Raw genomic sequence first — 72,089 nt, 5'->3', positions numbered from 1 at the left:
GTGCTCTCAAAGTGCTGCGTTTCACAGGGAAATAGAAGTGATTGTGGGCTGGAGGGCACATTGATGCACTGCTGATAGAGCCACGCTAGTTTCACTAGATGTGCCCCCCCCCCCCCCCCCCATTACACTATACAGAGCAGGATGCTGATCAACTGCACACATATACATCACCCTGTCATGGTTGCAGGGACTCGAGTGACTGCTGGAAGGGTTGCTGTTTTTAACCACTTCTGGCCAGAGCGTCTCACAAACAAGAGTAATCTACTGCCAAGCCCTGTATAATTAATTCCCTGCCATAGACACACACACACACACACACACACACACACACACACACACACACACACACACACACACACACACACGATACATGGGTGCATGCTCACGTACAAAAACAGAATTGATTTATTCAAGTTAAGGGAATAAAAGTAGTGGCTGGCTGCTGTAATTGCATGATTTGCATCGCTGGCATTTTGCAATTGTTAAATTGCAACAAAAGAAATCCTGAAATTCTAAATCCTAATTGCTAATATAAAATTATAGATATTTGTGGCACTGCTTCAAAACCCTATACTAGGACTGCAGGCCTGATATAGGTTTGGATATTAAAAAAACTCGACTTCATCATGTATTTCCTCTCCCCTATATTGCAGGCAACACCATCTACCTGTGGGAATTCCTCCTGGCTTTGCTGCAGGATAAAAACACCTGTCCCAAATACATCAAGTGGACACAGCGGGAGAAAGGCATCTTCAAACTGGTGGACTCTAAAGCCGTGTCCAAGCTGTGGGGCAAACACAAGAACAAGCCTGACATGAACTATGAGACCATGGGCAGAGCTCTCAGGTTAGAGGGACATATACATCATATGTATATCACCAATGTTATCACTCTATGTTATTTAAAATAAAAAACAATTCACAAGAAACAAACTGTTTCTAAAGTTATATAGTAATTATGTGTGGTTGTCACACTGCACACCAGTGTGCCTTGCCATACCGTTTGGGAACCACTGGTGTATTTGTATAACCACATGAACCCTATCTTCCCTCTTCTGGCCATGTCATAATAGGCGAACATTTGGTCAATATAGCAGATCTTGTGGATTGGTTATTTTCTGCAACAGGAATTGGTATAGTGGGAAATAGGAAGAGGGCCCCTGGGGCACACCAGTCAACGAAGTAAAGCTCAAATGAGAGAAAGACTCCATTCCAGAAGCAAGATAGTAATTGTCATGCACATTAGCTTCAATTCAGCGCTGGTCCCCCGCAGACATCATTTCCATAGCTATGTTCATAAGCATATACCGTAATGAGAATTGAACACTTCAGGGGTCCATTACCATTTCATGATGATCACTTATGCACTGCATTAAACAGCACTGTATCCTCTCTGCTCTATAGATACAACTACCAGAGAGGCATCCTGTATTAAACAGCACTGTATCCTCTCTGCTCTAGATACTACTACCAGAGAGGCATCCTGTATTAAACAGCACTGTATCCTCTCTGCTCTAGATACAACTACCAGAGAGGCATCCTGTATTAAACAGCACTGTATCCTCTCTGCTCTAGATACTACTACCAGAGAGGCATCCTGTATTAAACAGCACTGTATCCTCTCTGCTCTAGATACTACTACCAGAGAGGCATCCTGTATTAAACAGCACTGTATCCTCTCTGCTCTAGATACTACTACCAGAGAGGCATCCTGTATTAAACAGCACTGTATCCTCTCTGCTCTAGATACTACTACCAGAGAGGCATCCTGTATTAAACAGCACTGTATCCTCTCTGCTCTAGATACTACTACCAGAGAGGCATCCTGTATTAAACAGCACTGTATCCTCTCTGCTCTAGATACTACTACCAGAGAGGCATCCTGTATTAAACAGCACTGTATCCTCTCTGCTCTAGATACTACTACCAGAGAGGCATCCTGTATTAAACAGCACTGTATCCTCTCTGCTCTAGATACTACTACCAGAGAGGCATCCTGTATTAAACAGCACTGTATCCTCTCTGCTCTAGATACAACTACCAGAGAGGCATCCTGTATTAAACAGCACTGTATCCTCTCTGCTCTAGATACAACTACCAGAGAGGCATCCTGTATTAAACAGCACTGTATCCTCTCTGCTCTAGATACTACTACCAGAGAGGCATCCTGTATTAAACAGCACTGTATCCTCTCTGCTCTAGATACTACTACCAGAGAGGCATCCTGTATTAAACAGCACTGTATCCTCTCTGCTCTAGATACTACTACCAGAGAGGCATCCTGTATTAAACAGCACTGTATCCTCTCTGCTCTAGATACTACTACCAGAGAGGCATCCTGGCCAAGGTGGAGGGACAGCGGCTCGTTTATCAGTTCAAGGAGATGCCATCTGATCTGGTGGTGATCGAGGACGACGAGGGCTCCGACGCCAACGCCGGCTACGGGAGCCACAGATCTAGCGGCCATGGGCGGTCGGGAGTCCGCGGGGGGTCGAGGGGGAACGGGAAGGCCCACGGACACCACCACGTATCGGTTAAGCACATAAAGAAAGAGCCAAGCGACGAGGATCTTTACCTGGAGACCAACGGCCGGCAGGCCGAGCAGTTGATTCAGACACTCCACGTGTTGCAGTCCAGCCATGCGATGAGGTGAGAGATGTGCACTAGGAACGATTAACCACTTTCAACCCGGTGTCCCTATTTTGATCATGTCAATATAGGGAGTGGTTAACAATGTCATATTCACCACATACACATACTGTACACAGTTAGCCCAATAGCGTATCTCAACACAATAACATTACATTATGAATTAAAGCTGCTATAAGCAATAATATGTCAACATTTTAATGACCGTTTAATTTTTAAGACAGCCAGCAATGGGTAGAACGCTCCCAAAAAAGATGTTCCTAGAAGCTTTGTCATTGGTCGGAAAAAAAACTTGTTGCACTGACTAACCAATCAGGAAACAAACAGGCAAATTGACCAAATTGTCACAGAGCGTTCTACCCATTGCTGGCTGTCTGAATACCAAAAAATAAAAAAATAAAAAGGTCATTAAAGTTTTGACATATTATTGCTTATAGCAGCTTTAATGTTAATGCCAGGTGAGTTTATTTCTGAAAATAGTTTTCGTTTTTTAAATGTTGTGTCATGAGTAGATCTACACAGAACACAACATTACGCAACGTTACAGCGATGCCGTTTATATTTGTCAAAATATCACCATGAATAAAAGCATCAACCTGTATAAATTGGGCATCAACTATTACTATGTGGATCATTTTGATGTGATTTACCCGCCGGCAAGTATTGTTTATTTGTCATGCCCCTGGAGTGTGAAGCCCTTAACACTGAGGATTGCATTGTGTACACAAGCCAGCACATAGCTGTCCTTGAAAGTCACAACACCTCATTCTTTATCTCAAGAGCCTTTCTGTCAACCTATTATTAAAACCGCTTCTCTCTGTTAAGAAATAACACAATCATCAGTGCCCTGCAAAAACCCGGTTTTTATGTTTTTCTTTTTATTATTCATGATTAAAAATAATATATATGAATAAATAAGAAATGTTCCACATTGAATTGTCTAAATTTAGGAAAGAAAGAAATGCTTCCCTGAACTGCCTGGCGTTGCAGATCGGTTTGTCTGTACTTAAGAGCTTGATAAACAATCCCCCAGAGCTGGAAATTAGAAAAACAAACAGAAACAGAAATCTCACCAAGATGCATACAGATTGGAACTGCCTTAGATCTCATGTTAGATTTGAGCTTTTGCACGCACAAGAGGTCTAGGCGTCTAGCGTATCATAGCCGCTAACAGTGCACAACCAGAAGATGTGACATACCTACAGAAAAACCCTAAAGGGTGATTTATACTTTTGTTTTGAAAAGCAGTATTCATTCAAGTTGATTCCAGTTATTGCTTGGACTCTTCTATTTAGATTTGTTACAAATACCATGAACACCAGCAATCATTTTCAGTGCAGTTTAGGATTGTAGCCTTGCAACCTTGAACTAATATAGTGATTTATAGGCCTTTACTCGAGTCAAGAGCGATTTCAAAGTCTTACGCATCAGATGTTCAGAGGACTGGAGTATGTGTTGTTGATGAGAACAGATTTTCAACTATGCGTTCTCTAAACCAAAGTGGGGTCCGGGGACTCATTTGAACCACATTTTATACTTTGGATATATAACACTTTCAGATGGGGGTTGGGGTCCGCGGCCAAATATTAATACATTTGGGGATCCTTGACATGAACATGTTTGAGAACCACTGCTCTAAATAAACAGACCTCTTTTATCATTCTCTTTAAAGGAACATCCACAGTGCTGCTTCTGTTCCCATGGTCCTAACATCCAGCAGCTCTCTCCAGTCTAGTGCACTGACCAACGGGGACTCCAGCCACACCTCTTCCCCCCCTCGAGTCATCCTCCACACTGTTCCCTCCACCACGGCGGAGGTCAAAGACCTGCTGACCCTCCACAGCCCCCTGGCCACAGGGGCCGGCGGCCTCCAGGACGGCTTCCGCCAGCAGCTGCTTCTCACCAGCTTGGGCTCCTCCTGCGCCTCCTCCACTCCTACGTGCACCTCCCCCACTCTCCCTCGTCTGGTCACCATGGTGGCGCAGCAGCCCGGTACTGTGATTGCCACGGTGCTCAAGTCCAGCGACCTCCACGGGCTGCAGATCAAAGAGGAGACGATGGATGCTCACAACTATTTCCAGTCGCTAGTTAACAGCGATCCGTCACTCGCGGCAGTGACCTTCGACAGGGAAGAGCTGGAGATTGGAGAGATAGGGCTGAATTACAGGACTGTGATCATTGAAACTGGTCAGTGCAATGGGCTGGACGATGGAGGTGAGACGCAAATTAACGGACACTTTTCTCAAAGCAGCAGCCCGAGTGAGGGCCTGACCCCTGTGGAGGAGCTAGAGGTGCGAGGGGAGATGTCCTTGCAACCTGAGCAGATGATCAAGGGCCTTCAAGAGTTGCCGGTCTCCATCCAACTCCCTGCAAACTTTATCCAGATAAAGACAGAGCCCATGGAGGCCTAGGACTGCAGCCAGGACTCTTCCATATACAGTGTGAAAATGAAAATAACTATGGAATCAAGTTTGATCACGGACTTGAGGTTTCCTTTCCCTACCGTGATAATCTGATCTTTGAATTAGAGATTTTGCAATGTGTTGATCTTAAACGTTGGTCAAATTGGCCTCAGGATATATTGTTTACTCAGACTTTGTGACCATGTGCCTAATTTTGAACTTCAAGGGATTGTTTTGTCTTGTAAAGATGTCATTGATCAGAACTGGGATTACCTACTGTAGATGCACCCCCTTTATTCACACACTTGAGCGTGCGCACATGCACGCGTCGCACGCACACTCCATACAAACATTCCCGTCTAGGAGAACAGCCATTAATTAAACCAGGGATCCCCTGAAATACCAAATGTGCCAGTTAGAGTAGTAATTTTCTTGCCCGTGCATCTCAATAGATAGTGTCAATGCTTAACCACTTAAGCCTTGTTTTATAAGTTATCATACGATGGTGTAGTGTGGCGCAAATAGACAACCTAACCTACAAGTTCACAAGAATGTGACACGTGAGCTTGTGAAGTAGATTGGCTATTTTCGCTACTTGAAAATGTTTGACATTTTTAATCTACTGTATAATGACATGCTCCAAATAAGGACGGCAGGTTGAAAGTGGTTACAGAGACTTTTGCTCCAAATAGGAGAATGCAGCAGACCAAAAACATGGGACCGAATCATGCCAACTGATACAATGAAATAAGACATGAGACAGAGTATGCTTGCGCGTGTGCGTGTACGTGTGTGCGTGTACGTTGTGCGTGTGTGTGTGTGTGCGTGCGTGCATGCGTGTGTGTGTGTGTGTGTGTGTGTGTGTGTGTGTGTGTGTGTGTGTGTGTGTGTGTGTGTGTGTGTGTGCGCATGCGTGCGTGTGTGTGTGTGTGTGTGTGTGTGTGTGTGTTGGGGGGATTCTTCTGTTTTGTTATCCACACACACAGTAGTATTTCTAGTTCCCAGGGATGAGGACTGGAATGTCACAGTGTCCAATCAGATTAAAGCACCACCGATTTTGAAGAGTGCCTTAACAGGAAGTTCAAACACTTCAAGACTTTTATTTGGAAAATGGATGTGAAAGGTTAAAAATGGACTGCATAGATTTTCACTTCAGCAGTTGTGACTTTTCAGACTTTCTTTTTTATTTCTTGTCAATATGGTATGCAATGCATCCACCCTCCATTACTCCTGGCCATAAAACACTGTGTTACTATGGAAATGGGCATTTACCATCCACCAAGGACAGTCCAATATCAGACCCGTTTGTATATACAGTATAGCTATACAGTCCGGAGGCAGAGAAAGATAGGGAGGGGAGGGAGAAAAAGAGAATGCAGAGAATAAAGAGATTCTATAAGCCTTGGCTACAGGGGCTTGCATCTCCACGGTATAAATTATGTTTATATAAGATAGAATATATACATATATATGAATATATATATATGAATACATTATATGAATATGTATATATATGTATATATATATATATATATATATATATATATATATATATATATATATATATATATATAAGCAATTAAAGCCAGAGTGAATTTATTTATTTTGTGAATTTCTAAATTCTGTATAAAAAAAGGCACATTTGTTTTTCTATTTACATGTGTAAACACGAGGGAATATTACAAAACATATTGAACTAATTACCAGAATTATTTGGTAGTTGTTTTCTTTCTTTTCTTTTTTTTTAAGACCAGACCAATATTTTTCATTTCTAAAACATTCTGTATAATCATCACAGCTTTGGTATTTTCACGGTTTTGGACTCAAGCTGGTATGCAATGCCGCGTTATTATCGTGTTGATGTCTTTGTAGATATATTTTGTTGTGCGTCTGATTTAAAACATGTATGTGCTTAGGTTCTCCTCCTCAGTGGACATACCTCTTTGTCTTTGACAACAGTATGGCAGCAGGGGCTATGCAGTCAAACATGTATATTGTGTGCGCATGCCTGATACAAGTATCTCAATTTGTTTGATATTTTCATGTTTATGAAGTATGAATTTCATACTTTGTCATATGAAAATGTTGCGCAAAAGTAGAAAAAAATTGATCTACTCTTAGATTAGCTATTTCTTGCTTTTTTCGCATGTGGGTAGTTACTAGTTACTTAGACTGGTGCAAAAATGTCACAACCATTGTAGTGCTCTATGTCATGTGTTACGTTACGTTAATGTGTTAACACAAACGCAACATGTGTTATCATGTCACAAACACAACATACCCATAGGCTATATGGATACCTATCCATGGGCTTTATAAATATTAAACCAGTGATAAGTATTAAAAGGAGCTTGTGACTAGATAAAAAACTACACGTACATTGGAGCAGATCATCAGTTAATCGGTTTACCACCTGGCTTGCCTAGTAATGCGTGTCGAAGTGTCCCTGGGCAAGACACTTAACCTATCCCCCGTCAGCACTCATCATGACAACTGAACAGAATTCTCTTTTTGTAGAATTCTAAGAACCTCCCACCCCCATTTCCTGAAAAGTAACGATTTTGGACAGGTTTCCGCCTGACAGTGACTATATCATATTTCTCCACTTCCTTTGGTTATAGCAAAATGTCTTAGCAGTGCTGTTTTTTGCGATGCACTTGCCGTTCTGGTGCTCTCTTCCTGTGCTGTGGACACTAATAGTCTACACTTTCTATATTAGTCTGGCAGTCAACAGTTTCATGCTTTAAGTAGCATGTCAAACTAGGGTGTTTTCATGATTCTGAATCTATTCCAAGCATTAGCTTTGCACAAAAAAACACAATGTATTACATAGACAATATTTTAGTCCAATAAAAAAAGACTATACCAAATTCCTAACTCCACAACCCCTGCTGCAGGACTATATGATCTGTCCTGGTTTGTTAAGGACCTCACACACAGCCTTAACGTCTTTTGGCCCAGAAGGCCTACAGGAGCTGAATTTATATTGATCACAAGAGCTATCATGGCTGCACTGGTAGTATTTTCACTTGGAAGGTGGCTGCAGAGTGAGAACAGTCAGACACAGTTACTGACCTCCCTCTGCACCAGCACCTGAGGACAGAACAGGAGTTAAATGCTGGTTTACAACTCCCATCTCCTGTCACACAATGGGCTCATGTGTCTGCGACTCTGAGTCGGCACTGACAATCAGAATGTATGTATACTGTACATACTGGACAACAATGTTGATAATCAATTATTATGCTGAGTTGTGTTACCTTGTTTTGTTGAAATCTGTCTCCATGACAGTCCTTGGGTGCGGATTGAGCGTCCTTATGCTTTACAAAGGCGTATTTTGTAAACTGTAGATAATATATTCTGTCTGCCATTCCCTTAAAGCACTGTTGTGAGATATTGAGGTATGTCTACTGTTTATTTCTGCTCTTTATATTTTGTCCATTGTCTTGGGTTCTCTCCATGGCTTCCCTATGCTGAAAATAGAATAGATTTTTAAGGAAAGTCAATGTAAGAATTAAAAGCAAATATTTCTTCATTGAAATCCAACATTTCTTTAAGAGAGCTTACATGGAATGGTTACCCACAAAAGACATGATAAATCTCATAAGACCATATTTTTCCAATTAAACTGCATTCACTTGTTTTCCTTGTTAGCATGAATAATAAGGGCCTTTGAAGTCATACACACTAACTAGTGTATCACAAGCATATAGCATGGCAGATGACTATTGTAACTTCCTAACCATATAGAAATGTGTATCACATCACATTATAGTAGCCTATTATGTTAACCAAAAGGAGCCCAACTGCTAATTGAACAATAATCTATACTTTTTTTGATCATTGGATCAAAACAATCAGGTTTACATTGGTAGGGGGGCTATAGAATAGGAAACTGCCAGCCTTCAAAATGTTACAGAATCAATTCATCTTTATTGTACATAATGGCTCAATTGCAATACAGCATTTAGCCTGTGCAAGTGAACAGAAAACAAGGGCTACAGGTAAATAAATATCAAACCCACATCTCTCAAACCTGCTTTACTTCGAATAACATATTTAGCATCTGTGGACAACAAAGAAAACGGTAGCAACATATGTTAACAAGCAGTGGTGGAAAGTAACTATGTACATTTACTTAAGTACTGTACTTAAGTACAATTTTGAGGTATTTGTACTTTACTTGAGTATTTCCAATTCCAATACTACATCTCAGAGCCAAAACTTTTACTTTTACTTTACTACAATCATTTGAAAACTTTAGTTACTAGTTACTTTGGCAATTTTATTTTGATTGTATTCAATGTATGATTAGAAAACATACATTATTAACCACTTCAACCCTATACATTTCGGCCATTTGAAAATTGTGAGCTTGTAGATCTGCTATTTTCAATAGATTTTGTACACATTTTGAACTTGTGAAATGGGACATTCTGCAATATGAGTACTTTTACTTTTAGTACTATAAGTACATTTTGATGCAAATACTTTTGTACTTTTACAATTCCCTACTTTTACTTGTAACAAAGTAGTTCTAAATTGCAGTATTGGTACTTTTACTTAAGTAAAACAATTGAGTACTTTTTCCACCACTGTTAAGTAGCATAGATCTACATAGTATAACTATAGCCTCTATTAAAATAGGCAAAAATAAGTGATACAATGAAGAATGCCAGGGGGTAAGGTGGAGGTAGAAGAGGTGAGTTTTCAGACTGTGGTAGAGGAGTGAGTCTGCAGTGTTGACTGCAAGAGGAGGGTCATTCCACAACTTGGTGGCTGGGAGGGAGAAGAGTCTTGGATGCTTGGTGTCAAGGGAAGGGAGGGACAGTCCCGTGTTAGCTGATTTTAGTATGCAGGAAGGATGCCCTTGATTGTCTTTAAAGTAATCACCTAGTCTTGCGTTGCCAGACTCGCAATTTCCAAATGCTTCCGGAGATTGTGGAATTAGTTGTCTGTAGTCATCACCAAACACATTTTCCATGTCAAGCAAGAACCACTGTGTCTGCTCTACTCTGCATACAACTACCTGAAAATATTTTGTGCCAGTGACCCTCCCAAGATGATTTGTTTAAAAGAATATTCCAAATGTATTTTTCTTCTCCAAGATTGTATTGGATGTACAATAGGCAGGACACTAGGACAGGCAGGTCGCATCTTTTTGGGCTTGTTTCTCTCGTAAAACCCAAGCTGGCAACACTGATACTTGTGTAGCGTATGTGTGTAGCACTCAAATCACTTCCGCCATGCAAAAAGGTCACCAATTTGAACAGCCACAGGCTGCTCCGAACAGGCTGCTCCGAATTTAACTTTTACCTGTAGCTTGTGAACAAAGCGCAATATAAAATATTAAACTAGTACGACAGGGAGGAGCCATGGAAACAGAATTTGTTGCTGAGCAAAACAGTGAATGTGATAGTAGTAGAGTAGGCCTACTAGGCCTAGTGAACGCGGTTTTGTCACCCATGCAGTGTCCTCTAACTCCTCTTTGCGCAACAATAAAGCGCCAGCCCTCAACCAACACGGTATGTTGTCAACTTAAGTACTTTGTGTTAAAAGTTGTCAAGTGCTTCAATGTAATGTAACTTAAACATTCATTTCTAGGATAAAACATCTGTAAATAAGTAAACAAACATAATTTGTATTATGTAAACAGTGACCTCTAGTGGCGTATTGCTTATTTGCTTTACTATAAGATCTATGAGCCACTGCCATATACTGTAGCTGAGAGAGTTGAGGGGTCAGAAAACAACTGTTCATGCATTGGTTGATTGATTGAAGTATTTATTAACAGATTGGAGAATTACTTTACATTTCAAGCTAACTGTTAACAAGTTAGCTGTGGACGTCGTAGGTCTGGACCACACCATAAAGTATTACACTTGTTTTATACAAGAGGGTCCACCATGTTCAATTCATTATAACATTTAGAGACGTAGGCCAAAAACATGAAATCATAGAGGAGGTAAAAAGGGGAAAAAAATATACAGTGAGGGGAGAAAGGGGTGGGTGGGGGATTTTATGGGGGCCAGTTTTGAAGCAGTCAAGGGATTTGCATGTCTTAATGACGTTCCACATTTTGGTGGCATAGGAGCGAAATTAATTTAGTCCCTCGTTTGTGCCGAATCTGGGTTGCACATGGTTTGTTGAACTCCCTCTGGTGTTGTGTGTGTGTGGACTTCGTTGACATTAAGGAAGTATTTAGACAGGTACATGGGTATCTTGGTGGTGGTGTAGCGAATCTTGTGGACCAGACCCATTGCAAGATGCTGTACTCTGTCGTCGACCCTAAGCCATTCCAGCCTGTCAAAGTGGGCAGGGGTGAGGTGGGTTCGGGGAGTGAGTAGTAGCCTCACCAGTTTGTTTTGGGAAGTCTGAAGCCTTGTTTTAAGGGCCTTCGAGGTGCTGTGGTACCAGGAGGTGCATGCATAGTCGAAGAAACCTTGTAGTTTTGGGTATGCCTTGAAATACCCCTTAGACCAGTAGTTCTCAACCTTTTCAGGCCGGGACCCCCTAAAATAATCTTATTTGTACTGCGGAGCCCCACCCTGATCAGCACTGGAGTTGAGGCATTCAATTTAGTTTGACTCTGTTAGTCTGTTTCACAGACAGATATTGTGAAAATAGCAGATCTACAGCGCCTTGCGTTCCGAGGCGTTGTGTGCTTGACTGCTTGTAGATATCTTCCGCCCTGGGTCACAGGCAGGCTGAGAACCACTGGTATAAATAGACTATAGAGTGTTTGTTCAGCCTGCAGAAGGTAAAAGGGCTCGTCGGTGCTCAACAGGCACAACTTGCATCAGAGACTTGACTAGAGTCTAGACTACCAAAATAAAATATAGGCTACTGGAGTGCTCGACTGGTCTGCACATGTTTTATTGTTTTTTATCAGGGGTGACTGACGTTTCGACGTTCGTCTTCCTTTTTGACTCTGAGGAAGACGAAAGTCGAAAATAATAGAAACAATAAAACACGTGCAGATTGAAATGATTAGGTTGTGTGTTTGGCTATGCCGTCTCTTCTGTTCTACATCTGGTCATGTCATGAATCACGTTATCACGATGACATCATTGTTCAATCACCAGCTTATCACACTGTACAGGTGCATAGCAGGCCTGCTTGTGAGAATGGGGTAGACTTTTGTGTTTATTGTACATTTTAAAGTCCACAACTGCACTCCCAATAATGCTATTCAGAATATATACAGTATACAATGGTACAGTAGCTTGCTCTGATACACACACACACACACACACACACACACACACACACACACACACACACACACACACACACACACACACACACACACACACACACACACACACACAGGTGGTAATGCTGCTTGTGAATTGGAAGGTTCTCGGTTCGGTTCGGTTCGATCCACAGCTCCCCTGGGTTAGTGTTTAAGTGTCAAAGTGTCCTTGAGCAAGATACTGCTCCCCATGCGGAGGTACCTTGCATTGTTTCCTCCGACGGACAGACAGAGCGACGCTGAGGCTATATTATTTGGAGTGCTGACCTGGAGTTTGTTGGATGGGTATTTTTTTGTACTATGCAACACCCAGTCTCAGTTACTATATGGGACAGACTGAGTGTGTTTCTTTTCACATCTTGTTGATTGTACATTTGGCCAGCCTTTGTAAGGCCTCTTTTGGCTGCACTGTACAAATAGGCTATTTGCACAGTGCTGTTGTAAAGGGAAGAAAGGGTTTTGTAAGCAACAGTACAATGAAAGAGAAATTGTTCTTTTGCTTCTGTGTAAAGGTGAAGGTAATGGAATGGGAGAAGAATGGGGAAAACCCCTGCCAGGACCTTCTCAGAGAAACTGCCAGGTACGGGTACATATTCTGGTATTGTTAGTATGATTCTAATCTAGCACGTTTTGCAGTAAATAATATAAAGTTGTTCATTTGCATTTGTATGGTATTTTCTAGGTGGTAAATGCAGAGTTGTCACCTGTGTTTGTGTTATACTTCTCCAGGCCTTGAATTATTGCCCCAGTCTGGCCCAGGACCCACCACCAGCTATTTCACTCAAGGAGACGTTTTGACCAGTCACACGTGGACAGTTTTTGACAACATTGCAGAGTCTACTATCATGGTAAGAAACTGAAAACAATAATGATAACAACAACAACATGGTAACAGATGCACAGTCAGTGAGCAGCAAATAATCTTCAAATAACAAAAGTAAAGGCAAAACACTATTAAAGTCCACCATATGGTAACAAAGCAGTGATTGTACTGGAATAAGTATCTAATGAAAGGCTACTAACACAGTTTGCAGTCTTTATTCCTGTGTTTCAAGCCTATACATTATACTTTGCCATATGACAGTGCAAATAAGTGATTTTGAAACGATATAGTATCATTTTGGCTACTAGCTGTTGAAACGGAGACCCTAAAGTAAGAGTGCAGGGCCCTGGGAGAGGAGGACTATTTCTGTGTCGCCTGCAGCCAATGACACAATGCGCGTGTTTACTGCCGCGCCATGCAGCCTCACCATGGGAGCTGTTGAAGGATGACGGCTGACATTATTGTGCCTCCAGCCCCTTGCAGGAATGGTAGAGAGTGAGAGATTATTTAACCACCAGGTCCACCAGACTGTCTGGGACAATTCAGAGATTAAGAAAAAGAGTTTCATGGGTATTGCATGCCTGCATTGTGTTTTGTCCAGCTACCCACACCTGATTTTAGATGAAAAATGTTTTAGGAGCACTTAATCCTGAAAAGTCAAGTGTTTAATTTTTTATCGACTGAATAAGAAGAATACACAATGTTGTCAATGGCAGGTTTTGTTGTGAATTGCAATCTTGTAGGATGAATCAATGCATTGCGACCGCCACAAGAGGGCACTGGTAATACATGTCTTTTAAAGAAGCACTGCAGCCTTGTGACATTTCCCCCCCAAGTCCCTCTTTGACTGGTTTACACTCTCCCAGCATCCAGAGTAACAGCCCATAGACCTGAGCGGATGGATAAGTAATAAACTGAAATGGAAATATACAGCTGGAGGTATAAGTTACCATGCATTTTAGATGCAGCAACAAAATGAATTAATTCACTTGCAGACTTTCTTGATAACCAACCAGTCCTAAGGCCAAGTAGGCAAAGTCCTTTGAACGGGACTAACCTGGTAGATGGACTGTATCTATGCTGCAGTGCAGACACCCTTCTGCTCGCCACCTCATCAAGATCACAATAAACAAGCGCAGGGTATGTTGGGCGATTTTCAGTGTAATCGCCCGTGTAATGGCAGTAGGCTCACAGGGAGTGCTACCTTTGTATAATGATCGTTGCGTCATTTACTCTTTCCTACCTTTTCTGAATGTAATCTGAAACGTGTACACGACGTCACGTGGGCATTTTGACACTACCTGGACACATTTTGGGGGGAGTAGGAGGATGACGTAGATTGCTGGCTTTACGTGGATGCATCGCTACCGACTATCTCCTGCTGTTCTTGTGGTTTCTAACAACTCTCCCTGATTAAATGGAAATTACCAACAGTCAGATCAATTATGAGGGGGATGTACATTTATTGGAGTTTGACTTTCACGATCAATATGAGACTTTCATCGCAACAGGCTTGAAACGCTGTCGGGAATCGAGCAATCTGTTATCAGTCTCTCCACTAAGGGTTAGATGCCATCCTATTCAAAATGACGCTCAATGATGCAATTTACTCCCCCAACTACACAAAAGACCCCACCCCCCTGAGTGACTGCAGGGACCTGGATAGATGGACTGTAACAAATAACCGACTCTTACTAGCAGTTTGTGCCTTTTCACAAACCTTTCCATTGTCCATATGCCCATGCACCAAAAACACCCTGACTGTATGTGCTGTATCTGCTTAATAAAAGCTAACCACCATTTGATGTGGAAAGGAGAGAAATGGTATCAACCAAAACTCATAACACTGATTTTATGAACTTCTCAGTCTGGCCTCGGGGACTTCGCACCACCCGTGTCAGTTTATTTGAAGTATGTTTGCAATTATTGCATTTGTTAACTCGTACCACAATTTTTTACCCGACATGTTGCTTCAGGCCATTGACATTATTGATTTGAAATACAATTTGGTTTCAGCCTGTGCCCCATTTGCGAACAGATTCTTAACACATTTACATAGTATAATGTGTCTTGCCCTCATTTTCGCATTAATTTGTTTCATTGCATTAGGTATCAATATCACTGACATTGAGTAATAAGTCATAGCATCGTGTCACCGTTGACATTGACACTCAATTAGAAGGCGAGAAACGACTACAGATATCCTCATCTGTGACCCTGGACTCCGTCACATAGCATTGCCATCCAGAATTGGTGGCTGTGTGAAACCTTCTATTTTTGCCCTATTTGCCAACTTTGTATCACAAATGTGAAGGTAGTCCAGAGTTCTTACCAGTGTTATTTTTGGCAGCAAATTTATCCAAATTAGCTGTTTTAGTTTTAGTCATAGTCTCTTCAATAGTTTTCATTTAGTTTCAGTCTAATTTTAGTCACCTCTGGAATGTTTGTGTTAGTTGACTAAACATACGATTTTAGTCGACTAAATCTACAGTTGATTTAGTCGACTAAAATTTATTTTGGCGGGCCTTGATGCCGTCTTAATAACTGATTTTACACTTGCTGAAAATGCAAGTGCAAGAGGAAGTCTTTTTTTGGTTCCAGTATATAAAAGTCATTAGCGTAGCCGCACCCGGCAGCGGGCGAAAACTAGGGTTCTCAACAGGCCCGAAAATTAAGGCCCGGCCCTATCTGGGCCTTATATATAGAAGGCATGTAGGTGAGGAAATGGAAACAATAGTAAGTTGCTGATTCTAGTAGTCAGGACATTTGGACATACCATTTAATTGAATTCAAATGTTCATGGTTACAAGGGAAGCATGACAGATGTCTGACAGCATTGCACCAAATTCATATCCTTGCAGGTGTTTCCCTGCTTCCCTGCGGCAGCTGATTTGACATGCACCAGGAAACTATTTGGGATTTAAGGAAACACAGAACTTTCACAAATCTTGGGAAACAAATACAGATACAGCTTTTTTAATGCCTCCAGCCCTCCACTTTGTTATAGTTATGTGAAAATTGAGTCTTGGTTGCGGAAGGTTGTGTCAGCCTTGCTGAAAATGCTGGAAGTTTCTCAGAGATATGGCTGTTTAAACTGGGGCACTAGTGATTTTGAACACATCTTAAAGCTTGCTATGAAACAATGCAAAACAACAAAAACTACAGAAACTAATTGTAGCGCTAATTCAAGGAGAAGAGGCAGCATTGTGCATCTTGTTTGATTGTAACTTGTTGACTCGACTTGGTATTGAAAACAGAGATGATATATATTTATTAATTAAATGTCTAGCATATGCAATAATTATAGTTGAAGTTTTACAATTCTTGTAGTGTATATACAGTACAGAATACAAAATACTCAAAAATAAATCAAGATAAAAGGAAAACAAATGCAGGGCCGAATATTTATATAAACGCACTGATTTTTAAAACACAACTGCACTTCAGTGCACAGGATGACACTGAACAAATACATGTTTTTAAAATGCACTAGCATTTTCAACAAAAAAGCACAATTCCCAAATTGATTCAGGCTGTTGAGAAAACAAACATTTGGTGTGCTTCGGGCCAGCCGGCCGGGTAATGTGTCAGTATTTATCGCTTATTGTCTTATCATTGTGTGATCATGTCTTGGGATTATTTCGTAATATTTTGAATCATGATCCACAGATCCACAATTACAGACATTGTGGTATTTAACACTATTGGAAGGTCTTCAGGTGAACTTCATATATTCATAATTATTTTCCATATTGCCCAGCCCTAGATATGATCGTTGGATAATAAATGGCCAATGGATTATTTTGGCAATACTGACCGTGAGAGAATAGCACCGAAAATGACCTTAATATATGCCATACAGATCACACACATTTCCAACTCAGATCCTCCCCAGCATACGGGCGATCCACCAGTTGCAAGGCATGACGATCTGACAGATGACCCGTCCCCCTTGATAGTAGTACGGCCATGGGTTGAACCCTCCCAGGGGCTCGTGGTATCGTCTGCAGTAGCGGTAACCACGGCGACAGTACTGGCAGCAATAGCCGTTCTCGTCCAGACGGTTATCCAGCTCGATTCCAACGTCTCTCTAAAAAGGAGATCGGGGTCACAATTTAGCAGTGGTGGAAAAAGTACTCAATTGTTTTACTTAAGTAAAAGTACTGTGGTGACTGATACCAAACCAACGACCCAGGAGTCAATGCTCAGTATTGAAAACCTTAGGTTTCTTTATTTAACAGATTTCAGTCTCTTCATTCAGACAGTAAATCAAAATAGCACTTTCTATTCTTTCAAGGGGGGGGGGGGGGGGGGGGGGGGGGGGTAGAGTGGTTTCTTCTGTCGTTCTAGTCTTCTGTCTTCTGCACGACCCTTCCCGAGGTAAGGGTCGTCCTTTAGCCTAGAGCGTCGCAGTCCCTCCCCCTTTCAGAACGAAGAGTGGCCCAGGAAATGATTCTCCATTAATTTTCTCCATAGGCTTTTCAAAACGTATTTATTTAAAGACCTTTTAAGCGTCGTACGAAGCCAACTCTTGTCGTGACAAATCATGACAACACACACAATATTTTGGACCAAACAAATAATTACAAAGAAGAAAAAAAAAAGAAAAAAAGTGTTGTGAACTGCTGGTTTTTTCTACTTTCTAATTCTTTGTTTGGCCCGAAAAATTGTGTTTGTTGTCATGATTGGTCACGACAAGAGTTGGCTTTGTCCGTGGCGTAAACGTCTTTAAATAAATACTTTCTGAAAAGTCTATAGGAAAATGAACGGGGATTTATTTTCCGGGTCTCTCGAGGGGGCAGGACTGCGACGCTCAGTCTATAAGGTAGGTATTTTAACTTCCTTTATTCTGTTCACACTCTGGGGGGGGGTTTCTATGGCGGAGTGTTCCAACTGTCTCTCTACAGTGGAGCGTTCCAAGTTCAACGGCTAGAGTGGAGCGTTCCAAGTTCCACCTCTAGAGTGTAGCATTCCAAGTTCCACGGCTAGAGTGGAGCGTTCCAAGTTCCACATTCAATGTTACACATGCCTCAGAGCCCAGCGTTCCATTTCCATTTAAATTGTCATACAGAGCCTAGGAATGACAAACACAAGGTTACTTCAGAGGTCGATATAAGTGATATTTCTGAGAGAAGGATGTGTGTATTGCGCTTGTCTTACCCGGAGTTTTCAAAGTTTTGTAATAATTGTAGAGGAGTAAAAGTACACATTGTTGCTCTGTGATGTAGTGAAGTAGAAGTACTGGAAATTGAAAATACTCAAGTAAAGTACAAATACCTCAAAATTGTACTTACGTACAGTACTTAATTAAAAGTACTTAGTTACTTACAACACTTACACCACTGCAATTTAGAGAGCTGTGACAAATCCCTGTCCGTGGACAGGACAGTGGATTTGATTGTGTGAATTGATGCTCAATGGCCTGTCACAATTATTACATAATCGTTTAATTGCAGTTCTACTGTACTTATAGAATTGAATAAAACTAAGCTTACGCAACATGTCAGTGACTACGTGTGTAGATCAGCCATTTCTGCATTTCTCCTTTCTTTAGTATAAGATTATAGGATTTTAAAATAATATATGTCAAACACTTCTTTGTATAGCTATACAGTAATTTTTCAGAATTGTGACAGCCCTATTCCTGCTTTTGTAGGCAAGGAGGGTAAAATGTCCAAAAATATTAGAATTTATGTATCACGCACAAGTTGTGCCATACTTGATGGCTGTGTGACAAAGGGAACGTGATGTTGGTGAAATTGGGACACCTAGATTTAAGCTCCAAGGATGATGATATGCCCTTGACCTTTCCATCACGACAGAGGTATAGCACTTTAGTCCTGGCTGCTCGGTGTTCCATTCTCTGACCCAGTGATCCTAGCTCCACCACCAGGGCCATCTTCAATCAAAGGGACTCTCCAACGCTGGTGGTTACCAGCATAATTACACCGTTTCTTTCATCTCTGACCTCTCTGACTCCCTCGGTCACGGCCCGCACTCTGTGCCAAAATGGTTGCCCCTCCTCCATTGGAGCATTCAGATTAGAGCTGGCTACGTTGCAGCGCCCTGCCTCTGACCTTGACTTTAAGTGGATGGCACATTCCTAAAGCAATTAGCGGAGTAATGATCGCCTAACAAGAATCCTTTCATTTGCTCCTCTCACTGGCTGCCTCTGAATTTATAGAGGGGCCAAATGAAACCCAAACGAAAGGTAAATTGGGTAGAATTAATGGCCCTTGGCTTTTTCCATTGTGCTGGTCGGTTCATGCCCTCTCTAGACCCGTGGGCGCCGAGTGTCATGCCTTTTGATCAAGAGCAACTCCAAATAGGGTTCAGAGAAGTGCCACTTAACTCGCCCCACTAGTTGAGGAGGCAGCGGCTGCCTTCGGTGCGTGTTTGCCCACATTTCAATCTCCTGCAGTAATATAAACGAATCCTCCGTAGACAATTCAGCACCGTATTGTAAACACAAGTTTTCTGAAAACCTTCAAATATTTTTTCAACATATGTTTTTTTGCAAAAAGTGTCCCTTTAAGGCGCCAAGGGTACTGAGCCAGCTACTCCTTTTAGGTACAGTACAGTGAGCCAGTCAATGAAAAGTTGAACCAGTATTTACATCAAATGTAGTGGTGCAGACTAGTACAGATCTGTACATTTTCCTTTGTGGCTGGTATCTCACCATAACTTCTTAAACCAAAACAGAATGTCTCACGAAAAAACGCAGTAGTAGGACTCAATTCACAAGTCCCATCCCAACTGTTCAGAACGATGATGAATGGAGTTAAATTACATGCCGGTAACACAGGGGACAACACATAGAGAAGGAGAAAAAGATGATGTGTAAGGTGTGCTTGATTTATTGCTCTGACAAAGTCAGGTAGGCAATTAATGATTTATTATTTTAGTTGAGTTTAGGGTCATCAGCTTCCAGGCAACAATCTATTATGGAAAGAACACAAAGGCTGTCAATGGACCAATGCTAATCTTATCTGCTTCTCACAGCCCAAAGTGTGACGCTACAAGATCATGAGCACTAGCCCGGAAAATGAAGAAAATATTTTATTCAAATGATGTTGCATTTATCAAAACAAATAGCCAATAGGTGCTATTGAACCTCAGAGACAATTAATCAAAGCTATCCTTTTAAAACAGAGGGCACATATTAATCACTCTAGCTTTGAGTTCCCGCCTTAGGTGGGATGCTGTGGTGATAAGAATGGTGCACCTTGGGAAATCTTAGTCAGTCACAAACATGCAGCATTAATGAAGAGTAAAAGTCATTACTCCCTTGCTGCATCTGATGTCATTACACAGACATGCACAACCTCAGACACATACACACACACACACACACACACACACACACACACACACACACACACACACACACACACACACACACACACACACCTTCATTCATATTAAGAGGCCTACGATATGAATCAGTCTGTCAAGTAGAAAACTTTGTCAGTCATTCAATAAGATGTAGCGAATCAAAGCATGACTCCTTTAATTTCCACAGTTGTTGGTGCTATTTCACACACACTGATTGCCACTCTTCATGGGCTTGAAGCACATGCCGGGATATGTTATTAAATCTCATAGCCGAGCTCATCACGTCCTCTCTGATATCAAATTAAACCGCCAGAGACAAGATGTCTCATATTCCGCTGTGTGCTCCCCAGGGGCACGCACACACGCACACGCACACACACACACACACACACACACACACATACACATACACACACACACACACACACACACACACACACACACACACACACACACACACACACACACACACACACACACACACACACGTCACACACACACAGTGGCATAGTGTATGAAAGGCTGTTGCAAAACAGTTTTTAAAATTTAATATATTGTCTATGTCCCTGAAACTTATTTGTAATGGTTTGAGCCTCAATCACCACTCTGAAGCCTTGCACACACCGTCTGCGAACGCCGCGCGTCAAAACAGCCGCCTCCATTATTTTCAATGAACCTATCACACACCGGCGGTGTCCGACGCACGTTCACGCCTCGCCTGACGCTCCGATACGCCACTGTTCTATTTTTCAACGCCTGTGCCGTGTCGTAGCGCATCCGGTGTGTGTTGGGCTTCATATAACCAGTCCATGGCATTTCTTTTTTGCTTCTGAAGCTGTTTTAGCTGCAGTACCACAATGTCCAAGTTTATGTTATAGGTCCTTCAAAGGGTTTGTTCAGATCTTTGGACCTAAAGCTGTCGGAAATACTTGCCATTAATATAGTGGTTGCAAAGTATTAATTGATTGCCTGAGTCCCGTGGTGGGAGGTCTAGTTTTGGGGAATATTAAGTTCTGGTCATTTGGTGTGGGGGGGGGGGGGGGGCACTCAAAAATATATGAATCCACATACCGTACTGTATTCATTGTTGACCTACTTCTACCATATAGCTCAACTTTCGTTCAACTTTGACCTCTCCTTCACATGACTGTTTTTGTTCAGCGTTCCCCAAACCTTTTTGCCGTGCACCCCCTGTTACCTCCTGACCTCACACCCCCCATCAGTCTCGTTGTATTTGGGCAAAAACACACACATCTCAAAAAAGCGTACAGAAAGTGTATAAATTATGTTTTTATGTGGCCACACCCACCAATTCAGTTCCAGTTTTCACCTGAACTGAAGCAACACCCACAACAACTGTTATTGTATGATAATGGGGGAGGGGTTAGGGGAGGGGATGATTTTTAGTGGAGGAGTTTAGGAATATTTCGAGCTAATTCGTCTAAAAGCGCCACATTTTTAACAGATGTAGCACAGGGCGTGCTCTAATGATTTAGCTAGGGCGCCCGAGCCGGCGACCTTCGATGTCGCCATAGCAGCCAAATCCATATGGTCACCATTAACAACCTATAAGGAAAATATTTCTAAATTTCATTATGCTTTAAGTAGCATGTGACGTGTCAAACGGGTTTTCATGATTCTGAATCCATTCCAAGCATTAGTTTTGCACGAAAATCACTCCTCGAAGGTCACCGCTTGGACGCCCTAGCTACATCAGTGCAAAAATTGGCTTTTAGACGAATTAGTGCGAACCCTTATCTCTCCCTAAGCTCCTCAACTATTTAGTGTGTCACTAAAGTGGTGTATTTCAATTGGGCCTTTCAAGTAGAAACCAAAAATGCACAGGGAAGACATATTTGAATATTATAATCACACCTGGGGGTCTATTAGAGTAATGTTAACTCCATAGACACAAACAAAACAGAAAAAGTACAAAACTATGGCACTCCATCTTTAAATATATAGTGCACAGAACACATCGGTGGCTATGCTCATGCACCTTCATTTATTTATATATATATATATCTCGGGTACTATGTGTAAATGGTTTTTTTTGGACCTTGTAAAAAACTTTTAGTTGTGGTAAAAAGTTGTACGTTTTGTAGCAAAGGCTACAATATCCGAAACCCCTTTACTTACTAGCTGAAACTATATATTTTTTCTGCCTTGATCCCCTCGACCCCCCCCCCCCCCACCTGCCAGAGAGAAAAACACACACACACACACACACACACACACACACACGCACACGCGCTATATAATATATGTCAGAGCCTACACAACACTGTTGGAACTATGTACTACTACTATAAATGTGTGAAATCTCTGGATTGCTTTGCTCACAACGCATCGCTGGGCGACACACATTGTCAGCTTGTCGATCGCCATTTTTCGATACGCAACCGCATTTGTAAGACCTACTATAAAACACAAGTTATGCACACCAAAACTCTGTTTATGTGTGTGTGCGCGTGTGCATGCCTATTGCCTATATGCTGAAGGCTGAAGCATGGTCCAATCATATTGGAAGCCCACCCTTAATTGCGGGGGTGATAGTTATTCAGTTGGAGAAATCCAGGGCTGGCTCTGCTACACACCAGGCTACAAGTGTGGCAGCTACGGCTAAAGGTCACCCCCATATATCTGCCAACCTCTGTCACAAGGACGCTAATGATTATTCTGCCTAACGAAAAAAAAAAAAAATAGCGAGAGAAGAGTGCAGTATGGAAAGAGGCAGCTCAGTGATGGGATTCAGGTCACCTATAGAAGGTGGATGAAAGACCACGACACATCAGAGAGATGTTTGTGTGTGTGTGTGTGTGTGTGTGTGCTAGCGTAGGTACTAGGTAGCAGTGGTGGAAAAAGTACTCAATTGGTTTACTTAAGTAAAAGTACCAATACTGCAATTTATAACTACTTTGTTACAAGTAAAAGTATGGAATTGAAAAAGTACAAAAGTATCGGCATCAAAATGTACTTAAAGTACTAAAAGTACAAGTTCAAAATGTGTACAAAATCTATTGAAAACAGCAGATCTACAAGGTCACAATGCATCGCGGTGAGACATTATGAGTTTGTAGTTCTGCTATTTTCAAATGGCCGAAATGTGTAGGGTTGAAGTAGTTAATATGTTTTCTAATCAAAATTAAAATCTCCAAAGTAACTAGTAACTAAAGTTTTCAAATAATTGTAGTGGAGTAAAAGTAAAAATGTTGGTTCCGAGATGTAGTGGAGTAGAAGTAAAATAAATACTCAATACTCAAAGGAAATACTCAAGTAAAGTACAAATACCTCAAAATTGTACTTAAGTACAGTACTTAGTTACTTTACATCACTGCTAGGTAGGTACCCTCACAAAAAGTAGGCAGTGATCTTGGTCTCTATACAGCCTACTCCTGGTCAGCCTGATGGAGGGGAAAGGAACTGGTTGGAATAACGTGTTCCCTCCACGCGCTACGTCCTTTACCGGGGAAACTCCCTCCTGCCAGGCGATAAGAAGCGGCCTGCTCACTCCTCATGCATTGAAGGAAGCATGAGCTCAGATTATGGCTCTCCCCAGTTGACAGAGGGAGAGTAGCGCCCAGGATAGCTTAGGAAATTGGCACCAGGTAAAAAATGATTTACAAAATCCCAGGATAACATTTTATATAAAAAAGAAAGAGATGTAAATATTTTGAGATAAAGAGAAACGGTATAGTAAAAGTAAAAAGAAATAGACTCGCATCCGTGACTGCAAGGGTCCAGGTGGGTCTATCTTTTGCATTTGTGCACTCACACATTTCGATGTATGTGGGTGGGTGCGCACCTGTTTGCAACGAGTTGCTGTTGCACCTCCGGAATAATAATGTCTGGGATAATACATGTGGCATCCCACTGGCATGGGCGAGGGTTGCGCCTACCAATTCCAGTCCGCTGCCTTCTTCCCCTCGGCTTGGTCACAAAGGCTTTTGTTATCGCCAGGCCCACAAACACTGTCTGGATGTGGTCTTTCATTGCGCTGCGGCGGGTATGCATTACTCAGTTGATAAAGGTGGACCATTTCAAAAGCCTCAACAGTTTCTCATCCCCCTGGTATGTTTTAATTGCATAGCGGGCGCAAGCAGCCAAGCCACAGAAGATGAGGGAGAAAGACGTGTATCGTGGGTGCTGTTGTTGAGTGCAGCGGGGTGTTTCTGGGACTGGCCTGATAAATGTTAATAATATTATAGGGCGTCTCATTCCACTGTGTGTCTCTCACGGTTTCTGTACAGCTCTACGGAGAAGACAGAGCTCAGCTCATTATCCTCAAATTTAGCTTTAGTGGCCACTGAGACAGCCCCGACATTGTCTGTGTTGAATGAGGCAGTGTGTTTGTGTGTGCGTGCATGCGGCGTGCTTGCACGGTTGTGTGACTGCATAATGTTCAGTGTATGCAGTGTCTGCATGTGATCTTTTCTTCGAGTCAAGGATAATTAAATGTACAGTATTGAGTTTTACGCGCAGCGCTCCAAAATGTGTAATTTTGCAGGACCATTCTTTCTTATATTCTTTCATAATTAATGCTAAATTAATAACTTCGGCATATCTATTCAGTAATGAGTGACCTTGGGAGTCGGCCCTTGTGCAGTGGCTGCTGCTTCAGAAACAAAGTGAGAAGAAGATATTCTTAACGGAAGCCATACAGGGAGAAGTTTGCTGCCTTTGAAAGCTGGATATTCCTCTCAATTAACCGAGAGACATTAAGGGAGTCTTCAATGCACTGGCCTTACTTAGAGATATATAGAGCAATTGCTATGCCCTCTGGTGCACCAAGTCTGTTTTAACATCTATTAGTGAGCGATTTATATGCAGAGAGGGTCTGCGCTCTGAAGTACAGCCTTATATAGCCCATGGAAGGAGGGACTGAATATAGTGTCTGAGTGGTTCTGCTGTACAGGGTGACGCGGTTAATCAAGCAAATCGATTTTAATCGATTATAAAAGATAAATAAACGATAATCGGAAGAGTTGAGACTTGAGACGAAGTCCATCATTTATTCTGTCCCCTCCCCCAAAGTCCCATCTGTCCCTGTACCCCTTATCCATAATTTATAAATGATCAACTCTTCACTAAGAATATCAAAAAGCAACACAAAAAACTAAAAGTAGCTTTGTCCAGGTTAGTACATTCTGATGTCTCTCCAGCTCTTTAAAAAACAGAGAATACATTTTCAGCCAGTCAGGAGGAGAACCCATTTCCAATTCCCAGTTCCAATTGTGTCTGCTCATAGTCATTCATTTGTGTCATCACTTCCAATTCCACTTGTTTAATCTGTATCCTGAACTGGGTTCTCTATATCCTGATTGGATAAAATTGGTATCCTGACCTGGAAATGTATTTTCTGTTTAATAAAGAGAAGAGAGACATGCATGGCGACACCTGTTAATGAACAAACACTCTATACTATTATATAGCAATGAGTACCATCAGAATATAGACCTATTTTACACTTATTATAACCAAAGGAAATCACTTACCCTGCCTTAAGTGGTTCATCAGTTACAAAATCAATTACAAGCATTTCTTGTTGATTGAAAAAGGAAGAATCTCAAAACTCTTCTCAATTTTTCAATTAATCAAAATAATTATTGATGGAATAATCTCTAGTTGCGGCCCTACAGCACTCTGACCACTCTGTCCAAATGAACTGTTCAATGAATCACAAACGGGGAGGTTCACCCTCACTCAGAAATACAAATCATTTTTTTGTTTTAATTTCCCATGCCTCAGGAGAGCTGACAGATGTCTGGACCACCCAGCCTATGGGCCTATACGGCACTTACATAGTCATTGACCTGCTGATGCTCCTGGACCTCGCGGGTGAATCGCTGACCTGCGACCTCTGCGTCAGGTGTGTCCTCCACGTCTTCCACATCATGGAACTCGGCATCTGAACACATTGATGAGATTCAGCCATGTCAGGCAGCAGCAGCAGCAAGAGCGAAACACGGAGGAAAAGGTAAGAGAAATTATTGAAAAATGGCAGATCTGTAAGCTCACGGTGCATTTCCGATCATGTCAGCTATTTTCGATAAGCGACAGTCGTACAACAAAGCATAAATCAGGCTTAAGAGGCGAGCCAATGGAAAAAAAAGAAAAAGTAAAAAATAAATAAATAGGAAGAAACAGGCGAGACAGCAGATGGTGATTCATTGCGCCGCGCTGTAACAGCGATTCCATTGTTAGTGATACAAATGGCAAAGCATGCAGTCAGGATGTTGGCTTGTTTTTCTTTGCTGCTTGAAGTTAATTGCTAACATCCGGTGAAGAATAAAGGCAACATTTATTTGCCTTCAAGCAACAGTAATGCAGTTGTGACTCAGTGCACACTGCACACTGCAGACAATAGGCAATTTTCCTTGAGTTTGTTGTGCACGTCCCTCGAGAAAAAATGCTTTTAAAAGGGCATTCTCCAGATGACCATCCCTCACTTTAAACTTCTAAGCCGCTAGAAAATGAGTCAGTCTCTTTGTTTGGCGGTACAATCCTATCGTCTCTACAGACATTCTGTGACCTACTGTACGGGGTGTGTCTTTTGAGATGGGAGTGTTAATGGGCTGCGTTTAGAGGCAAAGGTGCCCCCGTGCCCTTACCTCCCATGGGGGAGGGGTGGATCCAGTGGATGGGCAGCTCCTGGCACATCTCCCAGATCTTGGAGTTGAGAAGGAAGGCTCGGTTAGCAATGGGCTCCTCTGCAGGCATCCACACCTGGGAGTCCTCCACCTTCACATTCATGACCTCTGTCTCCTCACCCACCTGCCAGAGAGAAAAACACACACACACACACACACACACACACACACACACACACACGCACACGCGCTATATAATATATGTCAGAGCCTACACAACCGTTTGAAGCTGCATGCGTATAGTCTCCTCGTATGGCATGCGTTTGCTCTCCTGTCCACCTCTAGCTCTATCCTTTTATCTATTGCCTCATCCTGTCCGCGGGGAGTGGGGCAACTTCCTGAATATTGACTCCTGTTGCCCTGACTTCCTCTTTTCTCTCGTCTTCACCTTCCTCGCATGCCTCCGGGGCTGCTCCTTCCTATTACACATCATTTAAATTCACAGACAGTGACGATTAGAAATTTAAATTACTTCAGTGGCCTTTATTGCTCCGAGTGTGGCAGCAATATCGTTAAATATGACAGACACAATAAAGCCTGGCGTTTCCCTCTATCCCCAACAAACCACAGCGCCTCAGTTGGCACCCAGGCTTAATTTGTTGATACTGTAGTTCATGAGCTGTAAAGTAAACTATTATTGCTTAATGATAGCGACCGCATGTCACTGTTGTCTAATAGAGATATATGAAGGGGGTTTGGTAATGCCTTCCCCCAACAGTGCAGATATTTATTTTCTTCATGTATATGTAAATGCATAAACAAACAAAGCCCTCTACCCATTCCCTTGTTAATTAGCAAAGCCGAGCAGGAAAGCAGTTCACTTTGACAAATGTTTTTACAAGGTGATTTTCTCCCAGTCTAAAGCTTAATTGCACATTAGTAAAGCTTGATGTAGAATCCTGGGGGCTATGGTAGGAGCAGGGATCATTAATATTAGGTCATGCTCCCATCCTCCTGTTCACTGCTGTCACTCTTCTTTATATTCCAACACAATCGCTCTCCTCGCCTAATTTCATTTGCGGATAAAGGCGATAGATAACCTGCGGAGAAGAAAGCAGTCAAAGAACACAACACTCGGCACGTTCCGTCAGATCAAAGACGGTGCTCTGGCGTGGGTGGTTTTTGTGCTTATCCAAGCCTTTGACACAGTTTTCTCTCACTTTTCTAGCCCGGGCCAGATCACACTATTCTAATGATGACTCGGTGGACAGACTGCTCTGGTGGGTGGGCGGTAGTAGTATGCAGTGTTTACAATTCCCTAGACAGCAGAAATTAAAATAAAACTCATCCGACACATCCGCTGCTCTCTAATTGGACCTTGTGAGCCTTTCCTGAAAAGTGAACGGAGGTCACGACACAGGGCTTGCAAAATGCAACATTGACTTCACAGTTGAGAAACGTATGCAATAAGTAGAGAGCTAGGGGGAGCTGGTAAAGTAAAGCAGGTTACCGGGTATTTCACAATGGCTGGAAGGCGTACGTCTTCTACCCTCCTAGCCATTGTAAAATACCCGGTAAGCTGGGGCCTCGAGTGGCTTATTGCTTTTCTAAAACGGTTACAAACATATAGCAATATTAACCTAATAAAACTATTACATTCACAAAAGTAGCTACGCTTTGCGCCACCAGAGCGAGCCACATCACTTCCTTGTTTTGCTCCGCAAGTAGGCGGGAGAATAGCGTTTGATGTCTTTACGTTCACACATTCACAGTCATATGAGCCGGGCTGTGCTTAGACTCCTGCATGGCATGGGTTTGTAAGGCAATCAAGCGCTCCCCTTCCCCAGTTCAGTGTGGGTTAACGGTAACCAGCCAATCAGAATCAAGTATCGGGACTAACCAATACCAGTTGACAAACAAAAAAATATACATTACATTTTCTTTTCTTTTTGCTACATTATATATTGTGACATAAACTGTTTTTGTGTTGGACATTGGTGAATGATGGTAATTTGGCTTGTGGGCCCAGTCCCTGGTGTATTTATCTGAGCTCACACAGCACACACAACTTACTTACACAGTGTGACACAGTGTGAACATACACAAAAGAATGGAACAGATTTCACTGAGTAAAAGTGGAGCAAAACAAACTGAGTACAGCTATGCACATTATTCCGTTTCTTTTTTTCATTGTGTTTGTCTGTGTATTGTTTTTCCTGTTTACACCTATTGTCTGTGTGGGAGGTTCTGGATTGGCAGGCAAGCTTTGGTCATCCATATTAAACGAGTGTTTAATGGAGCAAGTGTCATCCATTGACAATGTTGCGGGGTGCGAGGGAAAAGCCCTGGGATTACTTTCTCCGATGTTTCATAGAGGGAACAAATTGAAAATGAAGAAAGAAATGCTGGCAAACAATTCATGTTTGTCACCAGGTTCTACTCCCCGGGAGCTTTATTTCCTTATCAGCCACTTGCAGTTTTCCCTCCAGTTTTTTCCCATTGTTTTTCACCTCTGCTTTATAGCCTGCCTCGCTTGCTCTGAGCCCCATGTCAGCCAAGCCTACGGCTATGGCTGAGCTAGGAACCATTAGTGCTTGGCTTTAACCCCAGTGAGCTTCATGTGGTCACCACCTGAGGTGAGACCTGCTCTGGGCTTCATCAGGGGAACATGTGGGAGGATTCTCATGCAACATGGATCACAGGCTGCCTCTCTAATCTGACGGGAGGTCGTGTCAAGGACAAGCTGCCATCTACTGACCACTTGTTGGAGAAAAGTATTCAAGTTTTTTCCCCTCCTCTTTGTCTGTGTGAATAGGATGGAGTAATATGACAATCATCAAAAGTAGTATTACACCCGTGTCCAATGTATTGTAGGCACTCTAGTTTGCTTGACTGTCACAGCTGTAACTTTAACAGTCTCATTGGCCGTCCGGTGGTTAAGTATAATAAAACATACTGTGCAGACTTCATTCTGTGGCCTGTACTGGCATTGTGCAGAAACACTTGCCACTGTCAGTGGTTTGTAAGAATAGCTCTGGACACACAGATAGTCCGACAGACAGTCAAGATTGTTTTTATGATGCGGCTCTGCAGGGGTTCATTGTAAGAGTGTCTGTCTGGACATCATAGATGATTGACATCACAAGCAATAACATTACAAGTCCATATATATATATAGTTGTCTTACTCCAAGGGATTGAGTTTAGGGAATGAATATGTGCTTTATTATGCTTAATTCTCTGAAATAACCACACTCCTCTCTATGACTTTAGATGAGTTAATTTGAGAGCTGAGAATGAAGCCAATTAGGTTCCACAGTAAAACATAAATGGTAGAGACATATGGTGCTGCCTGAGCAATTAGTATCTGTAAACATGGATCAGACAATAGGGAGATGAGAGAAGGCCGATGCAGTCTGTTTTTCAGCCAGAACATGTGTTCTTAAAAGTAAAATAAGGATGCTTGAATTTAAGAGAGCGTACAGACAATGGGTTTATACAGGTTTCAGAATAAAGCGGGGAACAGAGAGTGTCAGATATTGCCGGTTACTTCTATGCCGTTGTGAAATGTAAATGAATGCGGTAGCAGCAGAAACATTCCAGGGAAGGATTTTCTCTTTGAATACATAGCCAACTCAGCATATTGCAGTGTGTCTGGAAATTGGATATTTGATTGATAGAATTTTCTTCCATCTCTCTTGCTGAAGTTCACGTGCGGTTTTAAGACCCAGAGAAAAAAGATGAACCGCTGAACTTGTAGTGGAGTCTAGCGAAATGTACGACGAAAGCATCTCTTTTTTAAATGTATTTTTTTTAAATACAATTTTAATGGCTTACCTCTCTCTCAGACCTCTCTACCCCTTAAGGGTATTTGGGTAGAGTTTCTGGAAGGATATGATTAAAAATTAATATTGGCTCAAGATTGACAGCAAACACCATTTGATGTGAGCCACAAAGGGGCTACGGGTCTGTGGGCAGCTTTCTGGCGGATTCATAGGCACTACAAACCCAAGTTTATATTTCTAGTGAGAGAGGCGGGGGAGATGGACAGGCTGAGGATTTCTTTTGTGGAGCTCACATCGCTCTTCTCTTGATATCTGCCTACTATATGCATGAGCAATTCTGTGGCGCAGGCGAGCATCTGAGGTAGAGACAGCTTATTGAGGAGACATACTGTACCAGAAACTGTGTGTCCTCTGCCTCCACCTCAGTCACTGTAGGAAGACTCCGGGTTTGGGTCTTGATGTAGCACCTCTGATGTTTGGCAAACCTGATCCCAGTGATTCCCTTTTTGAAACAAAAAAAAGGAGAAAGAAATTAATCAGACATTCGGATCGTAGGCCTATCATATATTAATTGCCCTCTCTGTGTTGTTTTTGGTTGATAATCAAAACTCTAACCAACTAGAACCCTTGCGTCCCTATTTGTGCATGTCATCATAATAAAATTGGCAAATCCAAAGATAGTCGAACTACTGCATTGTGAGATTGTAGATTGGCTATTTTCTTTATTTTTTATTTTTTAATTTTTTGTGGCTTTCGCCTTTTTAGGCTGACAGGAAATGGGGAGAAAGATGGGGGGAAGCCGTCAGGATCGGGGGTCGAACGGTCTGAGCCATGGCCCAGGCCGTAGATTGACTATTTTCAGCAAAGACATTTGGGGTTGAGGGGAAAAAAAGGAGTTGGCTTGGTTTAATTGGTTTAAAAGTGAAAACCTAGTTGGCGAGGTGTGCTCTGATCTTTTCCTGTTGTTGTTGTTGTTTGTGTGGTTCAACACCAACGACTGCTCGCTCAGCCATTGCGACACAGCCGATTGCTACTGGAAGCGACAGGGCTGAGCGTTGTGAGGGCTTCACTGCGGCTGAACAATACTTCATTATGGGATACATCTCACAAAGGAGCCGAGTGCATTGTTGGGAATGAAGTGTTTTCTACAGAGCGTGCCCCCATTGAATTAGCCAGTCATAGGTCCCTGTCACTCTTTTAATCTGTGCAGTCAAGTGAGGAGAGCCACTCTCTTCAGCTGATGATCACCCACCATGTGGACTCGCTCCCCATTCTGCGCTCTGACACGGAGAGAGCCTCGGCGGCAGACAAGAAAGACCTGTTAATTCTCTCTCCCGGCGCCACCTTATGTTAATCTACGGTGTTCGGCTGGAATATAAGGCTGAGCCTGATCAGATTGTATCCAATTTATCCTTTGCCGAACGGAGTGGCTCGTTCAGAATACTGTATGAGAATAAGACTGCGGGATCTACATCTGCCACAGACACTTTAATGTTGTATCAAGAGAAGATTGTGTAAGCGGCGGCATGAAAATGGACTTGATTCCATCTTAATTTAATTACACTGACACGGTGATTGCTATGACATCTCTTTTAAATCGGATAATTTAGGCCATACGAGGTGCTGCAATACCCCCCCCCCCCCTCTGCCACTCTGAAAAGCAGACACTGGCTTGCTCAAGACATGGCTGTCAAAGAGCACTGCATGTAATCTCATATTTGTGGGGAGAAGATGGGGCACTAATAGTCTCAAACACAAAAGCATAATGTTTATGCCGGGCTTTATGGTGATGAGTCGCTGTTTAATTTGGGCTCTACTGTAATGGCAAGCCACGGCGCAAGGAGGATGGGACAATCTTGTGATGAGATGTGATGATTACTGAAGTTGGTCAAGCAGAAAATGAAAAAAGACACATCATTACATACATAAGGAATGGAAACGGGATGAGGCCTTGAGAGACGGCGCTGGAATCCGTGGGCTGTCTACAGACAGTATACACGTCTGTGAGCAATGTTTTGATTGGAGGCTTATAGTACCTTGCAATCTCAGAGAAAGGTTAGTGGAGGCTGTTCTAATCATTGTCACACGAGCAGCATATCCCCCGAACACTATGAGGGACTGTCAGCGCAGGCACTGTCTGGAGGACACAAACATTAAAGATGCACCGCCACCTTTATTAACCACTTAAAGTTAGTTAACCGGAGTCCCCCAGTGCTCTATACTAGGCCCCCTCCTGTTTTCACTCTTTGCAGAAAATTGCAGCCATGTACGAGAATAGGGAAGACATTTCATGACATTCACTTGATCACCTCGATTACACCCACACAACCTGACCAATTCTGAAGCCTTTTGAGCTGCAATGAAAACAGGCAAAATCCCTCAACAGTGACATCTGCTGGCAAATTGTTATGTCATATATGGGATTTGTGGACTGTTACATCACAGTCCACAGGCAAATCAGAGCACTTGTTTGAGCAAGAAAACCCCAGACCACAGAAAATCTACTGAATGTAATTTTTTATGGTGTTAATGAGATCAGAAAACCTGATCAAGCAGCAATGACTTATTAGCACTTCCAGTGCTTTATCAATGGCATATCATAGCATACCAGTACAACACTCCATTACGTAATAGCTGCCGCATAACTGTGTCTTAAATACGTTTTCAATACAACTATTATTATAAGCAACTATTTTAGGTTCTAATAGGTTAGAAGAAACACCTACAGTGGACAGGTGCGTCAGATAACTGGAACTGGAGAACGAGAAAAAAGGATCCCGCACACTGTCTTCACTTAGAATTAGTTTTATTGAGCAATGTTTCCGTCATTCAGACCTTCATCAGGCATTATAATAGGTTAAATAACTAGATATCTATAGATCTGTAGAACTGGGGTTAGCTAATCAGATTTCACAGGAGGCTACCCCAGGTTACCTCATGGACAGGCCCTGAGCGACTCATAACAAGATTGTTGGACCGATATCTTGTTATATTCAAATAATGGCAGGACTAGTTTCGTATAAGGAAACACGATAAGGACTCCAGCCTCAGAGCTTCATTACAGCTATCTGGCACATTTCATGAATAAGGAAACCATTCTTATGTCAGCTCTCATTAAGGTGTTCATACAACACTTGCGTCATTTGAGGCACAGCTGTCGAACAGTGTCAATTTATTCAACAAAGTTTTCAGATGAATGTCTGAAGTTAATTCCCATGAATGTGCCATGTAGCAGTTATGAAGTGCTCATTCAGATGTTATGAATATTTTATGAGCCCAGAATTAATGTAAAATGTAACTCTGTCTGGTCGTCTCTGAGGAATTCTTATCAGTTCTTTGTCCGTCCATCCCTTTCAGAAAAGTGCCTGGTATTAGCCTGAAACAATGGTGAGAGGATTCTGCCTGTGGTCTGTTCTCCTAATGGCATAATCCCCCAATTTTCAATTTCTTGCTCAGCCCTTGGGCTCTGTGGAGATTGTTTTAGAGGTGGCTTTAGCGAGTGTAATGACACGCAGCATCCCTTTTCACACACACACACACACACACACACACACACACACACACACACACACACACACACACACACACACACACACACACACACACACACACACACACACACACACACACACACACTATATTCAGTATGAAAAATGTAGTTTATTCTTGTTCTTTTTCCTATTCCAATAGGATTTGAATTAGAGTGCTCCCTCAATTGTTAATCAGTCTCTTGGTGCAGGCTATAGGATCAAGTAAATCTCCCTGGTTGATTCGCCTCACTGACAGAAGGAGAGCAAGCCAATAGGGGGGGGGGTGTGTGTGTGTGTGTGTGTGCATGCATGCGCGTGCCATGGCGCATGAGCACATATCAATGTGCAATGTTATAGGCAGTTGAGACATACACTGAGACAGAGAGAAATGGAGAGAGAGAGGGGTGAGATGGACAGAATGTTACTGTCATAATGTCATAAGCTCTGTATTGTACTATACAGTGATTTCAGAAGACAGTCAAGGTGCCTTGTGGCATGCAGTGTGGCAAAAATGACATGATTCGGACACTGAAGCCTGAGTTATACTATTTATACCATAGTATACTACTTATACTATGGTGTCACTTGCCAAAAATAGCAGAAACGCGTCGTGAGGATGCTGTATTTATTCATTTTCACGAGTGACACCCATCGTACGAGACTCATGCATATGATATGCCATCGTGTTGTTACTATAGCAACCAATGCAGTTGTGACGTTGATGTATGAACAAATCCGACTCAGTCGTTCATGTGCAAATAACAATCAGTCCTAAATATCAGACATGAGAAACAAATCAGTACCTGAAGTCTGACTGTGAACAAAGCCATAGGGGAAAGAAGTCATGTGATCATTCATATATATAATCTTTCCAGTGAGTGAATACGTCACACTTTGTCTTTTGTTGAACTTACATTTTTGAAGTCGTGGACCTCCAGTACCTCGTCACTTCCGTTCCCCATTCTGAAGATCTCGATGCGGTGGGCGGGGTCAATTTCCAGGACGCTGTCCGTCTCCGTCCCGTCCAACACTGCCTTGTAGTGATGGTCGTACACCTGCACACACAGGAACCATGGCGCTGTTGATTTTGTCCACTAATACTGAGACAAAAGAAATTGCAGTTTTTTCACTGACAAAAACTAAATGGAAACTAAATTAACTGAAACTAACTAAAACTAACTAACTTGACAATTTCATCAACAAATAAAAACTATAACGTCAGGAAGGGACTAGTGGACAAGAGATCCAGTATTTATATTGTATATATAATATACAAGTCATTTTACACTTGGTTGCATGCTGAAAATAGCTGATCTACAAGCTCACAAGCTGTGAGTTTGTAGATCGGCAGCCATTTTGTGTAAAATCAGTTACGACGGCATCAAGGCACCGCCAAAATACATTTTAGTCGACTAAATTAACTGTAGATTTAGTTGACTGAAATTATGATATTTAGTCGACTAAAACTAGACTAACCGTAAAACATTCCAGGTGACTAAAATGTGACTAAAACTAAATGAAAACTATTCAAGAGACTATGACTAAAGCTAAAATCAAAAAATGGACACCGAACCAAGGGGTCAACAACAGCGCCCTGTAGTGATGCTCATACACCTGTCCTGCACATACTGTACAGAAACCGAGGGGTCAACCACGTGTAAATGCACAGATGTGTCCGTGGCAACACTTTTCCTTGAAAAAACTATTAGATTTTGTTTTTGTGGGTTGCTAGCCCCTCCTATATTCAGCTATTAGTGTAGATTTTTGTCCTACACAAACATTAAATTCCCATTGACAACGAATGGAGAATTCATTTTAATTTTTAGTCACATTTTAGTCACGCTGCGACGTGTTGTCGCGTTTTGAGCTTGTAGATCGGCTATTTTCAGCATGCAACCAATTATTGTAAAATGACTTGTACTGGATCTCTTGTCCACTAGTCCCTTACTAACATTTTAGTCTAGTTTTTATATGTTGATGAAATTGTCAATATATTTAGTCATCATAGCTTAGTTTTCATTTAGTTTCCATTTAGTTTTCCTCAGTGAAAAAACGTAGTCGACGAACACTTTTCATCCTTTTCCTAGTAGTATAGATGTATAGCTTATATGTATAGTTTCATTATAGATATTCCACTGTTACTTTCTTAGCTACGCATGTTTCATGATAAATGTCTTTATGTGATGTATTCCCATGCTTTTGTTCTTGCTTAATGTAAGTCGCTCTGGATTAAGAGCGTCTGCTAAATGCCTAAATTGTAAATTGTATCCTAGTTTTAGTCGACGAAATCAACACTGCCTGCATGTCAAGCTTGCATCATGCTGCTCAGCTGCAGTCTTTAGGTCTGTAATCTCCATTCACCTGCAGCAATGCTATCTGTCCCTCAAACACAAAATGTAATTGATACAATCTACACAAGGTTCAGCGATTGAGCCCCAGGCATTCAATCTGCGAGCTGCCATATATTCAAAACTTAGGCTCAGTGACAATAATCGCTAGTCCCCAGAATATATTTACATTTACAAGCTCCGAGCTTAAATGGGGGAAAAAAAATGCATCACAAGAAGTTTGCCTGAAGTAAGTAGTAGTAAATGTATTTTTTCCCAACGCCTCCTGTTTGGTTCTAGCTCCCCCCCCCCCCCCCCCCCCCTTGACTGTTCCCTTAAAGCGTGTTGTTTATCACAGCCGCTTGCTTATGTACTGTTCTCGGATACGCATGGATAGCTCTTAAAATTCCCTGTCTACAAAAATGATTCATGCCCACCAGCTGAAAATATGCTATTAATATTTATGTGAGGGCTGTGTTATGATGAGAAATATATTGCTGAGTTCATCTTCATCTGTCTCAGTGGCAAATCAAAGCCTGGCCAATGAGACGAGTGATTAATGAATATTATAAGTCCATCAGGAGTTATATCCCCCCCATGAAAAAACATTTGAAGGACCTCTAACATACTAGCCCAAAATCAGGCCTTACTTTATCATCCAGTACACAGTACAGTGCATTTAGCATGCTGTTGGTTCATTCACATGTTTTTATGGGAGAGCTGAGTAATAATTATCAAATATAACATAATTCTTAATAGACGATCACAGAAAGAATGGCACTGGAATATGAATCTCCATTAAGTACGGGTCACGATGGCCTTGTTACAAAACGGAGTTGAACCTAAAACACTACTTCATGGGAGGCCAAATTAAGAGTTAGAGTTCTATCTGAGCATTTTACTTCAATATTAACATGAAGGTTGCACAGGGGTAATAGATTCTGGGAACGTATTGATTAATACTAAATCAGTGAATTACATTTTCAGCAGGCAATCACTTTAGATGGAATTCCAGCAGTGAGATTCTACCCTCCTCACCAGGTTGAAATAGATAATAAATGTATTACAACAGTTTCACTTCAGCCGGTTCAATATCCAAAGCTGCTGCAGTGCAGTGTAATTGGCATTCTGAAAATAGAAATTAATGGCTTCAGTAGCTTCTCTTTAGTATGCTTTAAGGGTAGATGCGGCAGCGTGCTGCGAAACTTGTAATGCAATTTAGACACACAGAACCTATTCTGAGCGGAATTCATTCAGGGAAATAGCAGATCTACAAGCTCACAACATGCCGCAACACAATGTTTTGTGACTCATGCTTTGTGATTTGTAGATCGGCTATTGAAGAGGTTTGGTATAGGACGAAACAGGAAGGGCCCTAGTATAGAGCCCTTTGGAATCACATATATCTAAATGCGCAAAGACCCGCCCGGCAGCACTGTTATTACCAAGTAATAACAGTATACCAAGTATTATTATTATTTTCACAATTATATTACCTGATCCTCTTCTTCTTAAATACACTAGTTTGAAACTCTATACCGTCGTATGCATACATCTGTCGCGCAAATTATCAAAACATTAGAAAGTGGTCTGTGTAACTGTGTATCAGATTGTGAAAATATAATAATAAATAATATTAATAATAATACAATCATTGAAAGAAAGAACTAGTGTTTGAGCGTGATGCTTGCTTATTTTCTGGATATACATACTTTACTTTTACAATTTTGTCATGAGTAATTCAACACAAAGAATACTCGCACAAATAAATTGCATTATACAGTGCTGCCGGGCGGGTCTTTGCGCAACCGCTGCGTCATTTAGATATATGCTTGGGAATCTGGTCAACTACATATAAGGAAGTGTCACTGTATATTAAGGACGTTGTCAGAAAAAAATAATTAATTGTTCATGTAATTGTTCATGAAATTATCAGGATTGTGTAGTTTCAGTGACAAACTTCATCATCTTCAAGTTATGTATGTTTGCAGTTGATATCATGCACAGGAGATGGTGACGCACTATTCAGCGTTATATTGTGCGTTGTATGTTGATCCTTAAACCATGCACGCGAAACAGTGCTTTTTATCTGCTGGATATGTTTTGCACATGTTTTGCAAATCCTGCCTTCTGTACTGCCATCTATCAATTGTTCTTTTTTATCATTCACCTATGAATACATCTCTTCCTGTAACTGAAAATGTTGAGTGCTTGATTCTGTATCTGATTCACTGACAGAAACACTGGATCTGATATGATCTAACGTCAGTAAGACGCCCTGAGGGCGAGAAGTGAGGTCACGTGCACGCATCCGCCTGGGTGACAGCAGACTGCTGGGCGAGCGCTGGCGCTGTGGCATGGGGGGGTCAGATCAACATATGGAATGAATTCTGTACTGGCCATAAGAAGCGTGTCTTGAGTGTACAGGGTTTGATCAGGTCAGATCAACATATGGAATGTCAGAACAGGTATATAGAGATCTAAGGGTTGCAGCGGGGGCAGTGTATTGAGTGTACAGGGTTTGATGAGGGCCCAGGTAGGGCCAGTCTATGGGTAGGGCCTACAAGCTCACAATTCAGTGTTGGGCCTGGGCCTGTTGAGAACTCTAGTTTTCGCCGGCTGCTGGGTGCACCTGCACTAATAACTTTGGGGCGGGCCCGTCTAGAGTTTGAATGGATTATCAGTCAAAATGGAGAATAGGAGATCTAAGGGTTTGAGGTTTGAGGTCAGATGTAGAGTTGCTGCCCGGCTCCATATATGCAGATCTAGGTGATGATCCAGTCTTCTCCATGTATGGCTATCCAGGGTTTGATGAGGTCAGTGTTGTGATCTTCATATATGGAGACGGCCATATATGGTGGCGTGATGATGTGTCACGAGGCGTGAGGGACTTACGGCCATATATGGTGGCGTGACGTGTCATGAGGCGTGAGGGACTGACAGCCATATATGGTGGCGTGATGATGTGTCACGAGGCGTGAGGGACTTACGGCCATATATGGTGGCGTGACGTGTCATGAGGCGTGAGGGACTGACGGCCATATATGGAGGCTTGATGGACGGATCGACGGACTGACAGGTTTTGCAGGTTTTCATAGCAATCTGCGACCTACTGTACTGTCGCAATTACCGTCCACCCGCCTTGTGGGTGGATGGATGCCCATATACTGTATGGAAATAACTTTTAACTAGATTTGAACGGCCTGAAGATGTAGTATTGGACATTTGAGGTTATGTAATGACAACCAGTTTCTAAACCGTGACCTTTCTCAGAAACCTGTGCAGAAAACTCTTTCTCACCTACTGTAACAAAAGAGACTCATGGCTTTTCCAAGAAATAATGACAAAGAAAGTTAATTAGCTGTCCATATGGTCATAAGTAGGTGGTAAATGGCCAAGCAAAGACTCCAATTTAAATTACCTTCTGCATAAGGCTACGGTTACCTTGGTGTGTACTGTGTAAGCTTTTACTTGTGAGTCTTAACCACTTAAAGTCTTAAACCCTATATAATTTAGTTCATGCAACAACTAGCATCATGAATAGCATAGTGCATCGCAATGTATTGTGAGCTTGTACTGTAGATCGTCTGTTTTGCCTATTTTTTGTTTTGTTTGAACCGTCATTGTGAGCTGTGTGTGAGCTTGTAGATCTGTTCTCTGTGTGCTAATGTATGCAAATCTTTGAATATCATTTTTTTTTACCGAACATTTTAACTGAAATCTTTGCTCAGAGGTCTCTGGAAAAATTATTTTGACATTCGTAGGTTCGCAGTCAAATACATGTCCTTGACATGTAAAAGTTTGAGCACTTCTTCAATTAATTGAATACACACTATTCTGGAAACAAGCCATAATGCTTTCTTGAGTTCAATCCTTTTAACATTGTTTGTTTTAAACTGCACTTTTCTGTGCTTAAAAAAAGGTCAATCAATCAATCAAGCAAGCACCACTGATATAGCAACATTTTTCAGAAAACCTTTAGGATTTGCATTTGAAGATATTTGTAGGTCTAAATGGGTTAAGATACTCATGTGATATATACTGTATCATCCTCTAATTATCTCAATTGTTGTGTTCTAAGAACACAACAGGGTGCCAGAAATGACACATACTGTACACATACAAACTGTAGTTTTTATTTCAGAGATAGCAGCAAAGCAACAGCAACAAGAAAATGTTCTTCTTTGAATTATGTTTTTCTTTTTTCTTTCTTTTGCTAAAGCAGCAAATTTATTTGAACATGTCAAGGTCATATTCCAAACCAAAACTCTGTGGCAAAGTGAGCACAATCATTGCAAAAAAAGAAAGCCCCCCCCCCTGCCCACCCACTCCAAATTGTATTTCATTTTTTATAATAATAGAATAGAAGCCTGAGGAAGGTCTTCACAACTGAAACGTTGCTTTGCTTCATTAAACCTTTCTCTTGTACCTTGCAAGTTGGCAATTTGCTGTGTGCACTGTGCAGGTTTATTCTTTTATTATTATAATAAGAAATAATAATGCTGGAACTGTGGAACCCAAAGTTCCATCCTGTTGCGTAATCGTAAATTGGCCTTTCACTTTGTCTAATGCGCCGTTGACTATGCCTGTTCAAAGTTTGCATTTTCAATTGATGTCTGTACCCTTTGGCCAATGGTGGTGGGCAGTGGGCTTCATGTCTAAGCATGGTGACATAGCCATATTGCTGCATTTCGTAAAAAACAACTGCACACTTTGGCCTGGAGCGCAGACAGAAGAAATTATTCATAATTCAAAATAGTGGGTGATCTAAAGGTCAGAGGTCAAAAGTCAGAACACAAAGTTCCCTGTATCACATTTGTTCGGCATGAGGAGACGCATAATTATGCGTGTCAAAGTTGTATTGCTGACGGTCGAACGGTTCATGAGCTACAGTATGCCTGTTCAAAGTTAGCATTTTCAATTGAGTGCTATAAGCAGTAAGCACCACCCTTTGGCCAATGGTTGTGGGCTTTGCGTCTTCTCTGTTTACAATTGCCCTCTACCATATTAACGCGTTTCGCAGAAACCGACTGCACGGTTAAGCCAGAACTGCAGTAAGTGGCGGAAGAAGGAGAAGAAACAAGAAATTACTCAAGTCATTATATCGGCTTGCATTCCATTCTCTATTGTCCTTTAGTGAGGCTTTCTGTAGTCGCGTTTGCAGTCTGTAGTCATGGTGCGGTGGGAGAGAGGCTAGGAGAGCGGGCTTAGTGTCCCATTGGCCGTGTGGCTTAGTGTCCCTTTGGGCCGTATAGGCCTAGTTTCCCATTGGCTTAGACTAGAGGCCAGCCAATCATGAAAATCTCGCCACTAGACCATGTGACTAGCTAGTAAGTTTGATCATTGATCAGCTCTGCAAGCTGATAAAAAAACATACAAATACAATGAGGGACCATAGGCCCTTCGGGCTTGGCCCCTCAAATATCCATGAATTCAAGTCGATAGAAAACAAAATCACACCTGTGTGAAGTGAGCAGTGCAACTCATTCTTCTATTGTTATAGTTACTGTACTGTATTGTAGTGCAGTGGTTCCCAAACATTTTCATGTCAAGGACCCCCAAATTGATACTCATTAGCCCGCAGACCCCCATTAGAAAATACATGCCAGGGACCCGCATAAGAGAAGATTTTTACGGCTCTAGCAGTGATTCTCAACCCGTTTAATTTCAAGGACCCCCAGTTTGACATGCATTAGTGATTAGTCTATATGGATAGTGTCTGTGAAAGTCTATTCTCCAGGCTGGGAAGCGTCTTAGGTCCCTAGCTTCTCTCGAAAATGCACTTTGTGCCATTTAAGAGCATAAATCGAATAATATAGTATGTTTTTATGCAACAAATCAACATCACATGCAACTAACAGCTAGCAGCATGGAAAGAATAAAAATGGCACAAAGTGCATTTTAGAGAGAAGCTAGGGACCGGAGACGCACGCTTCCCAGCCTGGAGAATAGACTTTCACCAACACAAAACAGGCTTTGTTTTGGTGATAAGCGGAGTATTTTTGTTTATTTTCGGTAAAAAGGTTGGACCGCTCGCACAGCAGGGGAATTTACCCGTGTGCGCAAAGGCATTCCCGTCAGGGCATTAGTGAGATACTCGCGATAAGCACTGGACCAGGGCTGGGATGCAGGGACGCACATACATACATACATACAGTACATACATACATACGGACACACATACTGTACATACGGACACACAACGTAATGGAGCAGAGAGACCGCTCAAAAAGTCATAGGGGTGAACTCTCCCTTAAATCTATGCACGTTTCGATTACATATCCATCGTACGTTTGCTAATGAGATAAGCTTCACAGCATGGAGGACAGTGTGTGTGTGTGGGGGGGGGGGGACTGTGCAGAAACCTCCTCATGACAATGGCTTGTTTATTCTTACACTTTTCTCTGAGGTGGACTTTAACGACCTCCATCCAGATGCTTTCATACAACACACACACGCGCGGTACACCCACGGTGAGAGCGAGAGAGAATGAGAAACTGCAGGCACAACCAGGCGCACAGGTTGTTGTTGTTTTGTGTGAATGGCTCTGGCGTGGCACTGGAAGACATTAAACAAAGGTCATGCTGATATTGTCATAGGTGAGTGGGTAGCAGAGGGGATAGTGTTGGTGTGTGTGTGTTTGTGTGGCGCTGTGCGTTCATGTGGGGGAGAGCTGGTTTGCCAGAAAGGGCGGGATGAGTTGATGACAATATGTGCCCCAGTTAGTTGTCCTTGAAGGTTGGACGATAGAGGCTCTAGTCAGGTGGAACCGGATGCCTGTCACTCACAGCGGGGGAGAGCAGGGCATTGTGAGGTGGACCCTTCACACAGCACCAGATCTCCGGGGAGCCCTAGGCAGCCCTGTGATGGATCGAGGTGGGCGGGCGCTCAGACAACCAACCATGTGGGGCAACAATCAGTCCTATTTTAATTATAGTCCTGTTTCTGTACTCATCTGGTTGTGTTCAAATGTGAGAGGGTCTCGTTTAGATTTGGCCTGACAAACTTCACAAGGCTTTTATTTTATTTTATTGTTTACGAGACAGTTTCTTGGGTAATACAGCAGGCACTGCAGGCAGCTTTATAACTGAGCTGCAGGTACTTGTGTTGCCACCCACTTATGGAGAAGTCATCTGACTCTTCCACTGCAAAGCTTTGAGAAACTCTGAGATTTTTGTTGTTTTCAAGACAGTGTCTTGTTGAATTATCAACAGCATGTAGCAGCAGTAGAACTGGGTCTCAGGTACTTTAGTTGCCTCCCAGGTATAGAGAAGTCATTCGACTCTTTTATTGCAAAGCTTAAACCTGGAACAGCTGGGCTTGTCAGGGGGTGGGGAGACAGTTGTTTATCCCTGCTTTCTTGTGACGTATCAGAAGCCCCCCCCCCCCTCTAGCTCTCTCACACAAACACACTCTCTCTGTCTTTCTTTCCTGGCTCCCCACTCTAGCAGAGCAAACTCCACTGGTTCCTTGTCCTCCAGGAGCAGAATGCGGCAGGGCGCATATTTTACAGACCTGGAGGCGAGGTAGAAGTCTCCCAAGGGGTTTGGACTGCCATTTGAAATGTTGTTTTAGCTGACTTTTTCTTTCTCTTAAATTCTTCCTTTATTTTCTTTCTTTCTTTTTTAAACGGTGAAAGGCAACATCTCTGTTACGCATTGCAAATGGCCACTGTTGCAGAGGTGCAGCAAAAGATTGAAGCTTTCCACCACCATAATTAATCCCCCCATAGAATTGTGTAATACAAAGAGATGGACAACCTAGTCAGTCACACAATAAATACAAAAACAAGATGAGAGATAAACAAGAGGCAAACAAACTAGGGACAATTCACATAAATATTTGCCATTAAGTAGAGAAGATATACTGTAGAAGGAGAAAAAGCTAAAATGCTCCTACGGATGTGTTAAAGGAAAATGAAGACCCACAGGGGAAATAACTATACCACCCAGAACAGATCAATCGGAGACAGTGGTGCAGATGGCTTTCACACATGTAAACACAAGTTCAATAATATCTGTGCGTGTGTGTGAGAGAGAGTGCCTGTATATATATAATATGTGTTCTCTTGTATTCTGTAATATCCATTAGGGTTGAGCAATTAACAGGAGATAGATCTAAACCAACATTTAGAACCAGTAACCGACTGCTCATATAGGTAAATCGAATAATCTAGTATGTTTTTATGCAACAAATCAACATTCTCTCTCTCTCTCTCTCTCTCTCTCTTCTTTTTTTTTTTCTTTTTCAAACAAGACTTTGTTGTACAATGGTGTGCTACTTTCATAAAAGTTAGAAATAATCATGATATTGATTCTTTTAAAGTCATATCAAGTCATATCAGTCACCCTTATATGCATGGTATTATTATTTTTTTGTTATCAAATGTTTTTTTATTTAAGACAATAAATTACAATAAGATGTTAACACCATGAATGAATAAAGAAAACAAAACACATGTAAAAACAACACATAACAGCAAAAGCAAGGAACACAAAAACAAACAATCCCACCCACCCCTCCCCCCGGGACCAAAGATGCCACAAAAAGACAATGTCAGGACTCCTACCACTGTGCAATGGGAACATACAATAAATAAATAATAATGACTAAATCATGTCCTTAACCAAATCTGCAATACCAGACCAAATCTCAATGTTTTCCTCTTTTATGCATGGTATTATTGTTATCATATGCATGTCAATGGCACAAGTATGTCAAATGTACACGAGAGAGAGAGAGAGAGATTGTGTCATGTCTGGAGACATGGGGATTATGCTTGTGGACATTGATTACCAGGCCTGTCAACTCCCAGGGCCTGTAGAATATGGATAAATGGAGTAGGAAAGCTCAGGGCCCGCCAAACATATCCAGGCTGCTGTTTGGTGATGCCTTCTGAAGGCAGACAGCTGTTCTTGGATGCAAGCCAGCTTGGAAAATTCAATTTAGAAAAGAGTGGTCAGTCGCTAATGCATCATCAACTTAGTTGGTACGAGGGAAAATGGGCCCACTGATGGTGTGCGATATCAATCTCAGTGAGGACTGCCTGACAGCAGACGGAATACAATGCAGTGCAACGTATTGCAGAGGATGTACAGTAAAACGAATGGGCTCATTTTGTGACATCAATATCAGATGTACGCTCCAGCCACACTATGCATTTTGCTTCTTGTTGTGCTTTGTCTGATCACGCCAGTGAGCAGTTTCGACTCGCCATCAATGCCAATTTCTCCTTTTCCTTGATTATATTATTTCTGATCACTGTTGAGAGATGTTGTTCAGAGACACTCAACATTTACTGATGAGCCTTGTGGCGATTGTGGCGGGCCTAATTTAACCAAACATCTGCTATTAGTGGCCAGAACTTTATAAGCCCATTGGCATACATGTCATCACTTGCCCATTATTTTTATATGCTGGCACTCAGTCTGAACACCATGAAGGCTGCTAACTCATTCAGGATGGGAACCCCTTTTGGTGTTTTACCCCTTCAGGATGGGAACCCCTTTTGGTGTTTTACCCCTTCGGCATGGGAACCCCTTTTGGGGTTCTTGTTGCTATGTAGTATAGTTACAGTATATTAGCAGCATGACATTTATGTCATTTTTGAATGAATATTTAAAAAAATAAAAAGCAGAAAACTTAGTTCAGTATTTAGAAGGCGTTTTAGAAAATGGGTTAATCAGATTGTGTTTTGCATACTGCTCTTGGTCAGTTGTTGTGATAGACAAATAATCATACATGGCCTTTTGTAACCCAAGTGGAGAAAAACCTTTCAATTATAGCATGTACAGGCATTACATGGCATTTGTAGGCATTTTTTTCCCTCAACTTTCAACAGGGGAACGTAAACATGTGCCAAGTCAATGTAATGAAAGGACACCAAATCAGGAACAAGCTCTAAATATAAATACTTGTAAGGCATTGAAACACTGGTGCATTGTAATTACAACCGCTCTTGTGTGGTTTTGTTAATTGTGGAGGTATATACATTGCTTTGCCGGATACTAGGAAAGGAGAAACAGTGCTGAAATTTGCCTAGCTTCTCTTTAACTTTGAGACCTCTCCAATTTCTATCAATAGCCCTGTTAAAGCTTTGACTTGAAGTCTATACTGAACTTTGGCCATCTGCATGGTAGACAAAAAGCAAAACCAAAAAAAACAAATGTAATCTTAATCTATTCTAGTCTTACAGAAAAGCATAATCAGCATTGCATATTGTGCATTCTCACCAAATTTGTCTTGGCTTAAATGTTTGTTGGAAGCCACACAAAAAGCACAGTCTGTATTTGTGGTATGTAGCATTTAGCGGAGCGTTAGGAACTGGTTAGATTGCTTTTGGGAATTCACCCAAGCGATTACTTTAAGTATTAGTTTAATGTTAAAATTCTTTGCAGACATTTTTTGCAGAACTCTACACTCTAAAGGGCTCTACAAAGACTCAGTGGATTCATTGTGCAAACAATTGGCTTGAGGCTTTGAAGTAACCTATAAGGGTCGCTAACCTTTTTGACTATTTATTTTCCTGATAGTCAGCGTGCCATGTCAATACTATGTTGAATTATGACCACAGCAAAATAAAAAAACATTCCAACAGATGTTGATTGTCCATAAATATAACATCTCTTTCTTCTTCTGGACTATTTCATTCACATCAGGAGGACATTGTAAGGATCATTATAAATAAGCTACCTATCTCCTAGACTCCCTCCCCAGTCACAGTTACAATTTACAATGTAGGCATTTAGCAGACGCTCTTAATCCAGAGCGATTTACATTAAGCAAGAACAAAAAGCATGGCAATGCATCACATACATAAAAAGTAGTTATCATGAAACATGCGTAAGGTAAGAACGTAACAGTGGAATATCTATATAATGAAACTGTACTGTACTGTACTGTACTGTACTGTACTGTACTGTACTGTACTGTATACATTTGAGAGAGAGCTTAATTTAATAATAAAAAAGCAAAATCCTCTCTCTCACACTTATGCCAGTGTTCCAGTGATCAGCCTTCACTGTGCCAATGTTGGCCCCCGTGTCTAAGATTGCCTACCCTTGGCTTAGAGGATTTCTTAGACAGCAGCCAGTATTTCTAAACAAGATAAGGCTTTTCCATCCCCTCCCGTCCCATTGGTGTGGGAGGTTATTCTGTTTACCTTGGCCATGGTAGGATCGGATATTTCATATGTGTCTAGGCAAAACATTTCCAGAATTCTCTGTAGAATTGTCACACCAAATTTGACATCTGAGTGATAGACAAATAGACACTTCTATATAATCAAAGAACAGAACAGGAATTCATCATAAAGGAGGTTAAAAGGGAAAATAAACATATACAGTGAGGGGAAAAGGGGGTGGGCGGTGGGGGGGGATTCAGATTTTTACGGGGGCCAGTTCGAATTGCAGCCGTCCGTACGTAGGTGCCCTTTGAGAGCGGTTTTGAAGCAGTCAAGGGATTCGCATTTCCTATACCTTCAATCCCTACAGCAACAAAAGTGAAGTTCATGTACAATTCACCAGTGAACTAGAAAAGAGAGCTAAAGTCCACTCACATTGCCTGTTTATAAAACATACTTGTCAGCACTGTTTAATAGTTTTCCTTTTAAGTTTTTACTAATGCAGCTCAGTGGCCTTGCATATAGTGTCTGCCCTGAGATTTGCAGGTTGGCGGTTCAATCCTTGGCTGAGTCATACCAAAGACTATAAAATGGTACCCAATTGCTCCCTGCTTGGCATTCAGCATCAACGGTTGGACTTGGAGTCCAAGTCCCTGCAACATACTAGCACCATTCTTGGTCACCAGTGTTATAACCATTCTGTATTGGGTCCTTAATTGTGCAAACGAGGTGCTCTAAATTAAAGCAATGTTCTTTTTTTATACCCTTCAAAAACTGCTCTTGAAGGAGCAAAAATCAGTTGCCCTTTAAAATGCAATGGCCTCCTGTCATACCCCTTTCCCTTTTACTCAGTAATCCATCATGGAGATAACGAAGGAATTTCAAGAACATAATTGTAGGGTAACTAAAGTGGAATTTCAGCTCCATTCAGAAATTATGATGCAGCTGCATCGTGTTTATGTTCCTGAAATCAAGCCGGCATTCACCAGCTTCATCATGCACCATCCTGGACGTAGTGCACCACTCTCCTCCGTCATCCTGCTCGTACGTGAAAGGAGTGTAATGACCCACTTTCTCTCCTTGTCCCCTGGCGACTCTGTGTCGCTTGCCACATTTGACCACCTTGCTGTGGTCGGCTACAGTCTGCAGCTGCTGTTAATTTGCAGGAGCCCCGTGCGCACCCCTTTTTTCAGCTCCAAAGCATATATGACTAATCACACCAGCCATTTTAAACAACTTGAGCTCTCTGTGGCAATAAATCACCTTGATACGTGCTACTGTGACTATAATAGAGCTACGTCCAGGAGGGAGGAGAGTGAGGGAGCTTTGGGAATATTCTGTCTACTCTCGGTCAACATGCTGTTGTGAAGCAAACACAGGCTCTAGGAAACATTGTTGTCTGATGTACCGTTTGTTTCCAACACAAATCTAAAGGAAAAAGTGTTTTTATTTATTTTGCACTACAGTACAGGGAATAAAGTTTTTCTCATGTATTTTGAAAGTCACTGCTATAGAAGTCTTAACTCAACTCTGGATACTCCAGCCTGAGTTTTACATTTCTATTTACTTTGTTCCTTCCTAGTATTATTCCTCTTTACATCGTCCATGTATCTTTGTACTTGTCAACGGCGCACTGTAACGGTGTAACCCAATGAACAAACTCAGTCTTGTGAAGAGAGCATTGAATAATCCTGTCTCGGATTACCAAAGACAAATTTCTACTGTTTAAGTTTGACCAATCTCCTGTCATGAGAGTGTAGTCCAAAAATTCTGTGCGTTTTGCATTGGTTAAGTAGCTGATCACTAACATGTTAGTTAGTGTCGAAGTGTCCTTGACAAAGAATCTGAACCCCTAATTGCTCCCGACGCTAGCATGCTTTCTTCTGCCATCGGTGTATGAATGAGGGAATGTAATGCACATGCAGTCTATGTAAAGCCGAAGCTATATAAATGCACCATTTACCATTTAACATGGGGTCGAATCCAACGTGGTGCATCTGGCCCAAGACAAAAAAATTTAAAGACCTGCTATCTGCTTTAAGTACAGTTGGTGGCTGTCTTTTTACGAAGACTGGAAGCATGTTGGAGTCTATTAATTCCAATGGAAGAATGAACGTGAACACAGATTCTGAACTATTCTTTAGCCTCATGGTCACTGAACTATCATTGTGTGTGTGTGTGTGTGTGTGTGTGTGTGTGTGTGTGTGTGTGTGTGTGTGTGTGTGTGTGTGTGTGTGTGTGTGTGTGTGTGTGTGTGTGTGTGTGTGTGTGTGTGTGTGTGTGTGTGTGTGTGTGGTGTGTGAGAAAGAAAAAAAGATAACTCTTATCAACCTTTCTCTGTCCCAGCAACACACTCTGCCAAATATAATTTCGATGGTCCTTGACATGAAACATTGATATAGCAACATATGTTTTTCAGAATTTGTAGACTCTGCCTCAGGTCTTAATGATTTAATTTGAAGAAAAGATGAGTAACAAATATATATATTCGGCTGCTCTAAAAAACAAAAACTCAAGACTGATACATAAAATCGGTATATGGAAGTGCGTGACCTTTGAGCCAGGCAGCCATCATGAGACTGACCTCTACTGTCTCCTTGTTGCCCTGCTGGTTTTCATCCACACCACCTCCTCCTCCTAATTAACAAGGGTGTGTGATGGACTCCTGTAGCTAAGTGACCTTTAAGGAACAGCTTGTGAGAGATGCAAGTCTGTAGTTGTAGTTAAATGTATGGTATACTTTTTCCCGGATGAAGAACATTTGCTGGAAATGGAGACAAGGATTTTTCCCCAAGTATTTTCGATTTACTACCACTCACATTCACTTTGTAATATCGGTGATATGGAACATCATTATTCATGGAATCGTAGAAAATTATCTAAATCGTGACTTCAGTGTCAGTGTTCTTATACAGCACTGATTTGCTGTATGTTTCTCAAAATGCAATTTTGCAAGGAAAGCAGTAAAAGTGTACTGCGTATACATTTGGTAAAGTGCAAGAATTTCAACTTTGTTAAATATAACAGCAGCTCCAGTGGACTTTCTGTGGTTTATTCGGGCTTTCAAAGTTACAAACAAAGCACCATGTGTGTCAGCGTCTCTCTGCTTTTATGATCACACTCACAATATGATATTCTCAGAACAGCGAATCCCACAGGACAGTGAGTTTCACCACTGTCTTATTACTACACAGAAAACTTGTTAGCTGTGTCTGTACAAGGTAGACCGTTGGGTACAGTCCCTAAGAGACCTGCCGAGAGATTTACAGACTCATAATTGTTCAAACGTTGTTTACACGATGCAGCTGCCCACAAAACACCATAAAAGGGTTATAGTGATGCACAAACATCTGAGCTACTCTATAGAGAGTATGACCAACAGTCAGTGGAAGCCCTTTCTAATTAGTGTTTCTAATTGGTGCCCTTTGTTCAGGTGAATATAAATCTTAATGCTACAGCTACAGTGACATTCTGGACAATGGTGTTCTTCCAATTTTGTGGCAACAGTTTACGTAAGGCCACTTCCTGTGTCAGAATGACAGTCCCCTGTGTGCTGCCCCCCATGCTCCCCCATACATAGTTTGTTGAGATGAGTGTGGAAGAACTTGACTGTCCTGCAACATTAAACAACATAAAAAAACAACTAGGTACAAAGAGAAGTCCAGCTCACTTCGACCCGTTGAAGATAGAAGGGTCCGTCAGTCCTCAACAGGGACAACTTGAATCAGAGAGAATAACTGCACAAATTAAATTCTGGAGCACTCGACTGGTCTGCAGTGCACATATTTATTAATTTAGCAGGATTGACTGTTTCAACTTGCGTCTAACTTGGAGAAGAAAAAAAAAGAAAGAAACAAACTGAAGACTGTAAGTCTTCACCCCTGTCAGTCATCCCTGCAAAATTATAAATATGTGCCGTCCAGTCGAGTGCTCCAGTATTTTATTTGAGTAGTGTCTGCTAAAGTGCTTTTGTTGTTTAGTTGTTAGTATACAGTATATGGTATAGTATATATTACCAATTTACCATATATAGTATAAGTGGTTGTAATGCCCTACTTGATCATACTACACAGTGTCACACAAAAGTATAAAAAGTAGCCGATCTGCAAGGAAAACTGGAGTGGAAACGGGGTGTGGATCAACACGTTTTTGAGCTTGTTGATCTGCTGCTATTGCTGTTTTCGACAGTTTTGGACATTAATTAGGTTTTCCACCTGACAGACAATATAGCTACATCATTTAATTTAAATCTTTTGAATAAGAAATATAGATTTTTCAGAAAACATGAGTTAGCATTTAGAAGGTGTTTTGAGAATCGGCCTCGCACTTCTAAATGGGTTAACGTTCGGGTGGTTCGGCTCACATTTCACGTTCCAATTCATTCCAAATGTGTTTGATAGGGTTGAGGTCGGGGCTCTGTGGAGGACAGTCATGTCATTCAGGATACAGGAAAATTGCTTTCACAAACGGTTGCCACACATTTTGTCTAGAATGATAGAATAAAGACTGTCTTTTTTTTGTTAAAGTGTATTTCACTGGGACTACTGGTACTGATGAGACACCCCTGTTCTGTTGCCATGGGCCCCGGTGTGGGTTACATGTCAGCATCGCTGGGCCTTTTATTTAATAAGACTGAATAATTCTTGGAAGACCCACTGGAGGAACACATTATGGTCCCCATGGTGAATAAATCTAGGACTTTCGATGAAACATTGTTTCATGCTTCTTTGAGAAATTGGTCACGACCATCTGATTCAACACAATTTATGGATACACTAAGCTAGAAAGTAGACACTTAAGGAATATGATGTACGTGCAAATTTTAGTGCTATGAAAAAGAAAAGCGTATTCAACTGTTTCTGATTCTTCAAATGGGCTAGGTTTCGGTTCATTGTAAATGAGTCACTAATCACACGTCACACCATCCATTTTAAACGCAGACAAATAGTATCTGCAATCTCTGCTGGATTAGGTTCCAAACAAGCTACACCACACTCTCTGACACAGTAGCATCTAATGGTGATCATTACCTTCCACTCTTATGTCCATTTCAGCCCCTTTCACGTCCACTGAATGGAATGGAAGCCTACCTGAAATTACTCTTCTGACTTCTGATAGATTTTCGTCAGGCTTTTGGTACAGTAGGCAATGGAATCTTTATTTATCTTGGCATCATGTCCACTTATCATGTGCAGGAAATAGTCTAAAGAAATAGATCATCACCATATTATGACTCATAGAGATGCACACACACATGCATTTACGTACGCATGCATGTACAGTACACACATACAGACAGGCTCTGTTAGTGAGCCTCCATTTGGTCTGAGAGGGGAGAAGGTATATACAGAAAGAATATACAGTAGATCATTCAGACATTACCAGTGTGGTTGGTTAATGATTGGACAAAAGGCAGTGGATATTCAGCTGCCAGACAGCACTCATCAGACACTCTGAACACAATGTAATGCACAATCTATGTAAAGCGCCTTGGATAAAGGCGCTATATAAATGCACTTTTTACCATTTATCAATAGATGTACAGTATTTTAGTCTAACTAATATATATATATTTCAATGTTATAGTCTTATCTATAGTCAGTATCTTGGTTTGGTCTTTGTCTCTTATTTTGACCTGTTCCTCTGTTTCAGTCTTCTGCTGTTGCTGATATGACACCTCAAAATGTCTCCCCGGGCAAAAATAAATATCTTGTCTAAACTTTGACTGTAGCTGTACATTAAGATTCTTCTTTTAAAAATCAAAACACATCGTTAGTCCAATAAAGTAAGCTTTTACTTGTACCAAAGGCCACTTGGCAGCTGCAGTGAAGAGTGGAAAATAGCCTAAGTTTGTTATGCTTCGCTCACCAGCTGTGATGAAGTATTATTTCACTGTACTTGGCAGGGTATCATACGCTTTCATAAAGCATAACTCTGGAGTTTTTGTTATAGTTTTCTCAGCCTTGCTGCTTTTTTCACTTGAGCCTATAATGCATTCAACAACAACAGTAGCACACAACCAGGACATTTGGGGACACAGACCCAATTCTGGGAAGGTAATGAAAAATCTGACTTTATATAGGCCAGGTTATATAACGTTTAAGACGAGTACAGTTTTGTGTTTTTAATCAGCTATTTATTTGTTTTCTCCCCAATTTAGTCGTTATGCCTATTGTGCATATAGTCCCTTTCCCCTAATGTTGCTCTGGGGAGGATGTAGACAACCACGTGTCTCCTTCGATATACATAGAATCACAAGCCACTTCTTTTCAGGGCTCCCTGCTGAACAGGCCAACCTGTAGTATTAGTCACTAGAGCAGTGACAGGCAATTGTGTTCGTTTGGCACGCCTGGGCAAGCTGGAGGCACTGCAGGAATGAAACTCCTGTGGGCAGGTACTTTACCCCTGCTCCACCCGGATATCACAGCTTTATTTCATTTTGAGTATTATATTTTCCCTGATGTGAGACTTTATTTGTGAGACTGTAATTATTTTGGGACCGTGAATGAAAATACATGTACAGTATATATGTGGGTCAAGACTAGGGTTACCAGCCGCCCCGTAAAATGCGTGTTCTTTCTGTATTTGGAATCTAAAAGACGTGTCCAGTAACAACCTGGGGGTTTTGGGGGTTTGACACGAAATTTAAACCCCGAAATTGACCCGAAAACATTTCGGCCGCGCGGCAAAGATGTCCCTTACTGGGAGTTGGCAACCCTATTCATGACCAAAAGAATAAGATCGCGGATACGAGCGGCCAAAATGACTTTTCTCGGACGGGTGGCTATGGCCTCTCTCTTAGAGATAGGGCGAGAAGTTGGGTCATTCACGAGACACTCGGAGTAGAACTGCTGCTCCTTCACTTGGAAAGGATCCAGCTTAGGTGGTTCGGGGATCTAGTATGGATGCCTCCCGAGCGTCTCCCTATAAGAGGTCCTCACTGCACGTCCCATTGATGGGAGACCCCCTGGCAGAGGCAGACCAAGGACCAGATGGGGGATTATATCTCACATTATACCAGAGGAAGTGGCTAAAGGGAAGGGAAGTCTGGAGCTCTCTGCTGGAACTGTGTATATATACTGTACAGTATTATAGAGACAGACTGAGCGACCAACCGACAACCTTTTTTGATCCAGCGGGGGAAATTCAGTTGCCGGAGGCAGAGGAACGTATACAGTGTAAGGGAAGGATAGCGACACCAAAACTGGTATAGTCAGTGGTATATTGGATCTATAAAGGTGCCGTGAGGTGCACATTTTAAATTATGTCATTACCTTTCCTTGAAACCTCAGGAACTAAACTCAAATGTGAATCCAGAAGTAATGAGCCATGTTTCTACCCTGCTTGGGTATTCAGAGGCAAAATCTAATTTTTAAGTAATGAGGGCGATGCCACATTGATTTTGAAAACAAGAAAGAATTAGAACTGTAAAAGGTAAATTCTTACTACCTACTACAAACCTAAATTGAAGTCTAAATAATATATGCTATGAAATGTTTGAACAATTCTTCCCTGCGTTAAATATGCCCAAATTAAACTACGGGAAGATTACTTTAATATAACACGGTTTTCTGTCATTTTAAAAATGGCTTTATGGTAAAGATTTAGCTGCACGAAAATATGGGGAGGGGGGCAAGTGGTTCAAACTTGAGAATTAAGTGAGTAGCCAAAAATCTGTGAAAATACTGAACAAAGGAAGAAAGACTGGGAAAATTCCATTTCCCAGACCCTAACATACAGAATATGAGAAACTCTTCCTTCCAAAAAGAAAGGAAAAAGATCCTTCATGAAGGATCACAAATCACAACTTCTGACCACACTGCTTTCCTTGTTGAAGCCCTACAAGAGCACAGCACATAGTGTACATAGATGCATAGTATTGCATACGTCTGATTAAGATGATATCCTTTGATCTTATGTGCACGCACGCGCATGCGCACATTTGGATGTAGCATTATGCTGTATTTTACGAAGAGTATCATAGTTGCACCAGCGTCTGCTATTCCTTTCTATTGTGCATTTCATGTCAGATTAAGACAAAGCTAACCTTGGGTTGAAGTTTGTATGAACATTACATCACCCTCTCTGAATCAAAACAAGCCTCAGCATCATCTCCATAATTCTTAACATTTCGTCTCAGACAGAACAGCATCTTCTCGAGCTTCATCATCATTGCCTTCAAGGCAATGATGATAAAATGATAACACAAATGTGTTTTACTTTGGCAAGGCAATGCCTTGCCAAAGTAAAACACATTTGGTGGACAAAGGTGACATTCAAGCCTTCAGCTAGGTCTGGCAGAGTGGCAGCATTGCATCTATAGATCACAGTAATGGTGACAAGTTTTTGAAGAGCGGCGCATAAGGTTACACAGCAAAAGTTTTGATCTGAAACCACATGCATGCTCCTGGAGATGATCGGTGTCATTGGATCAGAAATGCAATGTAGATCTTCTTACTGCTTTTCAGACACAATCCCAGCATACAATGGGGAAAATGGGCACAATACTCAAAATATTTATGCCAAAGACACACTCGGATCGCAATGCTACACAGATTTGTGGCGTAAAGCCCTAACCACACCAAAGTGTCAAGACAGTTTTAGCGTTGTCCCTGCGGTGTGATATGTCTTGTTGCATGTTGACCCACGTTGACCCTAGTGATTCAACCCATGGAATTCAATGGCCCAAAGCACACCAAAGGGTCGACACGGTTTTAGCGTTAACCCCTTGCAACCGTTTGGACCCAAGGAGCTGCATGGTGACCCTTTGGTGTGTTTAGAAGACGCTCAACCTGTCACAGGCGGGTCGAGCTTCTAGTGTTCATACATTGCAGAAACTGCGTCAGGGAGTCTGCAGTTCCCTCCAGCGTTGTGAGGCTGTGAGTGGACACTGCGGGTGGACCAGAGCAGGCTCTCTGGGAGCAAGAGAGAGAGAGAAACTGGATGCAAAAGCTCAATCATAGCAAATTATACAACAGAGTGGAGAATGCTACTTGACAGGCACAGCCTGTGAGACAGAGAGAGGGATGAGATACACACATGCTGGAAAGAGAGGATGGGGGGCACACTTTGTGTCTCCGTCGTTTACCAGCTGCAGTGTGTGTGTGTGTGTGTGTGTGTGTGTGCGCGCGCATGCGCGTGTGTGTGTGTGTATGTGTGTGTTGTGGGGCGCGCATTTGTGTGTGTGTGTGTTGTGGGGCGCGCATGTGTGTAAGAGGCGTGCAATGCGCCATGCACAATTTGCTACTGGATTGGCGACATGAACTGCTGGCACTTCAAACGTTAATCTCTGCTCTCCTCCCCATTAGTCGAGAATTTACACCAGGAAACCCGCAAATGGTGCAACGCTGCGTGGTGTTGCACAGTGGCAGACAGTCTGTTGCTATCCCTGTCCCAGATGAAAGCAGCGTGCCACAAACTGCCATGAGCCTTCACAGGTGCATCCTCAGGCCCTTGGATTGACTCTCATTTAAACAACTCTCCTCTCTCTCTCTCTCTCTCTCTCTCCCTCTCTTCTTCACTTTCCCTGTGTGGGAGACATAATACATCATTTTAAGAGAGTGAGCCTGTAGTGGCCTAATTCAGCAGCTTGGGAGAAACACCAGTGAACGCAGGCCTCCTAATGAATGAATGAGCTTGACATGTAAAATTCAGAAAAGATTACCCGGTTGAGGACATAGATTCCCAGAAGGTCCTGCCAAAAGCAGCTGTTCAGACGAAGCTCTGTTGCTTCACCAGAATAATAAGTTGCAAGAGACCCGGTAAACAGAACGGGGGGGGGGGGGGGGGGGGGCACACGGACGGACGGACGGACAAAGTGAGAAAGCGGAAATTGATGCATGACAGGAAGATGGAATGATATTGCGATCAAGTGTTCCATCCCCACTCTCACGCTGACACAAGGACGTTGAGAGGATTCTCGGGGTGGACATAGCATGGAAACGATAAATAAACACAGGCTTTGAAGCCTGTGTCCATTGCAAAAGCAGCAGGTGCGTTTTGGTTCATTAACGAAGGCGTTCCTGACACCCCCCTCCCCCCCCCCCCCCCCCAGCCATTCCCTGAGGCTATCAGGAGCAGCGACTCTGTGGCCACCTTGGGACTGGATAAGGAGCCATGCCAAGGTTAGCAATGGAATTGTAGCTTGAATAATGGAGCACTTCCCTCAGGCCTGACACCCGTGAATTTCTCGGGCACTTTTGCAAACACCTGTGAGCCAGTCAAAGCTCTCCAGCATACGGCTGTTTACAGCCTCTACCATTCACCAGTTACCCTGCATGCATGTGCCTTGTTGCCATGTTGAACTAACACTATCTCAATGACCCTGTATCTCGTTTCCCTGTTGAAGTGAAACTAGCTCAATGACCCTGTATCTCGTTTCCCTGTTGAAGTGAAACTAGCTCAATGACCCTGTATCTCCTTTCCCTGTTGAAGTGAAACTAGCTCAATGACCCTGTATCTCGTTTCCCTGTTGAAGTGAAACTAGCTCAATGACCCTGTATCTCCTTTCCCTGTTGAAGTGAAACTAGCTCAATGACCCTGTATCTCGTTTCCCTGTTGAAGTGAAACTAGCTCAATGACCCTGTATCTCATTTCCCTGTTGAAGTGAAACTAGCTCAATGACCCTGTATCTCGTTTCCCTGTTGAAGTGAAACTAGCTCAATGACCCTGTATCTCATTTCCCTGTTGAAGTGAAACTAGCTCAATGACCCTGTGTCTTGTTGCCCTGTTGAAGTGAAACTAGCTCAATGACCCTGTATCTCCTTTCCCTGTTGAAGTGAAACTACCTCAATGACCCCGTGTCTTGTTGCCCTGTTGAAGTGAAACTAGCTCAATGACCCTGTATCTCCTTTCCCTGTTGAAGTGAAACTAACTCAATGCCCCTGTATCTCCTTTCCCTGTTGAAGTGAAACTAGCTCAATGACCCTGTATCTCGTTAGTCGTTTCCCTGTTGAAGTGAAACTAGCTCAATGACCCTGTATCTCGTTTCCCTGTTGAAGTGAAACTAACTCAATGACCCTGTATCTCCTTTCCCTGTTGAAGTGAAACTATCTCAATGACCCTGTGTCTTGTTGCCCTGTTGAAGTGAAACTAGCTCAATGACCCTGTGTCTTGTTGCCCTGTTGAAGTGAAACTAGCTTAAGGTTGTTTGTGAAATGGAGATGCAGCCCAAAATAAACCAATTTCCACCATATGGAGGAAAAACAGTTTGGTTTATTAAAGGCCAGGCTTTTTCCTTTTCTCAAATTATATGTGCAAAGTCATTTGCTACTATTCTCTTATTTAGAATCAATGTCCAGATTCTATTTTCATGCAGTTGCAGATGTAAACTGGTAATAATAACAGTGAATTAATTTACAAGGAAGCAAAATCCCCTGGCGAGCTCTGTGGCCCAGAACAATAATGAGCACATAGTAAACATTGAGGCAGACATTTGCCGTAAGCCAAAGAAGAATGTGGTTAGTCTCTAACACACGACTACACACAATGCACAGGAATACAAAATGTCCCCCATGCACACGCACGTGCGCGCCGCACACACTGGCAGCAAGACTGATGGCAAACTATCTTTGCCAGCCCTCTGTAACGACATATGTTTGGAAGTAATTAAAAGAAGCTCCCTAGTGGTTATCATGGCATATTGAAATACAATGCGCAGAGCAAATTACCTTTCCATGGTTGTTTATAGCAGGGCTCCAGATCGCATTGCTTTAGCAGTCAGGTTTTCAAAGTGGGGGCTGCCAGGGTGCGCCAGGGGGGCCAATTGAAAGGGAGAGTAAAATTCATAAATATATAATGTGTATATATAAAACTTTAATCTCAATTCAATTCATAGAATGCCAGTTTAACCACTTTCAATCTGGCGTCCCTATTTTGGGCATGTCATCACTGTCCGAGATTCTCCAAATTCTTCCCCAAATGTGCACACAGTTGCAGCTTTACTAGCCTCAGGATCGCAGGCGTTTTGTCTTCAAAGGGAAAAAAAAGCCCAGCAGGAAAAGTGGCGTAGGAGTGGGAGTGAACCTTGTATTTTGCTAAACCATTAAGAGTCACTCCAAATTTGGTGACGTCAGTGTTATCCGCTGCGTTCTACTGGGGAGGGAGGCGAGGAGGAGGGGCTGGCGGGCTCATATGTTGGTGAAGTTGAACCAATCGGAAATCGGTGTCGGTTTCAAGCGCTATAGTTTGTTCCGCCCCTCTATGCCCAGGCTACAGCTTTACTAACAGTGTGTCATTATGTGAGCTTGTAAAAGCATTGGGGGGGGTGGGTGAGTATACAGCCCAGAACTGACAAATAGATAGATAGATAACTTTATTGTCATTCAGCAGATACATAAAATGCATAAGAGAACGAAATGTCGTTTCACTGGCTTTTAGTATGCTAGTTAAAATCTAGAATCCACTTTTAAAAAACAAATAAATTAAAAAGCACCATTAGTTCATAGAGAGACAGATATTGCACAATAGGAGTCCTTATAGCAGCATATGGGGGGAAAACTGGCTTCTAATTGCAACTCTAAAGCTGCGTTCAGACTTGAATATACTATATATATTCGCCTCGGTTCGTCCCGTTTGTGCTGCGCCGCGCCCGTTCGCCCGTGTTATGTATTAACATGGTTTTCAAAGGGCAAGCTCATTGGAACAGGGACAGCCATCATAAAGTGTGTAGTGTTGTGAAATATTCATATAGCGTTTCTGTCTGTCTGTCTGTCTGTCTGTCTGTCTGTCTGTCTGTCTGTCTGTCTGTCTGTCTGTCTGTCTGTCTGTCTGTCTGTCTGTCTGTCTGTCTCTCTCTCTCACTGATGGTGTGTGTAAGGGGGGTTGAAGGTTGGTGGAGGCTAGAAGCTGACAGACAGGTGATTCAGCTTTGAAGTGCCGCCATTTCGCTCGTTGATGTAGGCCAGAGAATGAGCGCTCCCCCTCAAGACCCCATTAAAGCACAACCCTGGGTCTGTGGGTTTGATGTTCATTGCCCGGGCAAGCTCTGCCATCAATGTATTTTGTGCCACGTGACAATGATCACAGCTTATTAAAGTGGAAATAATGACTGCTCTTCCTCCGCTATGAAATATTTAACAAGGACAAAGGAGATGGCTCAAAGGTGATTTATATCTGTGTTGAAGTGGGGCGGACGTGGATGTACAATCTATACAGGAAGCAGAGGTGAACCTTGGTTAACCTGAGCTCAGGACCAGTGTTGCAAAGTCTGCTTATTATAAGTGACTTTGGGCTTGTCTTTTGGTAAAGTCCTTTGGATATATTGGTAGATGCGGGTTGCATTTTCATGATTATTTTCTTTTCTTTTAACACAATAAAAGGTAACATTATTAAAAGACATTCAAATAAATAAGTGGCGGTGAGAAAGGAAACCCATGAGGGCTTATACAAGGTGCTGTTGTGCTTGTTTTATTATAATTAAAATGTTCATGTCAAGGGTTAGCCAGCCCCCTACTTGATAGTTATTTGTCCACGGATCCTCACCTGAAAATATTTTGTGTAGTAACCTGGTCCAAAAATGGCTACAAAATAATAAACTGTTACGGAATATGAGGAAGTCCTGTAGCATGTTGTTCGGCCACTCACGCAATGTCCAAAGCTCCTCCGATTTATTGATCAACTTTGAGGACGGTTCTAACCTTGAAAAGGTGGACCCATTTAAATACCTCGGTGTCACGATGGTCCCAGAACTTTCTTTTAAACATCATATTGATCAAACAGTTAAAAAAACCTATGGCAGGCAGCCTGTGCTCACTCTACCCATCCATCAACTGTTTCTCTTTCGAAGTGAGGAAAATAATCATTTCTCAATTATTACTCCCCATTGTAGACTATGCCGACATTGTATACCAAAACACCACTGATACTCACCTCAAGCCACTTAATGTATTATGTAACTCCTTGTGCAGATTTGTCCTTAGATGCCCATACAGAACCCACCACTGCCAATTGTACAGCTCACTTGACTGGCTGTAGCCCAAGGCTAGAAGGCAACACCACTGGTACCTATTCCTTTTCAAATGCATCCACTTCAACTGACCTTCATACCTGAAACAGTCCCTGAAACCATGCACATCCCCATACCCACTTAGACACACACACACACACACACACACACACCCCTATCTCATGGTTCCCAACAGAATACTTTCGGTATCTGGACGCAGGTCATTCCACTACAAAGCTCCATCTGACTGGAACAACCTTCCACTTTCACTCAGATCAACTACCTCTCTAGGCCGCTTCAGGACCTATATTCACGTCTCCAAACAACCTGTTCATGCTTCTAATACTACTTACTCACATGTTTACTTCTTCGACACAGGTTATAGTACTGTTTTTCTCTATTTCCAATTTTCCATATATAAACGAGTTGGGGGCTATATTATATATTAGAAAGTTACATGCTTAAGGGACTCTACACTTTCAAAGAAATTAGAGAAACGGTTGGATGGCACTTACACCCACCTTCTAATGAGAGTGAAAAATCTGTCTTGGAAGAGCCACCCATCGACTAATTTAATATACGGCAACCTTCCCCGTGTTTCTTCACTAGTCCGATCCAGAAGAACACAGTTTGCCGGCCTCTGCTACAGAGCTGACAATGAGGTTATATCTTCCCTTCTTCTCTGGAATCCTGCCTCAAAGCAGACCAGAGGTAGAAAACTGTCGTTCCCTGATGTCATCGCTAGGGACACATGCATCAGTATAAGCAGGGACTGGGGATGACAATGAAGGACTGGAAAGTCTGGTGTGGCATTGTGAAATCCATGATCTCGACCGCGGTCGAAAAATGATGATGATGATGATGTATAGGGACTCTATTGCTATGTATACTGTAGGTGCGACAGAGTTTCATCCTGATATTTCCCAAGGCAGAACTGCCAGTCAAAGCGAAGACATGGCCCACCTCACTGTGGACACAAATAACATGGAAGCAAACATCTTTGACTTTGCAGAAACTCTTGGGTAATAAAGTCAAAGACGTTTGCTTCCATGTTATTTGTGTTACTTGAACTAACTTGAACTTGAACTACCCAAACTACATAGTGCTGCTTTATGGATAGCTTTTATGTTAGTTTCAGTATGGTATACTTTTAATGCTGCATATTAATTTAGGATGTTAAGGCAGCTGCATCAAAGGTGTGCAGTAATCTGAAAATAATACGCAACCCTCTGGTCAATCAAAATCGAGTGTTCTCCGTGGCCATGGTATGATTAAGCAATAACTCATGACAGGCCGTGCTATATTGTCATTTGGCCTGACAGCCCCCTTAGGTGTGATATAATGACAATAAACATGGCCTAGAGTGAGTTGTTGCTTTTTATAAAACTACCAAATATGGCAACATAAAAATCATAGACATATCCCATTTTAGGGTACGATCACAAGGAACTTTGATTCTGCCTGCAAATGATTTTCTATAGGAAAGGAGTGGTTATGTAACATGGAAAGGAGTGGTTTGACTAGTCTTTGTTTATTACAATATCATAATTTAAACATCAGTGAAATTAGTTGCTGCGCACACAGCTTCTGTGAGCAAGTCAGTTATGCGAAGATATCCGCACATCAAGGGGGAAAATGCACCCCACTGTCATGCGGTTATTTTCTCATAACTGACTTGTTCCCAGTACATTATCCTTACACCTTACATAATACATGCACGGGACGGAAGAATAGTCTTTGAAACGGTCAGAAATAATATTAAATGTCTCCAAGGAACGACCACTGTTTTTTCTTTATTCGCCCCTGGGCATTAGAGCACAAAGTTTGCGGCTCTGATTTGCAGTCAGAGCCGTGGAAGATATTTACTCTACAATATGTGGGCTTCAAACTCTTGCCACGTCCTTATCCCATTCTACTTAAGAAATACAATGATTTCAATAATTTCCATGTTACATAACACCTGAATGTCAATGTGAAGTATCGATATTGTTGCCACGGACTTGAGTAAATTAGCCTTTTTTAGCCCCTTGGGAAAATCTGCAGAAGGAGCAGAGTGAAAATGTTCTCTATCAAAAGTGAGTGAATTGGATTTTACAAGATGAATTGCTGGGACAAGAGTTTACTCCAATTATATCACCAAGAGCCTTGAATTCTTGTGCAGCTGTTTAGTCCAACAGCAATTAGGCTCAGGATTGGAGGTAGTGGCGGCCTTATATGTTTCAATCGTTTCAATTGAAACGGGCCTCGAGCCTCCAGGGGCCTCCCCAAAAAAAATATATATATAGTAGTAGTAGTAGTAACAGTAGTAGTAGTAGTAGTAGTAGTGGTAGTAGTAGTAAGGTAGTAGTACTGTAGTAGTACTAATATTGCATTGCATCGCAGCCTCCCAATCAGCCTCATCCTGTACGTCCACTTACCACTAGTTGGCAGCAGCAAATAATCACTGCAGGTACTCGACCTGTCATGTCACGTTGACCTGTGTTGTTTGGTTGTAATTGTTCCCACTTCCCAGTGTGTGCACTCACTGCACTAGCAGCGCTGAGAGTTGCAGTTGCATCATTGTATAGCCTATGCTGCCTTCCAGTTATACCTTAAAGTAAAAAATTGGTTAATCAAGCAAGCTGCTTTTGTTTATTTTCTACTTGGCTGTGTATGCTGTTCATCATTTGAAGTCCGATAATACACACTGACACTGACTTTATTTCTTATTTTATTTGATTATTAATTATTAAAATGATGACGTTATGAACGGGGCCTCCCGATCCTTAAGGCCACCCTTGATTGGAGGTATCAAGAGCTTGCATACTGACAAGATGTTTACAATGTGCAAGAGCTGCTAACAGAGTAAATGATAAATTATGCTACAGGCCGACGTTTCCAGCAGAAAGATTCCAGTGATCTGTCCCAAGATTTCCCCCAAATCATAGAGCTGACAGTAAGACTATTGGCAGAGCAAAACACAGCTGTCTTTTCCATTGCCTACAAAGCCTTTCATATGGCATAATAAAATACAGAATGAGGGTTGTCTTTGGCTCTTATAGCTAATCCATACACCGTCACTCAACCAAAACTCGACTGAAAAATGTGCAGCACTTTTATTTCCGTGGTTGAAAAATGTTTTTGGTTCACTGGCAGAATTCACAGAGTTGACTGTGCGTCTAACAAACACAGTTTTGTTTTTAGTCTTACCTGTCCTGGGCTTGGACTCCAGAAGTACCACAGGCTGAAAACACCTAGGGTCAAAGCCAGGAAGAGCAGTCCTAGAATTAGAGCCCCTCGCTGGTAGCTGCGGTATCTGGCTTTCTTCTCGTTCCCCACCTCGACCTGCAAACAAAGGTTTGGGGGGAAATTACTCTAGGTAGCAACTTTATCCTTTTGTCTCAGAAGGGATAGGTTTAGGATATTTATTGTTACAATATGATACAAAAATTACCTGAAAGCCACACTTGCCACAGGCAATAATGTTAATAGAGAATGTGAAAGTTAAAGTGTCACCCACTAGACCACTCAAGTAAAACTCTTAAAGCGGCACTATGTAACTTTTTCTTGATGAATATGAAATTCTGTCCAATGTGTACCATGGTAGAGTATGTTAATACAACTTATACAATGTGTGTCGTTGTATTTTGTCTCCCTGTTCTTCTATTTAGACATGTAGATAATGGCAAAGGTCATGTTTAACCTAGACACAACTTTTGACTTGACGGTCAAGATTGAATGTTTTCCCCTGAGCAAGCAGGCTGGGTCTTATTTGCTCAATTGTACAAAATGTGAGCACATGCGCTGGAAACCACGTTCCAATCTGAGGTATAGAAGCGGAACCTTACATAGTGCAGCTTTAAAGTATCTTAGAAATTCGAACTCTTAGATATGGTCGTGGTGCCATGGGTGATGATGATGATGATGCTTGCAGGGAGAATTCCATGCATCTTTCATGGTATAGCGCTAGCAATGAGGTGCTGACGAAATGGAGTGAAAAGTAAACATTTTGTATTGTAGTAGCTTAACCAATTTAGACCAGTTTTCTGAAAAACCCATGTCTCTATGTCAGTCGTTCTCAAACATTTTCATGTCAAGGACCCTCAGAAATCTATGTACTTGCCCGCCTAGCAACATCTGAAAATATGTTGTTCCAGGGACCCCCCGAAGCAAAGATTTGAGTTAAAAACGTTCGCTCTGAAAGAATATATTCAAACATTTGAGCAACATTTTCACGATTTTTCAAAAATAGCGCTACGAGTTGTAGATATGCTATTTTTCAACAGCTAAAGTATAACACCAAAAGGGGTTCCCGTCCAGAATGGGTTAAGAGTGAAAAATAGAGTACAGTACGGATCCTCATAGATCGTCCTAGTAAATGATCAAAGTAGCACCTCTGCATTAATTACAACTCAATTAGAAACTGGCATGCCAGACGGCGCTTTTTTCCAAATCAAACCCTGTCATTTCAGCTTTTATTTTTGATTGATGGTCTCATTTATTGATTGATGTGGGAATAGTTTAAGCTGTCTGCTGTCTGTCTTGCATCTCAAATGACTCGCAAAAGGCTAGGATGAATTGGTTAAAGAACAAACAAACATGAACATAAGGCAAGCGATCTACTTCCATACAACCCATGACATGCACAAAAATGCTCCCCAATGAAGCTACTGTATCGTAATGAAAAAAGCAAACCATACAATGAAAGCAATGATACACGAGGCACAGCATATGGTGGAGCCGCACTTCAAAAAGGTCACATTTATTAAACTTTTCCTCAAATTAAAACTCTCTCTGCTATAGTGAAATTCCCCAAGCTTATGGCCACAAATTAATAAAGGCAAGCTTTTGTTCCAACACAGTTCCAAGGGAGACTATATGAAAGCGTCTCATTCACACTGGACTTTTTTTGAAGCTCTCAGAAGACAAAAGAAAGCAAAGTAAAAACTGAACCAACTTCAATTAGAAACATTGGTGTTGCTTATCTGCATGTCTTTTTGTGTGTGTAGTGATGATGAAGCAGCCTTGCCCTTCCATTATGATTGAGGTTGTTACGGCAGTTTGACTACAGTGGATTGGGGAATACTTTATCAATTCCTTATTCATTATAAAACGGTTTAGGGATATACTCTTGTTAAAAATAACTTAGTTTTTCTTTTCTTTGCCTTTTACCCCTTTTCTCCCCAATTTTGTAAATGCCAATTCATTCCACACGTTTGTGTGTTTGTCACGTGCTGTTGTATCCTACTGATTCACCTGCCAGTGAGGAGCCCCAACGGGAGGATGTATAGCGCCACCGCACAGTGGCGCCCACCATCCTCCTCCCATTCATTCCCTGCTGACACCCCAGACCTTAGGATGTAGTAAAACTCACCAATTGACCTATAGCTAAGCCCCTCCTCAAACTGCTATGGTCCAATCACAGCTAAGCATAACATGGGTTAGAGTAGACAAACCTCTACACCAATAGTTTTCCTATATGATAAAACATTGTTTTAAAAAAGAAATGTCACTCACATATTTTTCCAGTGCATACAGTATGGCAGGCCTTGTTGACGGATTTGGAAGAGATTTTGAAGGTCTGGTTCCAAAAATGAACCAGTATTGGAATGAATGAGCCCGGCTGGAAAGTGTCCAAGTGGGAGTGTCTAAGTGTGAGCACTACTGATTTAAAAGACATTTGTATAGAATCTGTCACGGAACCCTAGTCAAAATATATAGGGTTTACTAGAGTTTCCCGCACACTGTGTGGTCTAAAAATGTAAGTAACACATGCGATGGTTCTTTGTAGGAGGTGGCAGTAAAGTAGGGGCTACTAGAACACTGTATTTAACAACACCTACAAAGTCTGTAAGAGACCAGTAAGTATTATGAAAGTTACCCTCGTAAGTCATTATGCAAGGCTTTATAAATTATAATGGTCTATAATTGCATTATGAGTACTTATGTACTGCTTGGCAGAGCTTATAACTGTAATTATACAGTGTATAATGACATAAGTATATATGCATTGTAATCAGCTTATAGCTGATTACAATGCATTTATACATACAACGCCATTATACTAAAATGATTTAGAATGTTTTGTGATAATTCTTATAAAGCATACTTCCTGTAACTTTAATTATGTTATAAGCAGATTACAGTATAATGCATTAATCGTGTTTTTCTAATGCATTTTAGACATGGGATTAAATTACAAATTTATATTACTGAATATTTCATCTAGTTATTCATTTAACGTGTTTGCGACAGTGGGTCGTTAACGAAAAGTGATTCAGATCAAAGCATGAAGCCTGCAGCAAGGTATGATGAGAAGCAGAAGACCTAATCACAGAGCCAGACATTCCTCACATAGAGAATCTCTTTTAGTGGAAAAGAAAAATGTGTCACTCTCTCTCTCTCTCTCTGTCTGTCTGTCTCTCTCTGTCTGTCTGTCTGTCTCTCTCTCTCTCTCTCTCTCTCTCTCTCTCTGCTCTGGAGGGAAGCAGAAGCAATGGAAACTTAACTTGGAGGACAAACCTCCGTCTGCGGTACTCACAGAGGAGGAGGGGGGATACAGTCAGAAGGTACTCACAGAGGAGGAGGGGGGATACAGTCAGAAGGTACTCACAGAGGAGGAGGGGCGATACAGTCAGAAGAGAGGCACATATACAGAAAGACGTGTGTGTGCGTGCGTGCATGCCAAAGCGGACGGTCAGTGTTCAAGGCGTCTGGGGCATGAGATTCAGACGCCTGGTGCTCTGTGATGAGCAGGGCCATGGAGCCCCCTGCTGTTCTTGTGAAAAGACGGAAAAAAGGAGCCAGTGGTGGAAAGTAACTAAGAACATATACTCAAGTCCAATTTTGAGATACATTTACTGTAGTGTTATTTTATACTTCTACTCACAAATATTGTACTTTTACTCCACTACAAGTATTTGAAAACTTTAGTTACTACTGTAGTTAGTTTGTATATTTTGATTATTTATATTATTATTATATTATATATTATATTAACCACTTCAGCCCTTTGGCTTTATTTTTTAAGTAGTAGTAGTAGTAGTAGTAGTAGTAGTAGTAGTAGTAGTAGTAGTTTATTTTACACTTTTGTACTTTTTCACAAGTCAGGTTTGATTACCAAACTTTTTATTGTACGAGTGTTTCTACATTACAGTATTGATCCCTTTACTTAGGCTACATAAAACAAATTGAGTACTTTTTTTGCCCAGCAACGGCATATCCTAAAAAGCAGGTAGTTTGTTCTGGCAGTGTCACCTCACAGTGACGTGTTCAGGTCAAAGAGAATGAACACATCAATCACAGAACCCCTGAGTATGTACTACTGTACCTCACTGATCAAGGTAGTTCAAGACACCATCTGCTAACAGCGTACTGTATCACATTGCTTCATGACAATCAGACAAGATGAGGACGGTTGATTTAATATTCACTGCAACTGAATGCATTTGAAAACTATTGGCTGACATCCAGGAATGTGAAGCCACAGGTGGTTTCCTAATCATAATTCTCAACGTATACCATGGACAACGTTTCTGCGACTGCTAGATCGATTGGCATTGCTGTGGCAGGGGGGGGGGCATGATGGATGGCTAGAAAGCATGCTTCATCACGGGGAATAACGCTGCGGAGCCAGTGCCCTGCGCTGCTTTCGACCTGCACGTCTGTGTCCTGTGGTATAGTATTGCATATGAGAGATTTGGATTTCAAAACCAATACTGTGCCTGCCTGCAACACCACTTGACCATGAGTTCACAACAGAAGAAAAAGGGAAAAAGAAATGATAGGAAGATTTCAAAGCTCAATGAAGGTGAGGCACGGGGGTGAGAATAAAGCAAGGGCAGGTGGAGCCGAGACAGACGGAGAGAGAGTCTAACAGTCAAGGCAGAAGGAAGAATGATTTCTCTGAAAATGTTCTGATATCATCATCACTCGCTCAGATATAAAGCCCTGTGCTATTTCACATTTTTTGCTTGTGTTCAAGTTTAGAAGTTCAACAGCAATGTCAAATATTGTGGCAAAAAAATAAAAAAATAAATAGAAAAGCATTATTGCTTTTTTTTTTCGCCCTCTCCTTTTTCCCCAAGCCACCTCTGACAACCACCTACATCTTTTCTTTCAATGAGAAGCACAATTCTAAAAGGTGTGATTTTCAAAAAAGCAAGCAAAAACTACAGATCAATTCAATTCAATTTTTTTTAAAGCTGACTGTATAATGACGTCACACAGTTAACCACAGTTTATTTAGCACAATATGGGAAATAAATAAATAAATATCATCATATTTCTTAACTCACATCTTTCCACAGAACCTGTTGACTGCTGGCCTGAGATCTAGTTTCCATAATGAATAGAGCACAGAAAGATTCCTTCTTCCAAGCTGGGGTAGAAAATACTGAGACTCTGGAAGGCAGAGTCCCAGCTTCATTCCATTGATAATTTGGGAGTACGTGTGCTGAAGGGGAGGGAAGTTTCAGATGGAGTGGAATTACAAAAGCACTTGTGATCCCCATTATAAGCTTAGCAGATGTCTCCTGCACTGCTCTATGCAGTTGAATGGTGAGAAATCATTATGCAAACTGAGAGACAATGCATTTTTCATTCAGTAAATTACTTTTCAGCACTTTGAGTGACGATTGGTTCAGCAGTGGCACTTTCTGAACTTTAACCCATGGAAGACACACCTTGTTGAATGTAAGAATAATTTACATATATGTATATGTTCAGTCATAGCCTATAGGTTTTTAAAGAGTAGTATTTGCTGCTTTTATTCCATAGCCTATTTAGGTGCCTTGCATAGAAAGGAGCTGGGTGACGATTTGTTGAGGATGGCTAGTATTAGTTTGATAAATACAATAAATTATGTAGCTACTGTATTTGCATTATGACAAAACACATGTAGCCTACATAAGTGAGGAAAGGAGTATCAAACTAGATAAAGTGCCCCTCGGGGCACAGGTCTCCACCAGGGCAGGGCAGGTCAGGTTGTGGCCTCCTGGTGGCGCTATAATAGGCCATTGTGAAAAGGGTGGCATTTCTTCTTACGCCTTGGATGGCAATTGGATGATTTGAGGCATTTTGTTCCAAAAAAGTGTTTTGCAAAAATCCACCTGTTAGTGGCGCTATAACAGGCCAATGTGAAAAGGGTGGGATATATTCCTGAGCCTAGTAGGAAAGTCTGTGAAAGATTTCATGTAAATTGCACGCTGCGTTAATGATTTGAGGCTTTTTGTTAAAAACTGGCCAATCCTGCATACTTTGAAAGCCAATGTTAGCCAATTAGGATGGAATATGAAATATTGGACAGATCCGTCTTAAACACATGACTATAGAGATACTGTGTAACGATTTTTGGACAGAATCTGGAGGAGTAATATAAAAAAATGTGTTTTACAAAAGTCGGCCTCCTGGTGGCGCTATAACAGGCCGTTCTCGAAAGTTTGGGGCAGAGGTTCATCGTTGGCATGCAGGGAGTGTGTGTGGAAAAAATTTCATCGACAGGGTTAACGGTGCCGGAGATTAGCTGTACACAGACGGACGGACACAACACACACACACACACACACACACACACACACACACACACACACACACACACACACACACACACGGACGGACGGACGGAGTGCAAAACATACTTTCTCCCCATGCCTTCGGCCTGGTGGAGACAATAAGGAAGTATTTTTTGGGGTGAACTACTCCTTTTATGACAAATATCATGGAAGGAGGTCGCGCCCGCACACCATTCTTTTGGTAAAGTATTACTTTATTGAAAAAAAACGTTTCGATCTTAGTGGATCTTGGTCAGGTCAGTATGACTTCGTAAAATAACATGCTTGTGTGGAACTTTGAGAAGCCTCTTGGTTGTATTTGGGATGCAACATTGAATGAGTTGCAGACTCACCCAGTAGGGGTTAAAGAACACACCCAGTAATTGAAGCCCTTCTCAGACTGGCAACCCCCAGAGCCTTCATTGTAATAAAAGTACACAGACTGCAAAAATCCTGCTTTTTTGCAGTGCAGCTCTGGGGATGGATACATTTGTATAACACTGTCATAGTTTTTACAGTAATATTAATACATCATACTTAAGAACATTCTCAATTGTGTGTGCCTCTGAAAGGCAGGGGAGTGCAAACCTCCAGAGGAGGAAACATCTGGAATTCTGTGAGTTTCCAGATCATTTAGCATTTTAGGGAACGTTAACTTCATGGCAGTGAAATCTGCATCATATTGTGCCTACTGTATGTTGTGAGTGTGTGTTGTGTGTTACGTTACACTTAACTAGTACCATTTAAAAAAGGGTTCCTGGACAATCGCAATAACGCAGCAGAATTGTTCTTACAGAA

At 41.8% G+C, this 72,089-nt stretch overlaps 2 protein-coding genes across 6 annotated transcripts in view; one reads left to right on the top strand and one right to left on the bottom strand.

The window, feature by feature from the left end:
- The window catches only part of elf1 (E74-like ETS transcription factor 1), a 56,766-nt gene extending 48,316 nt beyond the window's left edge, over positions 1–8,450 (top strand). For all 5 annotated transcript variants that reach the window (XM_080773887.1, XM_080773886.1, XM_080773889.1 and 2 more), the window contains 3 exons: positions 654–846; positions 2,316–2,648; positions 4,321–8,450. In XM_080773887.1, the coding sequence (XP_080630013.1) occupies positions 654–846; positions 2,316–2,648; positions 4,321–5,059 (1,265 nt within the window). In that variant the 3' untranslated portion in view covers positions 5,060–8,450. The remainder of the gene's footprint in view (positions 1–653; positions 847–2,315; positions 2,649–4,320) is intronic.
- Positions 8,451–15,893: 7,443 nt separating this feature from the next.
- tnmd (tenomodulin) lies at positions 15,894–70,187 on the bottom strand. Its single transcript, XM_080774763.1, has 7 exons — positions 70,038–70,187; positions 64,951–65,085; positions 35,282–35,422; positions 31,232–31,339; positions 27,075–27,237; positions 26,265–26,371; positions 15,894–17,218 (listed from the first exon to the last, which is right to left on the bottom strand). Exons 1-7 carry the CDS (start codon positions 70,083–70,085, stop codon positions 17,009–17,011), a joined length of 912 nt encoding a protein of 303 aa, XP_080630889.1. The 5' UTR covers positions 70,086–70,187; the 3' UTR covers positions 15,894–17,008.
- Between the last annotated feature and the right edge of the window lie 1,902 nt (positions 70,188–72,089).

This window comes from Protomyctophum bolini (assembly GCF_963924005.1).
Source record: "Protomyctophum bolini genome assembly, chromosome: 10".
Taxonomy (NCBI): Eukaryota; Metazoa; Chordata; class Actinopteri; order Myctophiformes; family Myctophidae; genus Protomyctophum; species Protomyctophum bolini.
The sequence above is the reverse complement of the archived record's forward strand: the minus strand, read 5'-3'. Positions and strand labels throughout refer to the sequence as shown.

Bases quoted from the DNA above. Each gene is read 5' to 3' on its own strand.
- tnmd (XM_080774763.1), bottom strand. From the start codon at position 70,085: ATGGAAACTAGATCTCAGGCCAGCAGTCAACAGGTTCTGTGGAAAGAT. The intron at 65,086-70,037 runs GTGAGTTAAGAA...CTTTGTTTGCAG, and splicing joins AACAGGTTCTGTGGAAAGAT to GTCGAGGTGGGGAACGAGAA. The intron at 26,372-27,074 runs GTAAGGGCACGG...CAATGTGTTCAG, and splicing joins CCACCCCTCCCCCATGGGAG to ATGCCGAGTTCCATGATGTG.